The 72089-nt window shown below is 39.0% G+C and overlaps 2 protein-coding genes across 2 annotated transcripts; one reads left to right on the top strand and one right to left on the bottom strand.

The window, feature by feature from the left end:
• Positions 1–16663: 16663 nt before the first annotated feature.
• On the bottom strand, positions 16664–49113 carry eif3ba (eukaryotic translation initiation factor 3, subunit Ba). The gene is made up of 19 exons (XM_028791518.2): positions 48892–49113; positions 43849–44041; positions 42658–42777; positions 38124–38181; positions 37091–37219; positions 36780–36937; positions 36411–36542; positions 34478–34544; positions 34288–34334; positions 33898–34108; positions 32040–32112; positions 31227–31349; positions 30750–30828; positions 29696–29834; positions 26773–26898; positions 23744–23821; positions 18355–18463; positions 17985–18099; positions 16664–17121 (listed from the first exon to the last, which is right to left on the bottom strand). The coding sequence occupies exons 1-18, from the start codon at positions 48992–48994 to the stop codon at positions 18002–18004; spliced, it is 2043 nt and encodes a 680-aa protein (XP_028647351.1). The 5' UTR covers positions 48995–49113; the 3' UTR covers positions 16664–17121; positions 17985–18001.
• A 103-nt stretch (positions 49114–49216) lies between these two features.
• Positions 49217–69843, top strand: brat1 (BRCA1-associated ATM activator 1). Its single transcript, XM_051933785.1, is given in 14 exon segments — positions 49217–49802; positions 51118–51275; positions 56690–56844; positions 57159–57312; positions 57975–58398; positions 59724–59843; positions 59932–60023; positions 60293–60411; positions 61845–62040; positions 62833–62903; positions 64690–64774; positions 66411–66509; positions 67338–67516; positions 69100–69843. Coding segments are annotated over 13 exon segments (2544 nt in total). The 5' UTR covers positions 49217–49802; positions 51118–51148; the 3' UTR covers positions 69823–69843.
• The last annotated feature ends 2246 nt before the right edge of the window (positions 69844–72089 follow it).

The following is a 72089-nucleotide window of genomic DNA, read 5'->3' as shown; positions in this document are numbered from 1 at the left end:
GTTTATGGTTGAGGATTTAGAGACGGTAATTTTATATCCTAACCATAACCCTAGTGCTGTTCTTAACCCTAGCCCCAATCCTAACCTTAATTTTACCCCTAACCCGAATTTTTGGGGCTGGATCTAACCCTAACTCTGGCTCTAACCCTAGATTGAGGGTTACTTTGTTTGTATACCAATTAAACCGGAATTGGAAGGTTAAATTGGGATGATAAGGAAGAGAACGAGTCATGTGAGAATGTAGGGGAAAGATTATGAGCCATGTGAGAATGTGAGGGAGTGGTAATTGATGTTTAATTATGAGATATTGAGCAATAACTGGAAATAAAATAAAAACAAAGAATTTTGGCTTGAACTGGTGAACCAGTGCAGATCTGGACTGTTTTATAAGCCCAGATCCCCTACCCTAAACCTAACCCTAACCCTGAACTTAACGTTAGTGGGGGGGGGCCCTGAGGTTAATACTCCTTTGCGGGTAGTTAATCTTGGGGAAATAAATTATACGATCAACCCCCCGCCCAACCCTGTACTTAATATTAGTGGGGGGGGGCCCTGAGGTTAATACTCCCTGTTTGGCAGCTAATTTTGAGCAGAGAAAGGATAGTAGTAACCTCTTGCCTGACCCTAAGGAGGCGGATAGGGGACGAGAAAGGAATAAGATCATTTTACCTGTAATTTTTACCTTTTCAGGATGGGCCTGTAAAATTGTAGAAAGGATTCGATATAACTTTGTGGAATTTCAACGGCAGGATCAGGATCTGGGTGATTGGAGGATGGTGGCAGCCTTCCGTAGGAATAAGACCCTGAGGGACCTGATAGTGAGGGCCTCTTGTACAAAAAAGAAAAAAATTAATAAATGTGCATGGGTTATCCCTTTTAAACAGAAAAAAATGATCAGGAATCCACTCACTGGAAAGGAGCTACCAATCTTTCAGGAACTGCAGAAAACAGCGATTAACTGTATATATGGGATCCAATGTGAACAATGTAATATGATTTACATTGGAGAAACCAAAAATTCCATCCGAGCAAGATGTGTCCAACATTTAAGGTTAATTGAGAACCAAATGAAGGACACAGAACTTTATAAACACTTTAATCGCCCCACACATCATCCTGTGTTTTTTGGTTTAGAGCAACAATCCTACTGGACCAAAACACTCAGATTAAAAAAGGAGACAGAATGGATTAAGGCCTTAGGGACAGTATATCCTGAAGGCCTTAATGAAAAAGAATAATTGTTTAGTGTTGTGATATAATTTAAAAGGTGAGTTAATTATCTCACACAATTGAGGGAGGACAGAATAAAATATATTTATAAGTTTTGGATTAGTGTACCAGTGTACAGCTGTTATCCCCTACCCTAATCCTAACCCTAACCCTATATTAACCCTAATCCTAATTTCAACTCTGAGGAATTGGACCTCTATACTAACCCTAATCCTAATCTTAACCTGACGGAATTGGGTTCCTATAATAGTCATAATCTTAGTCTTAATCCTGAGAAATTAAACCTCCATACTCACCCATATTTTAATTGTAACTCGGAGGAATTGGACCCCTATACTAACTCTAATCCTGATCTTAACCCTGAGAAAGTAGGTCCCTATACCAACCCCAGTCCTAAGTGTTACTCTGGACGATGGGACCCCTATACCAACCCTAATCCTAATCTTAACCCTGAGGAATTGGATCTTTATACTTATTCCAATCCTAATCCTAACCCTGGGGAACTGGACCCCTATATTAACCCCAATCCTAATCTTAACCCTGAGAAATTAGGCCCCTATTCCTACCCTAATTCTAAATTTAACCCTGGGGAATTGCACCCCTATATTAGCCCTAATTTTAACCCTGAAGAATTGGACCCCTATACTAACCCTAATCCTAATCTTAACCCTGAGGAAGTTGATCTTTGGACTAACCCGATATATGGCCCGGTTTTGAACTCTAGATCTAAAACTAACCCTAATCAACAAATATATGGTATAAGGGTACAGAGACTTGGGTCCCCTCAATTCCCGTTATTGACTGTTTGGGATAACAGTGGAAATAAAACTGGAAGGGACTCTAATAGTCAAGTAAACAATGAGGGAGTGGTTGGACGAAACATCAGGAGTATCTGCAGCTCAGATCGGGAATTATATAAGATACAGATGGAGGGGAATAGGTTGGGATTGATGTTTAACGGAAGGGGAAAATGGATGGAGAGGCAGGGTTGTCCAGTTGAGATATGGCAGAGGAGGATGACAGTGATGACAGGGGGTGAGAGGTGCAATTGGGAAGAGGAGCTTCAATACTTACAGTTGAATTGGGAACAGGTGGTATCAGTGATTCTTGCTGATATTGAGTTTTGGTGGCAGCAAAGCAAATTGAGGCAAGAGGAGGGAGAATATGAGAGAGAAGAGGAGGTGGAAAAAGAACAGGAGAGTAGGCGACTGATTCCAGTAGTGATGACATTTTCAAGGAAGGCACAGCAGGTATTTAAAGTAGTGAGGAGTAATTTTGAGCAGGCACAACAAGATGACGATGACTTGAGGGGCTGCAAATTGGTGGCGGCTTTCTGGAAGAATGGGAATTTAAAACATCTGTTAGTGAGAGCATCGTGCACGGTTAAAAAAAGAAATAAATGTGCATGGCGGGTTCCATGGAAAATTAAAAAAATGGTTGGAAATCCGATCTCAGGGAAAGAGACCCATTTTTCAGGTATTGTCCCTTACCACCAAAAATTGTATATATGGAATTCAGTGTGGAAATTGTGGGTTATTGTATATAGGTGAAACAAAGAATACGGTTAGGGCCAGGTTTGTTCAACATCTTCGGTTCATAGAGAACCAACAGAAACCGACAGTCCTATATACACATTTTGCCCAACAAGGACATAGTCCGATCATGTTTCCAATAGCTCATGAAGTATATTGGAATAAGACTCGGAGATTAAAAATGGAGAAGGATTGGATTCATTTTTTACAAACAAGGGCACCTGAAGGGTTAAATGAAAAATAGAATAAATAATAAACAGTATTCATTAGGGATTAGGTTGAATTAAAATCTAATTCAATATACATAGGTTAGTGAACCAGTGCGTGCCAGCAAGGCTGGCAGTCCCCTACCCTAACGCCTAACCCTAACGTACGTATACACACACACACACACGTACGTACACACACACACGTACGTACACACACACGTACGTACACACACACACACGTACGTACACACACACGTACGTACGTACACACACACGTACGTACGTACACACACACACACACACACACACGTACGTACACACACACGTACGTACGCACACACGTACGTACGCACGCACACACGTACGTACGCACACACACACGTACGTACGTACGTACACACACACACGTACGTACACACACATATACACATGTACACACACACGTACGTACGTACGTACACACACACGTACGTACGTACGTACACACACACGTACGTACGTACACACACACGTACGTACACACACACGTACGTGCGTACGTACATGTGTGTGTACGTACGTACTCACACACGCACGTACACACGCACACGTACGTACGTACACAGACACACACGTACGTACACACGTACGTACATAAGTACACACACGTACGTACGTAAGTACACACACGTACGTACACACACACACGTACGTACACACACAAACACGTACGTAAGTACACACACACACGTAGGTACACACACACACACGTACGTACACACACACACACGTAAACACACGTACACACACACACGTACGTACGTACGTACACACACACACACGTACGTACGTACACACATACACGTACGTACGTACACACACACGTACGTACACACACGCACACGCAGACGTACGTACACACGCACACGTACGTACGTACACAGACACGTACGTACACACACACACGTGCGTACACACACACACACACGTGCGTACACACACACACACACACGTGCGTACACACACACACACGTACGTACACACACACACACATACGTACGTATGTACGTACACACACACACGTACGTACACACACACACACGTACGTACGTACACACACACACACACACGTACGTACACACACACATACACACGTAAACACACACGTTCGTACGTACGTAAACAACACACCTACGTACATACACACACGTATGTACGTACGTACACACACACACGTACGTACACACACACACGTACGTACACACACACACGTACGTACGTACACAGACACACACGTACGTACACACACACACATGCGTACACACACACGTACGTACGTACGTACACACACGTACGTACACACACACACGTATGTACGTAAGTACACACACACACATACGTACACACACACACACGTACGTACGTACGTACGTACACACACACGTACGTACGTACACACACGTACGTACGTACACACACACGTACGTACGTACACACACAAGTATGTACGTACGTACGTACACGTACGTACACAGACACGTACGTACACACACACACACGTACGTACGTACGTACACACACGTACGTACGTACACACACACGTACGTACGTACACATACGTACGTACGTACGTACACACACGTACGTACGTACGTACGTACATACACACACGTACGTACGTACACACACACACGTACGTACACACACACGTACGTACACACACACACGTACGTACGTACGTACGTACATACACACACGTACGTACACACACACGTACGTACGTACGCACACACGTACGTACGTACGCACACACACACGTACGTACGCACGCACACACGTACGTACGTACGCACGCACACACGTACGTACGCACACACACACGTACGTACACACACACACACGTACGTACACACACACGTACGTACGTACACACACACGTACGTACGTACGTACACACACACGTACGTACGTACGTACACACACACGTACGTACGTACGTACACACACACACACGTACGTACACACACACGTACGTACGTACGTACGTACACACACACACGTACGTACACACACACACACGTACGTACGTACGTACACACGAACGTACACACACGTACACACACACAAACACACGTACGTACGTACGTACACACACGTACGTACACACACACTCATACGTACACACACGTACGTACACACACACTCATACGTACACACACGTACGTACGTACGTACGTACATACACACACGTACGTACACACACACACGTACGTACGCACACACACGTACGTACGTACACACACACACACGTACGTACGTACACACACACGTACGTACGTACGTACACACACACGTACGTACGTACGTACGTACACGTACGTACACAGACACACACGTACGTACGTACACACACGTACGTACGTACGTACGTACATACACACACGTACGTACGTACACACACGTACGTACACACACGTACGTACGTACGTACATACACACACAAGTATGTACGTACGTACGTACACGTACGTACACAGACACGTACGTACACACACACACACGTACGTACGTACACACACGTACGTACGTACGTACGTACGTACGTACGTACACACACGTACGTACGTACGTACGTACATACACACACGTACGTACGTACACACACGTACGTACACACACGTACGTACGTACGTACGTACGTACATACACACACGTACGTACGTACACACACGTACGTACGTACGTACGTACACACACACACGTACGTACACACACACACACGTACGTACACACACACACGTACGTACGTACGTACATACACACACGTACGTACACACACACACGTACGTACACACACACGTACGTACGTACGCACACACGTACGTACACACACACACACGTACGTACGTACACACACACACACGTACGTACGTACGTACACACACACACACGTACGTACGTACACACACACGAACGTACACACACGTACACACACACACACGTACGTACGTACGTAAACACACGTACGTATACACACACACGTACGTACGTACGTACACACACACGTACGTACACACACACGTACGTACGTACACACACACGTACGTACACACACACGTACGTACACACACACACGTACGTACACACACACACACACGTACGTACGTACGTACACACGAACGTACACACACGTACACACACACACACACACGTACGTACGTACGTACACACACGTACGTACGTACGTACACACACGTACGTACACACACACTCGTACGTACACACACGTACGTACACACACACACATGTACGTACACACACACGTACGTACGTACGTACGTACATACACACACGTACGTACATACACACACGTACGTACACACGTACGTACGTACACACGTACGTACATACACACACGTACGTACACACGTACGTACATACACACACGTACGTACACACACACACGTACGTACACACACACGTACGTACGTACGCACACACACACGTACCTACACACACACACGCACGTACGTACGTACGTACACACACACGTACGTACGTACGTACGTACGTACACACACACGTACGTACGTACGTACGTACACACACACGTACGTACGTACGTACACACACACGTACCTACACACACACACGTACGTACGTACGTACGTACGTACACACACACGTACGTACGTACGTACACACACGTACGTATACACACACTCGTACGTACACACACGTACGTACATACACACGTACGTACACACACGTACGTACACACACACGTACGTACGTACACACACACACACGTACGTACGTACACACACGTACGTACACACACACACGTACGTACGTACGTACACACACACGTACGTACGTACGTACACACACACGTACGTACACACACATATACACATGTACACACACACGTACGTACGTACGTACACACACACGCACGTACACACACGTACACACACACACACACGTACGTACGTACGTACACACACGTACGTACGTACGTACACACACGTACGTACACACACACTCGTACGTACACACACGTACGTACGTACGTACACACACGTACGTACACACACACACGTACGTACGTAAACACACACACACGTACGTACACACACACACGTACGTACACACACACACATGTACGTACACACACACACGTACGTACGTACGTACACACACACACGTTCGTACACACACACGTTCGTACACACACACACGCGTACGTACACACGCACGTACGTACGTACGTACACACGCACGTACGTACGTACGTACACACGCACGTACGTACGTACGTACACACGCACGTACGTACGTACGTACACAAACACGCACGTACACACACGTACACACACACACACACACACGTACGTACGTACACACACGTACGTACACACACACACGTACGTACACACACGTACGTACACACACACTCGTACGTACACACACGTACGTACACACACACACATGTACGTACACACACACACGTACGTACGTACGTACACACACACACGTTCGTACACACACACGTACGTACGTACACACACACACGTACGTACACACACACACGTACACACACACGTACGTACGTATGTACGTACACACATACACGTATGTACACACACACGTACGTAAACACACACACACACGTACGTACACACACACGTACGTACGTACACACACACACACACGTACGTACGTACGTACGTACACACACACATACGTACACACACACATACGTACACACACACACATACGTACGTACGTACACACACACGTACGTACGTACGTACACACACACGTACGTACGTACGTACACAAACACGCACGTACACACACGTACACACACACACACACACACGTACGTACGTACACACACGTACGTACACACACACTCGTACGTACACACACGTACGTACACACACGTACGTACACACACACTCGTACGTACACACACGTACGTACACACACACACATGTACGTACACACACACACGTACGTACGTACGTACACACACACACGTACGTACACACACACGTACGTACGTACACACACACACGTACGTACACACACACACACACACACGTACGTACGTACACACACGTACGTACACACACACACGTACGTACACACACGTACGTACACACACGTACGTACACACACACACGTACGTACACACACGTACGTACACACACACACATGTACGTACACACACACACGTACGTACGTACGTACACACACACACGTACGTACACACACACGTACGTACGTACACACACACACGTACGTACACACACACACGTACACACACACGTACGTACGTATGTACGTACACACATACACGTATGTACACACACACGTACGTAAACACACACACACACGTACGTACACACACACGTACGTACGTACACACACACGTACGTACGTACACACACACACACACGTACGTACGTACGTACGTACACACACACATACGTACACACACACATACGTACACACACACACATACGTACGTACGTACACACACACGTACGTATGTACGTACACACACACGTACGTACGTACGTACACAAACACGCACGTACACACACGTACACACACACACACACACGTACGTACGTACACACACGTACGTACACACACACACGTACGTACACACACGTACGTACACACACGTACGTACACACACACACGTACGTACACACACGTACGTACACACACACACATGTACGTACACACACACACGTACGTACGTACGTACACACACACACGTACGTACACACACACGTACGTACGTACACACACACACGTACGTACACACACACACACACACACGTACGTACGTACACACACGTACGTACACACACACTCGTACGTACACACACGTACGTACACACACGTACGTACACACACACACGTACGTACACACACGTACGTACACACACACACATGTACGTACACACACACACGTACGTACGTACGTACACACACACACGTTCGTACACACACACGTACGTACGTACACACACACACGTACGTACACACACACACGTACACACACACGTACGTACGTATGTACGTACACACATACACGTACGTAAACACACACACGTACGTAAACACACACACACACGTACGTACACACACACGTACGTACGTACACACACACACACACGTACGTACGTATGTACGTACACACATACACGTATGTACACACACACACGTACGTACACACACACGTACGTACGTACACACACACACACGGACGTACGTACGTACGTACACACACACATACGTACACACACACATACGTACACACACACACATACGTACGTAAGTACACACACACGTACGTACGTACGTACACACACACGTACGTACGTACGTACACACACGTACGTACACACACACGTACGTACGTACGTACGTACAGACACACGTACGTACGTACGTACGTACAGACACACGTACGTACGTACGTACGTACACACACACGTACGTACGTACGTACGTACACACACACACGTACGTACACACACACACACGTACACATACACACACGTACGTACGTACGTACACACACACATACGTACGTATATACACACACACGTACGTACACACACATACACACACACACACGTACGTACGTACACACACACACACACGTACGTACGTACACACACACACACACATACGTACACACACGTACGTACACACACACACGTATGTACGTAAGTACACACACACACACGTACGTACACACACACACACGTACGTACACACACACGTACGTACACACACACACACGTACGTACGTAAGTACACACACACACGTACGTACGTAAGTACACACACACACGTACGTACACACACACACACGTACGTACACACACACGTACGTACACACACACGTACGTACACACATACACGTACGTACACACACACACACACGTACGTACACACATACACGTACGTACACACACACACACACACGTACGTACACACACACGTACATACACACACACGTACATACGTACGTACACACATACACGTACGTACACACACACACGTACGTACACACACACACACGTACGTAAGTACACACACACACGTACGTACACACACACACACATACGTACACACACACACGTACGTACACACACACGTACGTACGTACGCACACACACACGTACGTACACACACACACACGTACGTACGTACACACACACACACGTACGTACGTACGTACACACACACACACGTACGTACGTACACACACACGAACGTACACACACGTACACACACACACACGTACGTACGTACGTAAACACACGTACGTAATTACGTACGTACACACACACGTACGTACGTACGTACACACACACGTACGTACACACACACGTACGTACACACACACACGTACGTACACACACACACACACGTACGTACGTACGTACACACGAACGTACACACTCGTACACACACACACACACACGTACGTACGTACGTACACACACGTACGTACGTACGTACACACACGTACGTACACACACACTCGTACGTACACACACGTACGTACACACACACACATGTACGTACACACACACGTACGTACGTACGTACGTACATACACACACGTACGTACATACACACACGTACGTACACACGTACGTACGTACACACGTACGTACATACACACACGTACGTACACACGTACGTACATACACACACGTACGTACACACACACACGTACGTACACACACACGTACGTACGTACGCACACACACACGTACCTACACACACACACGTACGTACGTACGTACGTACACACACACGTACGTACGTACGTACGTACACACACACGTACGTACGTACGTACACACACACGTACGTACGTACGTACACACACACGTACCTACACACACACACGTACGTACGTACGTACGTACGTACACACACACGTACGTACGTACGTACACACACGTACGTATACACACACACGTACGTACACACACGTACGTACACACACACGTACGTACACACACGTACGTACACACACACGTACGTACGTACACACACACACACGTACGTACGTACACACACGTACGTACACACACACACGTACGTACGTACGTACACACACACGTACGTACGTACGTACACACACACGTACGTACACACACATATACACATGTACACACACACGTACGTACGTACGTACACACACACGCACGTACACACACGTACACACACACACACACGTACGTACGTACGTACACACACGTACGTACGTACGTACACACACGTACGTACACACACACTCGTACGTACACACACGTACGTACGTACGTACACACACGTACGTACACACACACTCGTACGTACACACACGTACGTACACACACACTCGTACGTACACACACGTACGTACACACACACACATGTACGTACACACACACACGTACGTACGTACGTACACACACACACGTTCGTACACACACACGTTCGTACACACACACACGCGTACGTACACACGCACGTACGTACGTACGTACACACGCACGTACGTACGTACACACGCACGTACGTACGTACGTACACAAACACGCACGTACACACACGTACACACACACACACACACACGTACGTACGTACACACACGTACGTACACACACACTCGTACGTACACACACGTACGTACACACACACTCGTACGTACACACACGTACGTACACACACACACATGTACGTACACACACACACGTACGTACGTACGTACACACACACACGTACGTACACACACACGTACGTACGTACACACACACACGTACGTACACACACACACGTACACACACACGTACGTACGTATGTACGTACACACATACACGTATGTACACACACACGTACGTAAACACACACACACACGTACGTACACACACACGTACGTACGTACACACACACACACACGTACGTACGTACGTACGTACACACACACATACGTACACACACACATACGTACACACACACACATACGTACGTACGTACACACACACGTACGTACGTACGTACACACACACGTACGTACGTACGTACACAAACACGCACGTACACACACGTACACACACACACACACACGTACGTACGTACACACACGTACGTACACACACACTCGTACGTACACACACGTACGTACACACACGTACGTACGTACGTACACACACGTACGTACACACACACACATGTACGTACACACACACACGTACGTACGTACGTACACACACACACGTACGTACACACACACGTACGTACGTACACACACACACGTACGTACACACACACACACACACACGTACGTACGTACACACACGTACGTACACACACACTCGTACGTACACACACGTACGTACACACACGTACGTACACACACACTCGTACGTACACACACGTACGTACACACACACACGTACGTACGTACGTACACACACACACGTTCGTACACACACACGTACGTACGTACACACACACACGTACGTACACACACACACGTACACACACACGTACGTACGTATGTACGTACACACATACACGTATGTACACACACACGTACGTAAACACACACACACACGTACGTACACACACACGTACGTACGTACACACACACACACACGTACGTACGTATGTACGTACACACATACACGTATGTACACACACACACATACGTACACACACACGTACGTACGTACACACACACACACGTACGTACGTACGTACGTACACACACACATACGTACACACACACATACGTACACACACACACATACGTACGTACGTACACACACACGTACGTACGTACGTACACACACACGTACGTACGTACGTACACACACGTACGTACACACACACGTACGTACGTACGTACGTACAGACACACGTACGTACGTACGTACGTACAGACACACGTACGTACGTACGTACGTACAGACACACGTACGTACGTACGTACATACAGACACACACGTACGTACACACACACACACGTACACATACACACACGTACGTACGTACGTAGAAACACACATACGTACGTATATACACACACACTTACGTACACACACATACACACACACACACGTACGTACGTACACACACACACACACGTACGTACGTACACACACACACACACATACGTACACACACGTACGTACACACACACACGTATGTACGTAAGTACACACACACACACGTACGTACACACACACACACGTACGTACACACACACACACGTACGTACACACACACGTACGTACACACACACACACGTACGTACGTAAGTACACACACACACGTACGTACGTAAGTACACACACACACGTACGTACACACACACACACGTACGTACACACACACGTACGTACACACACACGTACGTACACACATACACGTACGTACACACACACACACACGTACGTACACACATACACGTACGTACACACACACACACACACGTACGTACACACACACGTGCATACACACACACGTACATACGTACGTACACACATACACGTACGTACACACACACACGTACGTACACACACACACACATACGTAAGTACACACACACACGTACGTACACACACACACACGTACGTACACACACATACACGTAAACACACGTACACACACACATACGTACGTACGTATGCACACACGTACGTACGTACGTACACACACATGTACGTACGTGCACACACGTACGTACGTACACACACATGTACGTACGTGCACACACGTACGTACGTACACACACATGTACGTATGTACAAACACACGAACGTACGTACACACACACGTATGTACGTACGTACGTACACACACACGTACGTACACACACGTACGTACGTACACACACGTACGTACGTACACACACGTACGTACACACACACACGTACGTACACATACACAAACACGTACGTACACACACGTACGTACGTACACACACGTACGTACGTACACACACACACGTACTTACACACGTACGTACACATACACACGTACACAAACACGTACGTACACACACATATACACACGTACACACACACACGTACGTACACACATACACGTACGTACACACACACACGTAAGTACACACACACGTACGTACGTACGTACACACACACGTACGTACACACACACGTACGTACACACACACGTACGTACACACACACACGTGCGTACGCACGTACGTACACACACGTACGTACACACACACACGTACACACACACTTACGTACACATACACACGTACACATACACACGTACGTACACACACATATACACACGTACACACACACACGTACGTACACACACACACGTACACACACATGTACGTACACATACACACGTACGTACACACACATATACACACGTACACACACACGCACGTACGTACGTACGTACGTACGTACACACACACGCACGTACACACACACTCACGTACACACACACGTACATACGTACACACATACACACACACGTACGTACATACACACACACACACGTACGTACGTACGTGTACACACACACACACGTACGTACGTACGTACGTACACACACACACACGTACGTACGTACGTACGTACACACACACGTACGTACGTACACACACACACGTACGTACGTACGCACACACACACACACGTACGTACGTACAATGGGCTGGCACCCTGCCTGGGGTTTGTTTCCTGCCTTGCTCCCTGTGTTGGCTGGGATTGGCTCCAGAAGACCCCCGTGACCCTGTTGTTAGGATATAGCGGGTTGGATGAAAGATTAATGGCACCATGGTCCTCCAGGACTAGAGTTGGGGACCCCAGCCCTAGATGTTACTAATGCAGTTCAAATACTTTCAAATCCATTAAAGTTGCAAAATAATTAATATACTGTATTTTATTTACATTTGCTTGGGTACTTATTTTTCAAAAAGAAAAACTAGTTTCAATTAAAAACTTTTAATCTATAAGTTAGGCATAACTATTAAGTATTTTGCAGTTTTAGACTATTTAACATTCTTATTTATGGATATTAGTTATACTGTCCACTGCATTTTAATTAGAAAGAAAAGAAAAACAAAACAAACAAACAAACACTGACAGAGTGAAAGGGAGAGGGAAGGGTTAGGAGGACACGCTGCACTCCCCACATGACAAACCACCTCACGATCCCAGATTAGGACCCGAGTGCAGCCATGCAACGGGTGACACCTCAGCACCACACTAGTTCACGTGGAATGGAACCAATGTGAGGTTTTTTATGGTGGCTGGTGTGCCAATTCTGCCACCAACCCCCCAGGTTTTTCTCTTCAGGCTCGGGGGCCTACATGGAGGGATGGATGCTAATTAACGTCATACCCAGAACGGAGCAATTGCTCAAGAGTCGCTTTTGACGTTTATGGGATTCGAACCGGCAACCTTCCGATTGCCAGGTGCAAATCCCTAGCCTCAGAACCACCTCTCCGCCCCACTGACAAAAGGTTCTAACAGTGATTGGTGGATGCCTCCACTGTTATGCTAACTACAAGCTTTATGCTTCGTAAGTATTACTGTGTGGTAAATGGCAAAAAAAGTAAACTAATTTAAAAAGTCTTCAGTTAACCCCAATCTACATAATCCTGCTAGCAGCAGAGTTACCTGGATAGCGTCTCATGCCTCTTTGCAAACTTTTGTAAGTCCCTTATCTGGCACTGGTTGCAGGTAAATTGCCATGTTTCTGATGTGCATGTTTTTTCCACATCTTTGATTAGTCAGAATGCTTTTTAATGCAACTGTACTAGTAGCTCATTCTCACAGATATGGGGATTTTTTTTTTTTACCAACTGTCAAAAGAAGCACCACACAACGCCATGCTTTTGGTCAGCCATTGTCATACACATCCTATGATTGTGCAAGGAGTGTGGGTTTTACAGTACTCTTGTGTCAGAATAAGTCTGCACATTTCAGGATTTGTGAGAGGAAGGTGTACAGTACATTCTATGCCCTTTTAAGAGCCTTGCTACCATATGTTACAGAAAAAAATAGTAATTGATATTTTTTAATGATACTCAATACCAAATGAGTACTGGAGGGGTCCAGCTTTGGCTGTTGAGACAGTGAGCCACTGTGTTACTGTTCAGCCCGTATCCATTTACATCAGTTTGAAATGTCCCATTAATGTATATCACAAAATCTTTTAAAAAGTACATCATCATACACTGTAATTATGTTTTACATGACATGGCTGTTTAAAGAATTTGAGTGTGTTTGTTTCTGGCCATAAAATATTTATTTCCCAAGCATAACAATAGAAGTTTATATAATGAAAAGAGATCTGTTGGAGTAAATCCCACTAATTTCTATACTGATAAGGTGACATGAATGCACGCATGTATGCTTTATCCAAATGTCCATCAGTCTCTTAAATTTCTCAACACATCTATGACATGAATGCACGCATGTATGCGTTATCCAAATGTCCATCAGTCTCTTAAATTTCTCAACACATCTATCTGCCCAATGCACAATCTACTGAAAATATAGAACATTTCTAACAGATCTTATCTGGAGCCAAGAGCCCTTTCTTATGCAAACCCTTCTCTGACATCCATTTAAATTATAATGCATTATTTTAAGCATTTTTTTAACCAATAAGACAACAGTATTTCCAAGTATATTTTATTTTTCCTTTAAAGCACATTTAACAATATTGGATAATCTGAATGGAGGAGGATACAGCCCATTATAGTGCCGGTGCAGCACGATAAAATATTGAAAATGAAACCAACAATTGCTTCCAATGATCTTCTGTACAAAATAGTTCTTTATCCATTTGGCATGGATGCAAAAAGAGTCCATTTTAAACAGAAACATAGTGCCTTGTTTGTGATGCACACGTTAAACGTGATAGAAGTTTGTATATTCTGACAGGTGCGCTGAACAGCAAGAGGTTTAAGAAGAAGTGATGACTGCAACATGTAAATGCTCCCTCAGCAGATTAAAGGCACTATGAGGATCTCGGAAAAAGGATTAATGTTGGTACATTGAATTCCAAGTTGATAGTCCAAAAGCAGTTGTTTTATTCAAGTGTCACTGAACTCCTCAAAAGATGGAAACGTGGTGCTATAAAGAAGAGAACAAATATTACTGAACAAACACGTGCATTTTGCTAATTGTGACCATATACAGTGGAACCTCGGGTCACGAACGTCTCGGACCACGTACAAATCGGGTTACGACCAAAAAGTTCACCAAACATTCGCATCTGTTCACGACCACACACTCGGGTGACGAACAAGCCAATTTCCCCTCTGGTTCCTACGCGCGATGATTTCTGCACATGCTCAGTCTCTCCCTGTGCAGTGAGCGAGCGAGCGAGAGAGAGAGCCCAAGCAGAAGAAGTAAGTAAACATTTAGTTTACTATTACACTGTGCATTCTATGGTATAATTAACTATTTTTGTGCTTAAAAATCTTTAAAAAAATATATATTTACATACAGCTCGTACAGTCCGGAATGGATTAACTGTATTTACATACAATCCTATGGGGGAAATTACTTCGGGTCACGACCAAATCGGGTTGCGACCAGAGTTTTGGAAGGAATTACGGTCGTGCCCCAAGGTTCCACTGTAACTGGGTAACTTGACATAAGGATTAAGTGAGGTGAGTAACTCTTTACAGACATTTTTCTATTGTTGTTTTGTCATCCAGGATTGGTTACAATAGACTTATATCTGTTTTGCGAAAAAATGAGATTAAAATTTTTTCTCAGCCTTCACTACAAACCACATGGGGCAGCATATAAAAAAACATTTTTTAGGAGTATTCCTTTAATCTCTTCTTTAAGACAGAAATATTTTTAAATTCCTTTAAACCAATTGCCACAGTTTTTAATTACAATTATAAATACAAGAAATGCAATGTAAAGAAAGTAAACAGTACTATAAAAACTACTGGAGTTTTCTGTTTTCCTAGAAAGATCACCTTTTATGCAAAAAGAATTACTCTCCAAGGGGGATTATTTCTTCAGTTACAAAAAATTCAATAGTTTCCTCCTCCCAGTCATCAATATTGCTGTCAAGCTCATCTGTGTCCACCCCTGAAAGAGAAAATACAATTTTAACTGGCAAAAACCATTTATCTGGTAACAATATACAATGGATTTCATGTTTATATACTATTAGAATACATACATAAAAATTATTCTTTTCCCCCATCCATTCTTTTTTCAAATGTTTTAAGTGCTAAACAGATTCATAGTGTGCCAGAACCTATTCCGCCATTATCCAAACACTCTGGACTAATGCTAGACCACCGCAGTACTGTATTTCAAAGTCATAACAACGATTGTTACCTCCACGAAGCTCAAGACGAAGTGGCTTCTGCTCCTGATATATTCTTTGGGACTCCTCACGGTATTTGTGGTAGTCTTCCAACATAGAACGTCTCTTATCAACCAGTTCCTTTATTAATACAAAATGATGTTTTTACTTTATTTGCAAGAAAGGTAAAACAAACAGCCATAAAGAATACATGTTTCTTACATATACTGTGACACAGTTCCTCAAAACACTAAATAAAAAAATAATTTTAAGAGTATACTGCAAACAATAAGGTGAAATGATTAGCGCTGCTGACGCACAGATCCATCATCCTGGGTTCAAATCTTGCACTTGGTCTTTGTCCATTTGAGGTTTGCATGTTCTCCTTGTGTTAGAATGGAAGTGGCCTTCAACGTCCCAAAACACTTGCCTGTTAGGTTCATTTGTAATTCTAAATCTGCCTGACGCAAGTCTACACAAGCACAAAGATAACACACAAATTCCACACAGACGCTGACTAACTTGGAATTAGAATCCTAACTTGAGAAGTGGCGACTTCCTCATGTATCCCAAAAACGTACATGTTAGATAAAATAGTGACTCCATATTGTCAGTATATTCAGAGTGTGTGTGTGTGTGTGTGTGTGTGTGTCCCATTGTGGACTGCTGCCTGGATAGGGTCCAGCATTTCACAATCCCAAACTGGATTATATTTATATCGTAACTAAAATTAATCATTCCTCAAGCAGAAAAAGCAGTTGGAAAAGTATAAACGTTTCTTATGAATTTCCTGAAAACCCAGCTTTCTACATAAAAACAGAGAAATCGGAACAAGATCAAAGGAGGAAAAACACAAGCAGTGACTACAAATGTGGGTTATGCAACTCATTTAGTCAAATTCAGAAGCTTGAAGACAACTTAAGTGAAACAGCATAAGGAAGTTGGTGCTTGAAAAGCAAACATTCACGCAGATGCTGAAGGTCAATTCTCTGCTAGTAAAGTTTGGAATGTGTTCTGCAATTAAATCTTTCTTTACTATGTAATGTACAAGGTTAAATGTGAAATTTGGAATAATTTGTAAATGCATAAAATCATAAAAAGGAGGAAAGAAGCAAGTTCTATTCACTCTACACAACAGTCAAAAGAACCCAAAATATAGAAAACAAAACCAAAACAACTATAAAACTTAATAAAAATGCTTGTCTTAAACTCTGATTTGTAATTTATGTTAATAAAAATGGATGAGGTAAGCAGCTGATTCCTGTACACTGCTGTTCCTTTTACTGCAACAACATGATGTCAGACTCTGGAGGGTCGTCGCGATCACTCTTCTCAACAAGGAAACTGTTTAAGGGTCTTCAAACTACTTCCTGAAGGACAATATTTTCTGCAGGTTTTGTTCCAACCAAACTTTTTAATTAGAAGCCAGTCCTTGTCAATAACTGACAATAATTTTATGTTTTTTTTATTATTATTTGTATTCTTCCATGTCAGGGGATTCTAATAGTGTAGATTTTTCCTTTCTACGGATATCATCCTAATGATCTTGAGCTTGAAGTGGATGAGTAATTCTCAGTAAATCATCTCTCTCTCTCTCTCTCTCTAGTGTTCTTCCACAATTTTGTATTAAACCAGATACACAGAGGTGTAATTGTAAACCAGGTAGATGGTGAACTACTGGTTCCTTGGTCATTTACTTCATCTTGAGCATTGTGTTTACTCCCACAAAACCGAGCCAAATGAATTGTTTCCAACAACAAAACATGTTGTGTAATAAAAACACGTACATACGAAAGTGTCAACATAATCACCACAGGAAAGGTACATTTAATGTCCACTGCTGCTTTTACAATACAATTTCAAAAACTGTAATGTACAGTAATATACTGTACAGTCCCCTGCTAATGCAGATTTAGCACACAAACTTTATGTGAAACATTTTGAAACAGTCACCAACACACATCGACACTGTCAACCTGATGTTCAAACACTTTTTTGTAATATTTGTTTCTTGCTTCTGCACGAGAAGGTTGAACGCTGGCACTAACTTGCACGACTGACATCACCTATTGTACTATGGTAGCCTACCACAGTGCAAGGCATAGTGACATGCACATTTTCTCCGACAAAAACAGTAACAGTTTTTGCACTTATGAGATAGATGTCTTTCTTGCGCTCCTCTTGATGGAAATAAATTCATCTTTTTGCTACACACCTCCTGCGCCGTGCTACTACTTGGAGTCACCAGGCATATCACAATGGTTCACTCATGCAGTGCAGTATGCATCAGTTTTTCTTTGAAGTAAAATCTCAAGCAGTTTAGGTAACATATAAAAACTGTCCATCGTTATATACAGTGGTGTGAAAAACTATTTGCCCCCTTCCTGATTTCTTATTCTTTTGCATGTTTGTCACACAAAATGTTTCTGATCATCAAACACATTTAACCATTAGTCAAATATAACACAAGTAAACACAAAATGCAGTTTGTAAATGGTGGTTTTTATTAGTTAGGGAGAAAAAAAAATCCAAACCTACATGGCCCTGTGTGAAAAAGTAATTGCCCCCTGAACCTAATAACTGGTTGGGCCACCCTTAGCAGCAATAACTGCAATCAAGCGTTTGCGATAACTTGCAATGAGTCTTTTACAGCGCTCTGGAGGAATTTTGGCCCACTCATCTTTGCAAAATTGTTGTAATTCAGCTTTATTTGAGGGTTTTCTAGCATGAACCGCCTTTTTAAGGTCATGCCATAGCATCTCAATTGGATTCAGGTCAGGACTTTGACTAGGCCACTCCAAAGTCTTCATTTTGTTTTTCTTCAGCCATTCAGAGGTGGATTTGCTGGTGTGTTTTGGGTCATTGTCCTGTTGCAGCACCCAAGATCGCTTCAGCTTGAGTTGACGAACAGATGGCCGGACATTCTCCTTCAGGATTTTTTAGTAGACAGTAGAATTCATGGTTCCATCTATCACAGCAAGCCTTCCAGGTCCTGAAGCAGCAAAACAACCCCAGACCATCACACTACCACCACCATATTTTACTGTTGGTATGATGTTCTTTTTCTGAAATGCTGTGTTCCTTTTACGCCAGATGTAACGGGACATTTGCCTTCCAAAAAGTTCAACTTTTGACTCATCAGTCCACAAGGTATTTTCCCAAAAGTCTTGGCAATCATTGAGATGTTTCTTAGCAAAATTGAGACCATCCCTAATGTTCTTTTTGCTTAACAGTGGTTTGCGTCTTGGAAATCTGCCATGCAGGCCGTTTTTGCCCAGTCTCTTTCTTATGATGGAGTCGTGAACACTGACCTTAATTGAGGCAAGTGAGGCCTGCAGTTCTTTAGATGTTGTCCTGGGGTCTTTTGTGACCTCTCGGATGAGTCGTCTCTGCGCTCTTGGGGTAATTTTGGTCGGCCGGCCACTCCTGGGAAGGTTCACCACTGTTCCATGTTTTTGCCATTTGTGGATAATGGCTCTCACTGTGGTTCGCTGGAGTCCCAAAGCTTTAGAAATGGCTTTATAACCTTTACCAGACTGATAGATCTCAATTACTTCTGTTCTCATTTGTTCCTGAATTTCTTTGGATCTTGGCATGATGTCTAGCTTTTGAGGTGCTTTTGGTCTACTTCTCTGTGTCAGGCAGCTCCTATTTAAGTGATTTCTTGATTGAAACAGGTGTGGCAGTAATCAGGCCTGGGGGTGGCTACGGAAATTGAGCTCAGGTGTGATACACCACAGTTAGGTTATTTTTTAACAAGGGGGCAATTACTTTTTCACACCGGGCCATGTAGGTTTGGATTTTTTTTCTCCCTAAATAATAAACACCATCATTTAAAAACTGCATTTTGTGTTTACTTGTGTTATATTTGACTAATGGTTAAATGTGTTTGATGATCAGAAACATTTTGTGTGACAAACATGCAAAAGAATAAGAAATCAGGAAGGGGGCAAATAGTTTTTCACACCACTGTAGTAGCATCGGTCAAGCAAAGGGTCAACCAGTGACAGCACAGATGATGTAGAGACACCATATTTACGGTACTTGCCATCCGACTTGGACCATCTACCAGTAATGAGTTCCAGATGTACTCAGTACTTGCTTCATACAGTATGTAGAATCAGATACTGAATCATGCCCATCTGGACCACCTTATACCTATATCCATGAGAGCCTTCCCCTGTAACTTGTGAGACTTTTGTTAATACTTATGTCATGATCAGGAACATGCATGTTTTTAATGATCACTTAATATAAATCCTACAGTTTGTACAGTTTCGGTGGTGGGTAATTGGGTTCATCACATTCACTGTTATTAATTAAATATAGGCATTTAAGAATGAGTAAAAATAAATAAATAAATAAAATGGCACTGGTTGGTGGACCAGTACCATCTCTGGACTGGTTTACCCACTATATCCTGCAGTATCAGGAGACAGAGAAATGTCATAGGTTGTCTGCAGCGACAAGCTGCCAGAAACTGCAACATTCAAATGGTTTACTGTGACTTTTCCAACAACTATTTTCTCCACCAGGCTATCATTGGTAAAACTGCAAATAGTCAAGATAATCATAATCAACAGACATGTTTAAACAAGGATACCCGTAAATGGGCAAACAAGGTGGTGCAGGATTGTCAGCAGTAGTATGAAACAAACACCAAACACAAACATAACTGAAACCAGACAGATTGGAATATACCGAAAAGGTGTCAGTTTCCCTTTCCATATCAACATCTGATGTTCAATTCATATCATCATCAATATCGCCTTGATTCAAGCAATGATGATGTTTCAGCTTATTGTAAAATTGGCTTTACAGCTTTTTATTTGTCATTGTGTTTTTTGGTTTAAGGCTCTGCCTCACTTATGAATACGGATGATTTAACAGAGTAACCATAAAGTAGAAGAAAGCATTGAAATATTCATGGTTTTTCGCAGCATTTTGATAATTTATCAAGTACTTGGCAGCAGAATACTGTCCCAATAGTTATTAGGGACTAAAATTGTAAAGATACAAGTCTGACTCGGGGTTAAACACCAAAGAGGTTAACAGTACATAATCATTTCAGAAAATGCAGGGGTAACAGCAAGTGTAAAATTGTTATCCATCTATATACCATTTTTCTGGAGTTTTTTTTTTCATTTTGTTTTTTTCTGTTCTCCCTGGCCATTGGACCTTACTTTTACTCTATGTTAATTAGTGTTCCCTAATTTTTTATTTATTTTGTCTTTTTTCTCTTTCTTCATTATGTAAAGCACTTTGAGTTACATTATTTATATGAAAATGTGCTATATAAATAAATATTATTGTTGTTGTTCAAAATTTGGCACATGATCAGCATTTCCATTTAAACGAAGCCTACTAATCAAGCACAAAACAGGACACACATTATTATTATTATTATTATTTTTTTTTTACCTTGGAAGCCTTAGATTGACTCAGACGATCTTTCTGCTCAAAGATTTTGGAATACTTCTTCAGATCCTTCTTGATCATCTATAAAGAGAAAGCAAACATTTTCATGTCTCAGTAATGTTCTAATTTTTATACGCCATGTTTTATCCATTTTTAAAGGATTCTGATGTACTGGATGCCTTCAAGCATTAAATACAAAAAATTAAGGCACTGTTTTATTTGAATGTTACTGCCAATAAATTATTCCAGAAAGAAACATTCCAGATTCCCCACAGGGCATAAAGCTTATTGGTTATCTGGTCAGCCCAGCTGCAGTACTGTTGATACTCATAGTTTGCTTTTTTAGCAGGATAGCAACTGTTCCAAGACTCTTATCAGAAGGAATTCATTTTTAAGCTTACACAACAGTGACAGTTTGTCTCCACATGCATTTATCTTAGCAATTATTAAAGAGGTGCAGAATCAGTAATCACAAAATTAAAAACTCTCTTCAATACTTAAACAGAAAGGACGGTGACATTAAGGTGCAAGTTTAAGGTTAACTTTGGAATGATTCATACAGTACTTCCATGTAAATTTCACTTTACTGACACTGGAGGAAATCATTCTATAGAAGATTGGCAATACAATTCAACCAACTATAATGCACAATAATATACTGTACAGTCAAGTACATTGTTTTTTTTTTTTTTTAAACACAAATGAACTACACTAAATGAACTTATTCAGTAATATTTAATAACTAAACAAATTGAGTCAAACAAGCAGCATAGATTGACAGACTGGTATGTGGCTAGCTTAATGCCACTGTGTATGTTGAAATTTGCAGATCTAGGTGAGTGTGTATATGTGTGTGTTCATTTCTTTCTCTTCATTAATTAGCATGTGCTCTGGAAAGGCAAACAAGCTATCGGCTATCTTCACCTATTAATTTCTTTAGTGTATGTGTGCATATATGTTAATGTAAATAAATCATATAGCTCAAAAACTACATGTACAAACGTTCTGGAAATCAATCGCACTGGTTCTTTGACTACACACAGTAGACTTCCAAAAATCACAGGTTCATTAAACAACTTCTACAGCAGTTTTTGTTAGACATAGGTTAAATGGTCTTTATATTTAAGTATATGGAGATAACTGGAACAAACTGGACCAAAATCCACAGGTCTGGAGCCTGTAACAAGCCAAACATGATACAACTTGTCTGAAAAAAATAGGTCAGTGTTTTGGGAAGTTCTCGTTGTACATGGGTTTCCAAAGATAAACTTACACACGTTCTATAAAGTTTTGAACATCATAGAACCAGAACCTGAACTTTATTTGAAGTGAATTCTTGACCCCATCACTAAAACTTCCATTAACATGGAAGTAAAATTTATTTAAAATTTGCTTTTAATAACTCACCTAAAGTTAATAGCAAACAGTGAAATACGGAAGAAAAAAAAAAGTGCTCTTTTCATTATTACCGAAGTAAAAAAAAAAAATCAGCTAACTAATGTCAGTAAGAACAAAAAAAAAAAAAAAAAACACAGCTGTGTGTGCCTGATAAGCATAATAAGTGAAGCTCCCTCTGTGCATGTCATCTTAAAAACAGGCGTGCAATCCAATACTTTGACCATGTATATTACAGCAGACTGTCATTTTAGAAATACACTTCACCATCTACTCCTAGGGTGCCTTCAGTGCTACGCAGAGAAGAAACATAGCCTGCTTGTGTCTTACTCATTAGTCTGTAGGCCAGTTAGTTGTCTTGAGAGAAGCACAGCCATTTAGAGAGAGTTGTTTTGCCCTTTTTTCAGTAAATTACAATGGATTCACTCCTTAAAAACTGAATATACAGTATATATATGCACACACACACACAAACACACACACACACACACACACCTGGTGCTGTGAGGCGCCTATCATGTAAGCTGGTGGCCCTCAGAATCTTGTCTACTGATTGGGTTGTGACTTTGGATCTGCCAGTTTCCAGTTGCCTTTGGGTTGTGTAAGACACTATACTCACTGACAATTCGATTCTTTTTGCTGCTTCTCTAAATGAAAGGCCTACACTTCTAAGGGTAATAACGCTCTGTTTCATTTCATTTGTTAATTACACTTTCTTGCCATTATCACTGGAATATTGTCCAAGTGGTACTTCAGAAGGTGTTGTAACACAGTCTGTTGCAAATCTGCTTTAAGACAGAAGGTTTTTAAGTAATCAACAGAATTTGGGATACCTGTGCAAACTGTTCACCTTAAGATGCAAAGCTTAATTTACTTTAATTGCTGCAGAACATACTGTATATACTGTAGGTTTACCTTATTAGTTGTTCCCCGAAGAAGGCCCATTTGTAATATTCAGATATTTCCTTTTTTCTCCAGTTTTTGCTAACCTAAACCTTAAATTTAAACCTCTGACAGTTTACTGCTTACCTTTTAACCATTTTAGGTCATTCACTGCATTTCAACTGATTAAATTTGAAGAAAACAATGGAAAAAATGAAGTGGTGTAAAACTTGTGATTGGTAGCATATATACACACACACATTTTTTGGTGGAGTTTACATGCTCGTATGTATTTTCTTCTTGAACTCTAGTTTTTAGCCTCTCTGGTTAATTAATAGCATTACATTTTCCCAGTATAAATGTGCAGGTATTTTAGCTTCCACGCAATAATTTTGTATTTCTATGCAATTCCATCTGTTTACTTATGCTGTACTCTGTATTAGATAAACCTTGCAACTTTTGTGTCTTTATACTTAACACTATTAGAATTTGTTTAGCAATCTATACATAGTCCTAGAAAAATTGTGTGGAAATTTGTCTCAGATGTCCAAGGCTTAACTGTACAAGGAAAAGAATATAGTGGTTTCTGTATTACAGCAAATTACCTATGAATATGCTGCCAATTCCATAACAAATTCTACTGTATTTGCAGAAAATAAAATTTGAACTTATACTCAATACTCTGTTTAGATGTAAACCTGTCAAAATTTTTAACATATCTGCATCTGACTGTGCACAGAACAAAACTGGCTTACCTTTATTTGCTCTGTAGTGAGTAGTGTGGGTGGACGAGGTCTCCACAAAAGTTGACAGAAATGATCCTTGTTGTTTTTTTGAAGAAGACGACCCTGGAAAGTCCACAGCCAGAATGCATTGTCCACCTGAGATTATGGAGAGAAAAAAAAAAAATAACATAAAATACATAAATACATACATACACCTAGCCTGCAAGTCCCTATTGCACTCAGAAAGGAGAAAAGATAGACCAATTGAGTGGTCTTACACAAAGGCTGCAATATTGAACTTAATGTAATATGTAGTTAACTCAGCTTTAAAAATGGCTCCAGGTTGGCATAAACAACATGCATTTACAGTTAAGTCCGTAAGTATTTGGATGGTGATAATGTTATTGTTACTTTAGATTTTTACCCAAAAATACTGACTGTCAGCTTTAACTTCAGGGAATTTACATCTAAATTGGGTTAATAGCTTAGGAATTACAACCCTTTTTATATGTTGTCCCTTCCTTATCACATGACTTAAAATAATTGGACAATTGACTGACAAGCTGTTCCATGGCCAGGTTTGGGCAGTCCTCTCATTATTCCATTAATAAAATAAGCAGGTAAAAGGTCTGAGGTTGATTCCAAACGTGAAATTTGCATTTGGAAGCTGCTGCTGTAAACTCTCAATATGAGGACCAAAGTGTTGTTAATGCAAGTAAAGTAGGCCCGCATTAGATTGAGAAAAATGAACCAAACTCATCACAGAGATAGCAGAAACATCAGGAGTCTCCAAATTAAAAAAAAACAATTCTTTCCATAGTGAAAAGATGAAGAAAAACACCCTTTACAAAATCTTGCCAAGTTAAGGATATTCCCGAGGAGGTAGACGTATCATTATAAAAGTCTACAATCATGACTGACTTCATGAAAGTAAATGCATATATTTTACCACAAGGTGCAAACCACTGGTAAACCTCAAAAATAGGAATGCCAAATTAGACTGTACCAGAAAACTTCTAAAAACGTCCGCTCAGTTCTGAAGTAATATTCTTTGGATAGATGAAACTAGGATCAACATGTACCAGAATGATGGGAAATGTATGGTGGATGGAAAGAACAGCTTGTGATCTGAAACATACCACATCATCTGTGAAACATGATGGAGGCAGTGTTATGGCTTGCAGGGATGCTCCAATCAATTGACTTCCAATCCAAATAAGCCAATTTTCACTAAAAAACACTTGATCGTTGATTGGTAAATTGGCCAATGACAAAAAAAAAAAAAAAAAAAACATTTTTTTCAGCCCCTGCTTTTCTAAGCTTTATGGTAATTTAGTTGTAGTGCTCCTTTACATAAAGTATTATGGAAGTTGATCCAGCCCTCGTCTCTATTTTTTTTATTTTTTTTTTACAGGAAACTTCCTGCAGAAAAAAGAGCAGCGAGTACAGGCCTGTTTATGGCGATTGGACTATTAGTCTTTACATTAAAGAAAGTTGAGTAATGGGACCAGAGCCCATGCAAAAGGCTTAACAGTATGGCAAGTTCAGCTGCAATCTCTGAACTTTATTTTATTTTTCCATTACAATGTGGTGCATAAAACATGAAAAATCAGACAGACAAGCTTCTCTCCTGTTTTTAAGGTCCAAAATATCCAGGATCCTTATTCCTTCATTAAATGCATTGTACTTTCGGAAGAGCATTCATTGGTTATCAGTTATCATGCCCATAGAGCCTTCCCCTATAACTTAAGACAATATTAAACCTGTTTACTTTTGTAGGGATGAGTCATGAACTAGTTGGTCTGAATTGTTGTGTGTGTGTCTCACTATGCAACTGGAGTTCCCAGGACCTCTGACTCACTAAGATCATATAAAAGAAGTGTTAGGCTGGGGCTGGAAAAAATAAAATCACTGGAAAAAGAGTCTAATGTGACAAGGACTTTAGAAAACAATCAGCAGCAAAAATAGAGTAAAGTAACTCTAAGATCAAAACTAATATTATACAGCCTCTTTAGCCAAAGATGGCATGAACCATTAAATCGTCAGGTAAGAATGTGGAAGCAAAGCATCAGCTTTCACTCCAGTAAAATTCTTATACTCGTGCCCTCTCTCTCTCTCCCAATGCCATTTTAAAGACCATTTTCTGTGTTCACCAAGGTTGGCCAGTTTCCACTGCGCAACTTTTAATGTGCAAGGTTTGCACAGATTAAAAAGAACATTGAATACAAACAAAGTAGTGCCAGAGAAACCAATGGAATTTAAACAACACACACCACATATGGACACTGGCACTGATGCGGACATACACACAAATAATAGCATTAAACACAAAAGACTTCGAAATAATAAGAGAAAAATAATATTTGCTTCTAAACGATAGTGAAACATTTAATGCAGCTATAGATGGGTAACATTTTTCTCCAATATGTTAGAATCAATAAAATTAGCCTGCAAGAACATACTCAGAAATTTGCACTTTTTTGTCAATTGAGTTTTCCTCTAATTTCAATCCAACTCTAAATTAGGACACAGCTTTTTATCTTTGCAGATTTTGTTTACTTTCTGAGCCTTTAAAAGGTAATTTTCTGTAATTATCACAAATAAGTTCTACAGAGATCACCTAAAAGTTTTCATATAAGGACTTTAAACTGTTTCAGTTAAAAATCAGAAACAAAATATCAGATCTAAAATTAACAAAGCAGTTTATGAGAGGAACAATTAATAGGAAACTACACTTACATTTTTTATCCCTCCCCTTATTTTACTTCCCGAGTATGATGGGCTACACATAATGTGAATGTTCACATAAATGTCAATACATAAAGTGCAATTTCATGATTAAGAAATTGAACATCAAAATCATATATAAAAAAAAGTTAAAGGATATAACATTACATAAGATTAATACTTAGCACAATGCATAATGTATATGTCAAAAGTCTTGGAACAATACCTTATGACTCCACCAAGACACTGATGTGACCACATATCGTCCTGTGGGATCCCATTCCACATCTGAAGCCATGTAATGCTCTGCAATATTCATCATTGTGCAATCAGAGGTGTCAACAAATGCTAAGGCACCATTCATGCTAAAAGAGAAAAAAAGAATTAGAAGTTGCTTATCTTTCCTTTGAAAGTGTAAAAGTTATATGAAAAAATGCTTCATAAATTATAAAATAAAGAACAAGAGAAGACATTTAATTTGTACAAGTTAACACCTGCTTGGTGCATCATAAGACTTCCATTTTCATGACAATGCCTAGAAAAGCACTCATGTATAAAAAGTAAAAGCTGCTAAAATTACTGAACTTATAAATACTTATATGTATGTTTATATATTATAATATTGTAAGCCTGCATAAAAAGTTCATGCTCAATTAGGTGTTTTATAATACTAAAACCAGCTCAACTACACTGTTTATCTCCATATAATAATTAAAAATTGTGCCAGTAAGTTTCAGCTTAACTTGGAAATTTTTGTCTACCTACTAAGAATTTGGTGGCCATAAACACACAAAAACAAAAGAAAAACAAGCTGACATGCACTATATTAGTAGGTCAGGTTAAGAAAATACCACACAAACACACACACCCAACATAGCATGCCTAAGTAAGGTAATTTACCTGAAAGTATGTCATGAATATTCTTAAGCCAGTGAACTATGCCAGCCACTATGTTTAAGTTTCTTTAAATATTTAAATAGATATCAGTGCCCAGGGGAGAAAAGCAAGACATTGACCTGCGTGCATGACAGAAAAGCATGTGCTGTGCTCCAACACTTCACTATAATTTTGTTCAGCCTGATTGATCAAAGTGGGCTACCCTGGCATTAGATGTAACTGTGATATATTATATTTGAGCCTTTATTAAAATTAGCTTTGGATCATTCTTTATTTGGCTTTTATGCTTATATAAAATTTACAAAGGGTATCCACACCAGGAACACAAAACGTCATGCAACCTAGTTAATGATGTCTGCAGCATAAAAAGGCAACTTGCTTACCTTCGAAGACCAGCTAACACCAAAAACTGTCCCTGTGGACTCCAGAAAATGCTGTTTGCTTGCTGTTTATCAAACATTTCTTTAAAAAAAAAGAAAGAAAATAACTTGCTAGAAGGTGCACATAATCCAAGCAGAATGATATCAATGAGTTAAAAAGTATAGTAAATAAATAAAAAGGAAAACTTTTTTAGACGATTCTGTCAAACTGAAGCAATACATTTTAAACCACATTTCAAAGCAAACATTTTACTAAAAATCTAAAGAAGTTTAATGCTTAATACCTGTGATAAAACTACTAACATTAAAACTATTACTAATACTACTACTACAATAAAACCCATTATTAAAACTATACTATATTACTGCTGATGTGTTCATTAAACGTACAAACAATCATTCATGACATCTTTTGAATTAAATTCAAGAAATTAAAACATCTGAACATTTTTATTTATTTAGAAATCCTAATTCACTTACTTATGAGTTCAATTTTTCCATTATTCTTAACATGGTAAAATGATACATTTATTCTTGGAGATTCACCATGCAGCACAGCAAACTTACTGCCATTGGGCTCCCAAGCAAAAGCTATGATACCCTCTGTAAGATAAATCAAAAAATGAAAAAGCTAGTAAAAGAATTCAACAATATAACAAAGGATAAACTAAATATGGTGTTCATTTTACGCCATACTCATTTTTGACTTTGAACCACTAGGGCTAACATAACCATGCCATGTATCAGACATCATATTATCTTTCAAAGCCCACAGTTTGGTTTAAGAGTAAATTATCTCTCCTCAACATATTTTAGAATAAAGTTATTACCAGAATCACTAATTTTCTTTTTTTTTTTTTTATCATGGATAGTGATTCGTGAAGCATTTTAATGATACTGCTTTTTATTTGGAACCCTTCTTTCTTAAACTTCAACAGAAACCCTACAGAAACAACATTAAAAACTAAAAATACACAATATATACTGTATTATAAAATCTAAAAATTAAAATCAAAGAAATCTTGCTGTGCTGCTTCACTCACATCGCAGTCATCATGCATCTAGATGACGAGGATCAGAACAAATCTAATGGTTTATCCAAATCACAAGCAATATGACTGCTTTCTAAAGTAATGTTTGTGCACATGAAACACTGGACATGGATTAGCAATTGAGTGGTACGTAAAAAGGAAACAAATGTCAGTGTTTTTCTATAAATGTATATGCATGCATCAATGCAATCAATGCATCTAAAAGATAAGGCCAGGAATATTTAAAAAAGAATAAATTTACCTTTCATTTCAACCACATCTACAGGAACTTGTTTTTCTCGCATTCTGAATATTTCAAAATTGGTCACAACACCCTAAAAATATAAGACATTTCACTGAGAAAAATGTTTTCCTTAAGATTTCTTTTTTGTTAACAATATATTCCCACATATTCTAGTTATTAACCATTTCAATAGTTTACAATGTACAATGCAAAATTGCATTAATCCAAAAATGTGCAAGTGTAGTTGCGGAGATATTTTGCATACAGTAGCATGCACGTTTGGGCACCCTTGCTTAAAATGTTTGTTACTGTGAATAATTAAGTGAGCAGAAGATGAACTGATCACCAAAAGGCATTATAAGCAAGATTAGTGTACTGCTTTTTTACCATTGTACAGTGAAAAAAGGAAAGGATCACCATGCTATAGTTTGGGCATCCTTAGATATCTGAGGTCTCAGAAAACTTTTACCAAGTTCTCAGGCCTTATTTAGCTGGTTAGGGCTACAGCTTGTTCATAATCATCGTGAAGAAACCCCAGGTGATGCAAATTGCAAAGCTGTATGAATTCTCAGACTCCTGAAACCTTGTCCCAGCAATCAGCAGCCATGGACTCCTCTAAGCAGCTGCCTAGCACTCTGAAAAATAAAATAACTGATGCTTACCAAGCAGGAGAATGCTACAAGAAGATAGCAAAGCCTTTTCAGGTAGCTGTTTCCTCAGTTCCTAATGTTCTTAAGAAATGGTAGTTAACAGAATGATGGAGGTCAAGTTGAGGTCTGGAAGACCTAGAAAACAGTCTGAAAGAACTGCTTGTTGGATTGTTAGAAAGGCAAATAAAAACCCTGTTTGACTGCAAAAGCCCTTCAGGAAGATTTACCAGACTTTGGAATGGTAGTGCACTCTTCTACAGTACTATGTAGCAACACCTGAACAAACATGAACTTCATGGTAGAGTCAGCAGAAGAAAACCTTTTCCTGCATACTAGCCACAAACGTTAGTGCCTAAAGTTTGCAAATGAACATTTAAACACGCCTGATGCATTTTTGGAAAAAAACCCTGTGGACCAATGAAGTCAAATTAGAACTTTTTGGCCACAATAAGCAAAGGTATGTTTGGAGAAAAAAGGGGTCCGAATTCCAGGAGAAGAACACCTCACCAACTATAAAGCATGGGGGTTGATTGATCATGCTTAAGACTTGTGTTGCAGTTTGTGGTTAAGGGAACATGTCACTAGAGAGAAGAATAGATTAAACTAAATGCCACTAAATTCTGGAAGCAAACATCACACCATCTGTAAAAAAGTATGAAGCTGAAGAGGATGGATCCTACAACAAGATAATTATCTGAAACACACCTCCAAGTCTACAAGGAAATACCTCAAGAAGTGCAAGCCGACAGTTTTGCATTGGCCATCAACGTCCCCCGACCTAAACATCATTGAAAATCCGTGAATAGATCTCAAGAGAGCAGTGCAAACAAGATTACCCAAGAATCTTGCAGAATTAAAGCCTTTTGCAAGGATGAATGGGCGAAAATACCCCCAGATAAGAACTGAAAGACTCTTAGCTGGCTACAAAAAGCGTTTATAAGCTGTGATACTTGTCTAAGGGGGTGTTACTAATTACTGACCATGTCAGGTGCCCAAACCTTTGTTTCAAACCCTTTTAATTTTTTTGGTGTTTTGTACCTGTGAATGATGGAAATTAAAATGTATTCTTGCTTAAAATATTAAAGAAACGTGTCACCTTTAACTTTATGCCTTTTGGTGATCAGTTCATCTTCTCCTCACTTAACTATTTACAGTAACAAAATGTTTTAAGCAAGGTTGCCCAAACTTTTGTATGCCATTGTAAGTAATAAGTTATATATGCTTACCTGGGTTCCCTTAGGGGTCCTGTCTACTTTAACACATAGATAGTCCCCATTCTTTTGCCAATGTAGTTTGCAGTCAATTACATTAAACAGGTTTCTGACTCTGATCTCTTGTCTTGACGGCAGCTGCATTAAAGTTACTCTTGCTGGAATATCCTTGTCTTCAGGCACCCAGAAAGCAATTATGTTATCACCAGGAGACCAAGAAAAATCCCTTGAAATAAAATTATTATTATTACAGCATGGCATGACTGGATATACTTGTATGAAATACTACTGACATTTTTTATAGAAATTTACAAAGCATTCTCAAGCCCAGAAGTTTCATTCAGGGCCAAGGGAGGTCAGAGCCCAAGCTTGCTGAAAATAAATAAGATCAACATTTTCACTTACTTTATCCCTGTGATTTTTAAACTTTTCTTGTCCAACAGTCCCATTGACTGAAAGAAAGAAAAAAAACTGATTTGTAATTATTAACAAGCACCAATAACTCACCAGGCAAAAGTCCATAAAACAATTTCTGTATCAGGCTCACATGCCACAAGAGTTAATTACACAATTCACTAACACACATTTTTCTTACCGGTGTCTCATAAATACTGAGCGTGTCTTGTGTCATTCTTGCAAAGAATTTTCCATCTTGACTCCACCTAAAATGAAAATGGTTGTGTTAATGATGGTCAGATATAAGTGGTTTCAATCTGTCAAGACTGAATAAGAAGCATACCCTCACACACTAATCAATCAAAAAAACACGCCTAAAAAACTAATTTCTCATTCTGCTAACAACAATTACACCTTATAATTGGACAATTTAACTGTGCAAAGACAGCTTGCATCAGTTGAATTGTATAACTTCCTTATTCTGATATGGCAAGTGGAGAGCCACACAACTTAGAATGTCATTTTCTAATTGACAAGTAAATATTGTTCAGCTTACAGTATGATTTAATGTGCAGCTGGTTTGCTAGCTTTATTAAAAATCTGACAGTCCACCATGTAATAAAAAAAAAAAACAAAACAGCATTAAATTGAATAACACTTCTAACTTATACAGTGTACTTTTGCTGTAAAGGAAGAATGTCCAACGAACCGTTTCTTGACATATTAGGGAAAGATTAGGTTGGAGAATTGCACCTTCTGCTGGAACACCCAATGTGGTACAGCTTTATATATTGTGCAAGCAAACTGAAGGTTGGGGGCAGAGAATAAGCTTTTAGCTACAAGAAACATTACTATGACACTGCCACTGCTTTGAAAATAAGCAAATAAAATCCTTTTCAGATTTTATTAAATTATAGTATATACTTTTATAGGCTGATTATGATAGTGCTACCACTTCAAGAATTATGATGTTGCTTATGTGGTCTTTGCATAGGTGTTCTTCCAGGTCCTCCAATTTTCAATTCATATGCCAAGACAAGCAAGTACGAAGAGCTGTGGATTCCAAATTGCCAGGCATCACCTTGAGCCAGAATTGGATTAAACAATTTTTAGAATTTGACATATTTCTTGAATTTACTGACATATAAAGCACTGAAAAACAGTCATCTTTATGATATGCCCAGTAGTTTTAGACTTTTACTGTATTAATGTAGTCTAATATGTCCTATTAGCATTATTATAATATGTTTCAAGAAGAAAGATATTGAAAAGATTATTGTAAGGAAATAGTGTAATAGAACATATGCCCACCTCAAGAAAACATTTCATCAAGCTTGGTAATATTCTTTTTACTGGCATAAAATGTTATATGATGTTGTTAATTAATGCTCAAAGTAAAATATAGACAGGCTTGACTATGTGGTAAAAAGTACCCAAAAACTACTTCAAATAAAACTTATACACTGTGCATCAGTGTCAAATTACAGCTTTTTAGTATCTTACAACCAAGAGTGATGTGGCACTCACTGATCCCTACGGATGACTCTTTATTTAGCTTACTTACGGTTCACTTAAATCATTTGTATTTCAGCATCTAACATTCAGTCAATGATTTCTGTATTACACCTTTGTCAAAAAATGCACTCTTAATAACTACATTTCTTGTAATTAATACGGTTATGACCAATTTTTAAAGAAAAAGCAAACTATAGTTTAAAGAAAAACATCCTCACCTAGTGCTTAAAGTGCCAGCCTCTTATTAGCATTAAATACCATTTACTGACGCTGTATTATTCTAATACAACTTTTTCTGAAGTTTCATTGATGAAGAACCAATCACTATTTTAATTAATTTATTCTCTTTTCATTCATTAGACTTGCTTCTTCCTTAACAAAAGGAATTCTTATATCTGAGTGAGGACTAACAAAAACGTCTTTTACTTGAGTCTTCAGACTTCTTTACAATTTTTTTTTTTTTTTTTGTTTACATACAGAATGACGGAATTTCGAGGCAAAGTAAACATAATAGCTATTAAAAAAATTAAACATACTTTGATAAAAATCAAAGATGACTTTTCAGTGACATACAGCACGTTTTCAGCCTGCTGAATTTGATCATTTATTACACTCACTTGAAGATTGGCCAATGTGCAGAACTTTCACAATGGAAACCTCTTTTCTTTTGTCCAGTCAAAACATCCCAGATAATGATAGCCTGAGGATCATCCTTTGTGTCCATCAGTGGACTAAAGGTGACCAGGTACCTAGGATTTGAAATAGGCAAAACAGGAATAAGATTATGTTTAAAAATCAAGATAAAATATCTGCACATTTGAATTAAGTTTAAAGGTAAACAAAACAAATGTTTGTTATTCATAATTCAATTACTCAGATTTAAATAGTTAACACAATATCTAAATTTTTAACAGCGTGGAGGTACATGCATGTGTTACACTTTCTTCAATGGCCATACTACACTACAATAAGATCAAACACTGTACCTTTCACATGGTGAGAAATCAATCAACTGTACTCCTTGATGACTGAATCTTTGGATTTGTTTGAATTTTTCTCCTCCCCACAGCGCAATACCCCTCTGATGGAATGTGGCAAGATATGTACCTTTAGGAGACCACCGTACATATGTCTCTGTCCACCGCTATATAAAAGAAAAAGAATGTGACTGAAAGACTGCCAGTAGATTATCCAATAGCATTACATATTGGTATTGTAAATGAAAAATGCAAAACCATAAAAAAAAGTATGAAAATTTTATGTAAAATGACAAAATAGCATTTTATAAACTACTTACTGCTCGCTCCTCAACTGTAATTGGCTCTTTAACATCATTGGCATAAATGCCTGTACGTTCTCCAGATTCAAAGATCACACTGTACTGATCTCTGCAGTCTGAGTCTTCCAACCAATGACGAACATTACCCTTTAAAATGAAAAGAAACAAAAAGCTGTAAAGACTGATCACCCTGCCACAAATTTTAGGGAGTATACTGCATGATTATTATTTTTTTAAATTTAATCAACACGTCTGACTATCTGTGCGACCCCCCCTGAGCATATCACTTTCCTTTCCCATGCTTCTGACTGTTTAAAAAATGTAAACCATTTTAATACAACAATGTTAAGTTTGTTACGATTGATATTTGGAATAAATACATTCCATGTGTGTTCTGTGTCTACAGTACAACAATTTGGGTAAATGTAGGATGACTGGAAATGAGAGGCAAGAAACGTTGAACACATAACTAGAACAGAATTTTACAGCAATAATGACAAAATGCTGATGTGAATTGTATAATGTGTGAAGACTTAAGTCCAAATATCAAATAAACACTTTCACAAAATGTGTAACAAAATAAATGTGCTTTTATTCAAGAATATAACCAAAGAAAAAGAAAAAATTCAATTCGCAATGGTGCTGTCAATGAGTAAAAACCCAAGTCCAAATATCAATTTACACCAAACTGACATGTCTGCTCTGCTGGTGTAGAGGTAAGAACTGCCGACTTCTAATCAAAAGGTTGCGGGTTCGAGCCCGGATTCTCCCAATTTTGAGTAATGAACTGCTATTATTACTATTTTCTAGTGTTAAGGATTGTGACAGGAGGTTCTCCTGCAACAGTTCAACACTCCATCCTAAAGCACATGCTTTCAAGTCATACTAACTTCTGAAAATAAGACCAAAATTTACCAATGAACAGTGGAAAACTGCAATAAAAAACTGATTACCACCTATTAGAGAATAAAATGTTTCACTTCATACCTCAAAAGTATACAGATAAAAAGATATTATAAAGAAAATGAGTAGAGAGAATTTCTGTACTTACAAAATCTTTAAATGGTTGTTTTTCTGGAGTTTCCCATTCATCACTTATGGTGATGTATCTAAAAAAAAAAAAAAGTCCAAATTCTCAGGGTTTATTTTTCCCTCATTCACACATGTTCACAGACAGTTAAAAGAAAAATGTAAATATACATATCCATCTATTTTCTAAATAAGCTTTATTCATTACGGCATCACAATGAGTCAGAGACAACACTGATGGTATCAAGCACAAATGATGCACCAATCAGGAAACTAACACATTTATTCATAACAGAGAATTTTGAGTAGCCAGTTAGCCAAATAAATACTGTAGGCATTTTGGAATAAACCTGATTTAATATAAAGACAAACAGGCAGAGAAGGAATATGAAACCTTCACACAGACAACAACCAAGCAAGGAACTTCATTCAGGTCCAAGGGGTTGTGAGGCAGGAGTTCTAACACTATGCCACAATGCCAAACATTACATATTATACAGTATATGCTTTGAAAGTTGGCCTCACCTAAATATATTTTAGACAAAACTTCCAGATGTATTATGGTTCATTTAAAGTGCATGCTTATGTAATGTCAAATTGTTTCATATTTATTATTTTGTGTTTTTAATTTTGTACAAGTGTGCTGAGCCTTGTTTTGGAGAACATTTCCATTTAAGAATAAACTGAACAGAAATTGAATCCAAGAGTATATTATAGTTACAAACGAATGAAATAAGTTGTTGTAAATAATTAAAAATGCTACGGACAATAATTGTTCTTGAACTATTGCAAAAACAAAACTGAATACTGATGGATATTAATCAATCTTTTTAAGATCAATATTATAACTTTAAATAATAGGAACGGAATTACTGAATATTCAACTGTTCATTTACTATTACTATTTTCGCCAAGAAAGAAGTCAGTGGGTGTGCTGCACATGAAAGCTGCAGTCATTTAAGATATTGATCTCTAAGAACATAGCTGTGTGTATCAGACATGGCATTATCTTAAAAGTCTGGGTAGCCAAAAAAAAAAAATACAGCCATATGAAAAAGTTTGGGAACCCCTCTCAGCCTGCATAATAATTGACTCTACTTTCAACAAAAAAGATAACAGTGGTATGTCTTTCATTTCCTAGGAACACCTGAGTACTGGGGTGTTTTCCAAACAAATATTTTTTAGTGAAGCAGTATTTAGTTGTATGAAATTAAATCAAATGTGAAAAACTGGCTGTGCAAAAATTTGGGATCGCCTTGTAATTTGGCTGATTTGAATGCATGTCACTGCTCAATCCTGATTACACCAAATTGGTTGGATTAGCTTGTTAAGCCTTGAACTTCATAGACAGGTGTGTCCAATCATGAGAAAAGGTATTTAAGGTGGTCAATTGCAAGTTGTGCTTCCCTTTGACTCTCCTCTGAAGAGTGACAGCATGGGATCCTCAAAGCAACTCTCAAAAGATCTGAAAACAAAGATTGTTCAGTCTCATTGTTTAGGTGAAGGCTACAAAAAGCTATCTCAGAGGTCTAAACCGTCAGTTTCAACTGTAAGGAATGTAATCAGGAAATGGAAGGCCACAGGCACAGTTGCTGTTAAACCCAGGTCTGGCATGCCAAGAAAAATACAGGAGCGGCATATGGGCAGGATTGTGAGAATGGTTACAGACAACCCACAGATCACCTCCAAAGACCTGCAAGAACATTTTGCTGCAGATGGTGTATCTGTACATTGTTCTACAATTCAGCACAATTTTCACAAAGAACATCTGTATGGCAAGGTGATGAGAAAGAAGCCCTTTCTGCACTCACGCCACAAAACAGAGGTGCTTGTTGTATGCAAATGCTCATTTAGACAAGCCAGATTCATTTTGGAACAAAGTGCTTTGGACTGATGAGACAAAAATTGAGTTATTTGGTCAGAACAAAAAGCGCTTTGTATGGCGGAAGAACACCGCATTCCAAGAAAAACACCTGCTACAGTCACAGAGTTGAAGTTAAGCAGGGGTTGGATATTCCCACAAGACAATGACCCAAAACACAGTTCAAAATCTACAAAGGTATTCATGCAGAGGAGAAATACAGTACAATGTTCTGGAATGGCCGTCACAGTCCCCCGACTTGAAAATCATTGAAAATCTATGGGATGATTTGAAGCAGGCTGTCCATGCTCAGCAGCCATCAAATTTAACTGAACTGGAGAGATTTTGTATGAAAGAATGGTCAAAAATACCTCCATCCAGAATCCAGACACTCATCAAAGGCTATAGGAGGCATCTAGAGGCTGTTATATTTGCAAAAGGAGGCTCAACTAAGTATTGATGTCATATCTCTGTTGGGATGCCCAAATTTATGCACCTGTCTAATTTTGTTATGATGCATATTGCATATTTTCTGTTAATCCAATAAACTTAATGTCACTGCTGAAATGCTACTGTTTCCATAAAGCATATCATATATTAAAAGGAAGTTGCTACTTTGAAAGCTCAGCCAATGATAAACAAAAATCCAAAGAATTAAGAGGGTTCCCAAACTTTTTCATATGACTGTGTGTGTATATATATATATATATATGTTCATAACTGCATTTTACATATGCTGAAAGATTGCAAGGATACAATGACTTCATTGCCAATGCAAATCCCACATTTCCATACAAGCAAACTCCACCAAAAGTCCTTAAAGGCCTAGGAATATTACATCCCATTGCACATGTTGCACAGGTGGAGCTTGCACTGAGCATAACAGTAAGAAAGCACCTGACCCCACATTTAACAAGAGTGTGATTTACGGTTTATGAAATACACTAAGACACAGGTAACAAGTACTTTTTATACAACAGCAAACTCAATTTCTTTCCACATTTTTTTTTCAAATTTTGTATACCTTCTGGCTAACATTTATTAAGTAGTCAAGTCTATGAAAAGTTTTTAGTAACAACCAATTTAAAAGTAATCTGTGCTAAATTTGTTTTAGTAGGACATGCTGAAGATAATTCTGAATAATGAACTGAACTACAGTATTTGAATCTTTCTAGAAAACAGAGGGTATAGTGGACCAGCTCTATACCCTTAGCAGGGTCCTGGAGGGTGCATGGGAGTTTGCCCAACCAGTCTACATGTGTTTTGTGGACTTGGAAAAGGCATTCGACCGTGTCCCTCGGGGAATCCTGTGGGGGGTACTCCGAGAGTATGGGGTACCGGCCCCCCTGATAAGGGCTGTTCGGTCCCTGTACGATCGGTGCCAGAGCTTGGTCCGCATTGACGGCAGTAAGTCGAACCCTTTTCCAGTGAGAGTTGGACTCCGCCAGGGCTGCCCTTTGTCACCGATTCTGTTCATAACTTTTATGGACAGAATTTCTAGGCGCAGCCAGGGCGGTGAGGGGGTCCGGTTTGGTGGGCTCAGGTTTGGGTCACTGCTTTTTGCAGATGATGTTGTCCTGTTTGCTTCATCAGGCCGTGATCTTCTGCTCTCTCTGGATCGGTTCGCAGCCGAGTGTGAAGCGGCTGGGATGAGAATCAGCACCTCCAAATTCGAGACCATGGTCCTCAGCCGGAAAAGGGTGGAGTGCCCTCTCAGGGTTGGTAGCGAGATCCTGCCCCAAGTGGAGGAGTTCAAGTATCTCGGCGTCTTGTTCACAAGTGAGGGAAGAATGGAGCGTGAGATCGACAGGCGGATCGGTGCGGCATCCGCAGTAATGCGGGCGCTGCATCGGTCTGTCGTGGTGAAAAAGGAGCTGAGCCGCAAGGCAAAGCTCTCAATTTACCAGTCGATCTATGTTCCTACCCTCACCTATGGTCATGAGCTATGGGTAGTGACCGAAAGAACGAGATCGCGAATACAAGCGGCTGAAATGAGTTTCCTCTGCAGGGTGTCTGGGCTTTCCCTTAAAGATAGGGTGAGAAGCTCAGTCATCCGGGAGGGGCTCAGAGTAGAGCCGCTGCTCCTCCGCATCGAGAGGAGTCAGATGAGGTGGCTCGGGCATCTGATCAGGATGCCTCCTGGACGCCTCCCTGGTGAGGTGTTCCGGGCACGTCTAACCGGGAGGAGGCCCCGGGGAAGACCCAGGACACACTGGAGGGACTATGTCTCTTGACTGGCCTGGGAACGCCTTGGGATTCTCCCGGAAGAGCTAGAAGAAGTGGCCAGGGAGAGGGAAGTCTGGGCATCTCTGCTCAAGCTGCTGCCCCCGCGACCCGACTTCGGATAAGCGGGAGACAATGGATGGATGGATAGAAAACAGAGCGAAAGATTGCAGCTTACCCAATTTTAAATATTTTTCACGGATTGGAGTTTGGTTTAAACACAGTTACAGTGAATTCAGTACAGCAAAAAGTTCAAAGAAGACCACCATAATATATTTGCTTTGAAATTATATTAATTTCCTATGTACCTTAATAATTTACTTGACAATTTATTTTTGCTTGTTTTTAAACTTAAATTGAATTAACTACATTTTTTATTTGAAGCTCAATGTGGCCCGCAAAAGAATGACAAAAGTAGAAAAGTGTATATACATTTAAATCATTAGTAAATAAACTGTTCATTGGAACTTACTTGTCAAAATCGGTGAAGACATTGACCCTGAAAGTATGTTGTTTGTCTAGCTTGTACCCATCTGCATTTTTCACAGCTTCAAGAGCATTTGCAGGAGATGCATACTCCAGAAAAATATACCTACACATCGGATAGATAACATCAAACCAACAAGTACATTACTATAAAATATACTGATAATTTCTGTAAAAATATTACTTTTTTGGTATAACAAAAAATGAACCTGACCAAAGATCCCCTTTTGTAAAACACAGAGTTGCTGGATTCAAAACTGTCCAATAAGAAGAATAAATCTGAGCACTGTCACCTTTTAACATACGTCAATACATAAAAAACATTTTGTTTGTGAAAAGTAAAATCATTTCAAAAAAATAAGTCAGTTATATTTAGGAGCAATGACCCACACTTCTCAGAATATATGAACCATTTCTCAAAAAATACCTTAATATGGTGCAAGTATGTAGTACTTTGTAAGATAAGTATCTTGTAAAGATACAGTTACTACATATACTGTACACTACTGTTATGCACAGACAATGGCAATTTTGAAACACTTCTACAATCTAGCCTATTCTGTGGATCAATCCATAATGGTACACAATGGTGGTGGAACAGTATAGGGAATGTTTTCTTCGAGCACATTAGGCTTCTTAATATCAACTGGGTGTCATCTGAATGCCATAGAGAACCTAAACATTGCTCCTGACAATGACCTTCCTATTATAGCTACACTCTACCTTTTTTTAAATGGATTTTTCCAGCAGAATCATGTACTATGTCACAAAGCATTGATCATCCCAAGGTAGTTACATGCATGTGACAGTATCTTTAGAGCCTAACTGCCTGCACACAGTGTCCAGATCGAAAATTGAAAAGTGCATCTTTGGGATGAGATAAAATGGGAAGCAGGCAACAGGATTGTGTGGCCAAAAAAAAAAAAAAAAAAGCCCAAAAATGCTTCTGCCACTTCAATGCCTCCATGTTTTAAAGTAGTCAGATTGTTCTGGAGACAAATGGGGGTTCCACCAAGTACTACATTAGTGCAACTTTAGTATGGCAAGTTTTGATTCTAGTCAGTTCTGAATACACAACTATTTTATTCCACTTCTTCAGCAACTTGGCCACAATCATATACCTGAGACAAAAATATTTTGATAAAAGATTGTCAAAATTTTCATGAGATATACTAACCCCTTAGTTTTCCCATCAAACTCCGGGTAATAATCATTGGTGATTTTCCCAAATTTTGAGAAAATTTTATGTATGACATTTTTCAACTTCTCTAATCGTTCTGGTCCAACTTGAGGGACATTGTCGACTACAATCACCGAGTCTATTCCATCAGCCTCCTGGGGTCTTTCTCTTAAAATATCCTCCAACAGTTCTAAATTATCCAAAAAATAATAATAAAGAAAAAAAAAATTAGGACTCACAAGGAAATGTGTCTAAGCAGTGTACAATTCTTAACACAATAGTATCAAGGCTTCTTAAACTATTATGCTAGCTAGCGCATGCATAGATAGATAGATAGATAGATAGATAGATAGATAGATAGATAGATAGATAGATAGATAGATAGATAGATAGATAGATAGATAGATACTTTATTAATCCCAATGGGAAATTCACAAGCGACATATCAGTAGGATTTCAGTAAAATAAACAGTTTTAGTGAAAGTTTTTTCTTGTTTTACTTCTCACATCTTTTTTTTTTTTTTTGATAATTAGCATCAAGCTCAGAGATGTTTGCTAATTACTTTGCCTTGAACGTGACCTTTATTTAAAGTAAACCTACTTTAAGAGGTTATTCCACATTATTATGTAAGTAATAGTCCTCATGCAACATGGGAACGTAGAAAGATCCTTCTTAAGTGTGAAATAGTCCAGTGACTTGCAAAAGGCATTAAAACAACAGACATTTCACAAAAACTGAAGAGAGACCATTGAACTGTGAAAAGTTCTGCGAGTGATTCAGTTCACAGACGAATTTGATCAGAAAAAGGCTGCCTTTTGGGTGCCTAAGGGTGAAAATGACCACCACAAAATATATGGAGCCCCTAACTGATCATTTCTTGCCATAGTATAAAAAGAAGAACTGTGCCTTCCAGAATTTTTTTTTTTTTTAATTTCACCTTATACAATTTCCTGTATTAGAAATTTGTTAGTTTTCGCATATCCCATGGGGTTAGAGCACAGGGTCAGCCATTATACAGCGCTCCTGGAAAACATGCAGATAAGGGGCTCTGCTCAAGAGCCCCGCAGAGTTGGATCTCTTTTGTTAGTTACAAGGCCCAGCAACCTTCTGGATACCAGCGCAGATCCGTAGCCTCAGAGCCACCACTCCATGTAGGACAACGCACCATCCCGTGTTGCACATAGCACCATTGACTACTTGGCTGCTATGGACATAAATGGAGGTTAGGACACATATGGCCACCATCATCTACTGACCTCAACCCTAATCCTTAAAAGAAAGCAGCTCTAGGAGGCACAACTGGCATCCTCAAATTAAATACTGGCACAAACTATACACAGACTTATAAGCTCAACAAATGAGAGTTGGCAAAAATCATATTAAAGAACTGTATGTGTGTGTGTATATATATATATATATATATATATATATATACAGTGATCCCTCGCTATATCGCGCTTCGCCTTTCGCGGCTTCACTCTATCGCGGATTTTATATGTAAGCATATTTAAATATATATCGCGGATTTTTTGCTGGTTCGCGGATTTCTGAGGACAATGGGTCTTTTAATTTCTGGTACATGCTTCCTCAGTTGGTTTGCCCAGTTGATTTCATACAAGGCACGCTATTGGCAGATGGCTGAGAAGCTACCCAGCTTACTTTTGTTTCTCTCTCTCTCTCTTGCGCTGACTCTCTCTGATCCTGACGTAGGGGGATTGAGCAGGGGGGCTGTTCGCACACCTAGACGATACGGACGCTCGTCTAAAAATGCTGAAAGAGTTGCTACCTTCTGTGTGCAGCTGCTTCGTGAAGCGACATGCATACTTAAAAGCTCGAAGGGCACGTATTGATTTTTCAGTTTGTTTTCCTCTGTCTCTCCCTGCTCCTGACGGAGGGGGTGTGAGCTGCCGCCTTCAACAGCTTTGTACCGGCGGTGCTTCGCATACTTAAAAGGCAAACAGCCCTATTGATTTGTTTGGTTTTCTCTCACTTTCTGACATTCAGTGCTCCTGACACGCACTCCTTTGAAAAGGAAGATATGTTTGCATTCTTTTAATTGTGAGACAGAACTGTCATCTCTGTCTTGTCATGGAGCACAGTTTAAACTTTTGAAAAAGAGACAAATGTTTGTTTGCAGTGTTTGAATAACGTTCCTGTCTCTCTACAACCTCCTGTGTTTCTGCGTAAATTCTGAGACCCCAGCATGACAATATAAAAATAACCATATAAACATATGGTTTCTACTTCGCGGATTTTCTTATTTCGCGGGTGGCTCTGGAACGCAACCCCCGCGATGGAGGAGGGATTACTGTATATGTATATATATATATATATATATATATATATATATATATATATATATATATATATATAGTGGGTTGAAAAAGTATTCGACCCCCTAGACAAAGCTTAAATATCCTGTAATATTTTTCTTTGAAAATGCATCTTTCGTTTCGTACTGTTACAATACATTTTCACTAAAAAATCCTGAATATCAAAATTATGCTGCAACAACAAAGAACATATCAGTGAAATCTGCCATTGAATAAGTATTCAACCCCTAATAGCTTGGAGACTGTATGATTGTTAACAATGCAATAAGGGTAATGAAAACAGATGTAAACAATCAATTAATCCTCTAGCTTGTTGACTGATCTAGAAGTGATTATTTAGGCAAGTCCTTAGGAACATACAACTAAGAAATCAGCACAAGTGGCTAATTTGGTGAAACCTCAAAAACTGACAAAAATGAAGACAAGGGAACTTTCTAATGACTTGAGAACCACTGTGATTAAGAAGTTTAAAGATGGCAATGGTGCCAAGAACATTGCCAAGCTCCTTAGCCTCAGTGTGTCCACTGTGAAGGCCATCATAGTGAAGTGGAAGACAAATGGAAGCATAGTGAACTGGCCTAGGTCAGGCCGCCCAGTTAAAATAAAGAAAATGTCAAGAAAACTAGTCAGAGAAGTAAGAGCAAATCCTAAGGTGACTCTCAGTGACCTGCAAAGCTCAGTATCTGCAGCTGGAGTGGATGTGCACAAGACTGCAATATCGAAGGTTTTGCACAGAGAGGGGCTGTATGACAGTTGCCTTAAGAAAAGCCACTACTAAAAAAAATGTCATCTGAAAGCTCGATTAGAATTCGCTAAGACATCTATATTGACAAGAGTCCTGCATTCCGGAGTTATGTACTTCGGTCTGATTAGACCAAAATTGAACTTTTTGGCCTCAGCACAAAGGCATTTGTCTGGTGGATGGAAGGGACTGCCAGTGATCTGGCAAACGCCATACCTACCATCAAACATGGTGGGGGGAGCATCATGATTTGGGACTGCTTCTCTAGGACAGACGCTGGGTCCCTTGTCCGTATTGAAGGAAGAATGGATAGTAAGAGGTATATCCAGATATTGGATGAAAACCGTCAAATGTCAGCCATGATGCCACCACTTTCAGCAGGACAATGACTTGAAACACTGTGCAGAAGTAACCAAAGCAGGTTTTGCAGTGGCCTAACCAGAGTCCGGATCTGAATGGGATTGAAAATTTGTGGCGTGATCTCAAAATTGCAGTTCACAAACGAAAGCTTTCAAACTTTGCCCAGTTGGAATAGTTCTGCAAGGAAGAATGGGAAAAATTGCCTCCATCCAGATGTGCTAAGCTTGTAGATAGCTATCCAAAGTGACTGCAAGCAGTTATTGCCACAAAGGGTGGTGCTACCAAGTATTGACTGTGTGTCATGTGGAGAGGTCAATTACTTTTTCAACAGCATTTTTCACAACACGACTGTCAATTTGCATCTGTTTAGTTAACCAAGCTCTAAATGTTTCAAAATATGTACACAGAGAAATAAAAGTTCACTGTGATACTCTGCATTTGTGATTTTTGTAGGTTGTAATAATGTAAGATGGAAATACGGTGGCTTTCCAGAAGGGGTCGAATACTTTTTCAACCCACTGTGTGTGTGTGTGTACACATATATACACACACACATATTTTATATATATATATATATATATATATATATATATATATACACACACACACACACACATATTAATATGTAACTTGATCTGAAAATGTTTTGAATTGCATTTTATTTTTGAAAACATTATCTCTTCATGCAGCAAATACAACAGATGTTGGTTTCAAGTTCATTCTGATCTACTGAATGTTTCCAAATTGTATTTTACATAGTAATATGGAACAATGTATTTGGTGTTCTGTTAAAATACTACAAACAGCTGTTCTCATTATCAGTAGTTTTGATAGTAATAACATCCACTTACTATTTAGGAAAAACAAAAATAGCATGTGCATAATCATTTGGAACATAGTGTAGATTAATTCATAAGAATGGTCCAAAGTTCATTTTGCATTAAAAGAAGCTTTTAAACGCAAGATGGGATGCAGGGTTTTTTTTTCCAGAACGCGGCCAATCCTCGTTTACCCAAAGCACTCTTACTTACCGTACAAACGTAAAATGAAAACATCTGCTGGCATTTCAAGCCAACTGACAAACACCCATGGCTTGTCAGCACCCTGCATTGGAGTAAGTTGGTTAAAGAATATACAGACGGGTGGATGGATGTTTCCAAACACAATGATGGTTTCTAAAAGTAATCGTGATTACAAGAGGTTGATGAACTGAAGCAATCTCTATCTGGACATGATACAGAAATAACAGTACGGTCTGGCAATTAAGCTATTCAGTAACATTATGCAACTGTGGCCCTCCTTTCTTTTCATAGTTGAGATTCATTAATAACACCGGACAATGATCATTTTACTGATGGGATGCACACAGGAGCATAGTATTACCTCTCCAAACTCAAGCGCCCCCTGTAAAACCAAGCAAGCACGGCCTAAATTATTATGCCGTCAAACTTGAGCCCCCAAGTGACAAGGCGATGTGCTCTCTAAATTTTTCACATGTAACATTTGTCCTAATATATCATACGTTCTCACATATTAGTTATAATACACTTCTTGTCGCAGCCTTGCATCCTTTCACGTTTACCAGGCCGCAGCGCTTTTCATACCTTGGTCACTTATGTCATCTACAAAATCTTCGGGGTCGCTGAAAGAAGGCTCATCACCTTCCTCAAAATCGGCTTCGGCCGCCATATTCTCTGTATGGATCATCTACTTCGCAATTCGCCTCACCGTTGCTTCAGATAAAGAATCGCGAAGAAATAAAACAGTAAATTCGTTAGCAGGCCATGTGCGCGACACCCGGCGCCCAGCTAGACTAAGCTGGGAAAAGGACTGGACCTCTTCGACAGGGCGGGAGGTAGAGCTAGGTAGTAAAGAGTTGTACAGTTTTAAATGTATAATTTCCAAGTTCATATCTACATAAGAAAATGGCTTAAAACGGAATAATATTTTGGCATCGATCCATTCCTGCAGATTAAATCAAAATGAAAGTTGGCTAACAACGACTTTTAAAACTCAAATTTCCCCTTCGTCATATTGGATTGTTCCAAAGATGGACGCGCCCTGTACGTTCAGAAGAAGTAAAACGAATGTGTTAAAGAAGAGAAGGAGGGCCTATCTGTACTCGTTGAACTGGAGGAGTTCCATTATCTGTCAAGTTCAGCGTCTGTGTGCATCTTATTGTAGCTAAGGAATATCAGGATACTTGGCAATGCACAGACGATATGCTTCGCTCCCTGAATGGTCTATGTACGTCTAAAGGATCGTTTCTCATAACCATGAATTGCAATGACCTATACAGAGAGGTGGAGCTCTCCCTCACTCATTCATTCCCCAGACCAGCTTAGTTCTAGTCAGTGTCCCGAGTTACCTGCTACTGAGGAGAAAGGACCCTGGCACTGTCAGGAGCTGTGCCAAAAACCAACACTGGTGTGGATGCCAGTACATCGCAGGGCACTTCACGGATAACCTGCCAGGTTAGAGCTGTCAATAAGTCTAACAAGGACCACGTTACAAGGTAAGGGAATATTAAAAGGTCAGAAGAGAAGAGGAGGGAGCAGAAAAAGAAAGAAAATAATAATAAAAAGTAACAATACACAACAAGAATATACGAACGTCGCACAGACAGCATCCCTAGTTTGAACCTAGTTGTGAATGGCGGGTTTACTTGTATCTTTGATAGTATGCGTTTTCTCGTTTATGTTTGCCTTTTAACAAAAACACACGATATAGATAATTGACTGTCTGTATTGTAATGAATTAATTTGATTTTAACTAGAAACCAATTAGAAAGTGTACACATGATGTAACGTTCAGATGCATTCGAGGAGAAAGCTAACGGATATGAAAGTTGTAGAATTTATCATTTTTTAGTTAATTCGTTCAGTTATCACAATTGTGTTTATTAAAAATTGGAATTAGCATCCGGACTCAACGTCTCGGAAAGAGCACGGTCTTTAAAACACACTGACATTTTGTACTGTTGTTTAATTTTTAATAATTAATGTTTTCCATCCATCCATCCTTTAATGATTAAATAACCCAATCTATCAGAGCCTATCCTGACAGAATCAGGGGCAAGGCAGATGTCAAACACAGACACAAAAAACTCTTAAAAAGACAAAAATAACATAAATTGGAAAAAAACAAAATCAAAGTGTTGCAACAACATTATAGCCACTACAGGTCACAAAATGTTTAGGTTTACTGTAAAATGGAGTCAGAGGAGCTGGACTTGTTTTTAGATACAGAGTTGATGTCCAAATCATAATCCAGTGACCCCCAGTTCTCTTTTTTAACACACTTTGAACACCAGTATTCGTGTTTGCAGAAAGCTGCATTTCTTGCTAAGATGTATTCAAGCCAGATACACTTTGCATCCCAAACAAAAACACTGAGTTTTCAGACAATTCTAATTGTTACAGATTTTGTTGTGATGGTTGACCAAATTCATCCTAAACAGCAGTCTCTGGAGCGCCTGGTTTCAACTCACATCGGATAACAATCATTTTTCTTCAAATATGGTTTATTTGTTGAAATATTTTGTCATTGCGCTTTGTTTTGTCATGTTTCATAAACCAAAGTTATTTAAAAGGAAACCGCCACAGCAAATAACGGTCATAGTGGATGGGCATAAGACAAGCTAACTGGGTCTCTATTTAAAGTAAATGTTTGTAAGATTAATTTATCTGCTGGTGACATGGTGGGTGGTGCAGTGGTGCTGCCTCACAACCACAAGGAGACTGATGTTCCTGTTGGAGTAATTTACACCAACTGGTGCAGGCTCTCCATAGCAAGTCCATGTTTATGTTTGAAATGGATTTGTTTTTCAGTGTTTCCATAAATCGTCTAGGGTCATCTGCAATGGAGACGGAATGCATCATGCTGTTACCCTCAGTCTGTGCAGTATTAGCCAACCCAGAGCTGCCAATTCCTGATGACACATGTCTAGAAAAGCTTCTGGACTGGTTCAAAGTGATGACTTGTAAAGGTACGTATACCGTTTCAGTGATGTTTTACTTGAACTGCATGGTCAGTGCTAAAATGCTACATTATTTCACTAGAAAATCAAACCTACCTCTGGAGAGTATCTCCCCTTGTCATTCATAAAAGACGAATGAAGTCATTATTTAAATTGAGGCAAACAGTCCTTCAAAATATGAAACTTACATGTTCAAAAGAATTGTATCAGGTTAATGTCAACTGAGTGAACAAAGTCTGATGTACACAATGAAAGTAGAGTACTAGTCAATGAGTAGTTTTTTAAAATGGTGACGCTACCTTACCGCTCCAGGAGACGGGGTACAAATCCCAGACTTGGTCACTGCCTGTGTGGAGTTTGCAAATTCTCCCCATGCTCCCATATATTTTCTTCTGGGTTTGCTGACGGACACAAAGATTAACTGGTAACTAATTTGCTGCCACGTGAGAAAGTGTGGATTTGTTTGTGAGTTCACCCAACATTCTTTCCACAGTTGCTCTCCATGTAGTTGGTTGTGGGTGACAGCGCCTGTCCCCTGAGCTGGATAAGTGGACACAGTAGATGGGTAGAACTTTGTTTTTACTTTTCATATAAATTTTCTTTATGCATTTAACTCTATGTTTACCTTTTGTATTTAATTTTTAATAATGATCATAAAACTTATTTTTTATGTACTGTATATCTAATATATTTATCTTAATTTTGTAGTTCTCTTTGTTTCTCTGAATTTTCTGTGTTCATCTTTTTGACACACTTTTACCTGTTGATGTTCAATTTTTTTGTAAAATAAAATGTCTGATCATGATCTGACCAGGGGCCTCATGTATAACGGCGTACGTAGAACTCACACTATAACATGTCGTAAGCACAAAAGCAGGAATTTGAGTATGCACAGAAAAATCCAGATGCATAAATCTGTGCGTTCGCCAACTTCCACGTTCTTCCGCTACATATACCCGATCAGCGTGAAAAGTAATGCACGTGCACGTGCCTGCTGCCCCACTCCAGCTCCTCCCAGAATTACGCCTCTTTGAATATGCAAATCAATATAAATAGCCCTTAAGCTCAGCATTCTGTGAAAAGACAATGGGAAAAGCATGGGGGGAAAAATAGAAGAATTTCAGCGAATACCAAGTGGAGGCAAGGAAAAACTTACTATTCGTTGGTTTAAACAGTGATATAATCAACAAAAGGAAGTTGATAGAGTGACATATAGTGTCGGAGAAACTCGAAAGCTCAAGTTCACAAAGTCGCACAGTGCCCAAAATAAAAAAGAAGTTGTCACATATCAAAGTCGCCATGAAAAGGCGAGTAGTAGCCCACCGTCAGAGTGTCACATGAAAGCTTATTAGGGTACAGAGAAAAAAAATAGGCACACAGTGGGGGGGGTGTGGGGGGGGGGGGGGCTCGAAATGTCAACTTTAATCTCGAAATTTACACCTTAATCATGTAGTTTGTTTTGTCATTAAAGTAGAACATCATATACTTCATCTTAAAATTGTTTAATTTAGTAGTTTCTCAAATCCCATCGTAACTAAAGTAGCACGTTAAATGCTTTGTTTTGTATCTGATCTTCTATGTGCTCTATGTGTGTGAATCACTACGTGCTTCTGGGCTTTCTCTTCCTCCGACAGGACACAGAATCCATTACATTTGTAATATTACAGCTCTCTGAATAATTAAAATACTGAGATGTATACATGATATCTTTTTCATGATGATAGGAATGAAAGCATGTTATTAAAATGGGAACACTGTGGCGCAGTGATTGTTCATGTCTCACGCAAGATGCTTGCTGCGCCATGTGTGACCTTCAATGAAGTAATTTATTGCAGCAGTACTGTCTCTTTCAAACGTACTAACCTCCAATTCTTGTCCTCACTTTTCTTTCTCCAAATACCCAATTGCCATACAATCAGCTCTGTAATAGAGGTTAAGCCATCTGTAAGCTTAGAACAATGATTCTTCAAAACGTTTAGGGAACATTGAAATATCTTCATAGTACGTGTTTAATTATTCTATCCATACTGAGAAAAGCGCTATATAAATGTAATGAATTATTATTGTTTTCTATCCTTTCAGTGTTGCGCGAGGCAGGAACAATCCGTGAACTAGCTAGCGCTGCGGCACCGTGTCCTCACATGTTTTATTATTAACAATATAGATTATTTAAATGAAGTTAAAGTTTTATCTGTATAATATAATCAGCATATTTTGCTGCATTTCATCTTAAAAATGATATCGTCATCATATGTAAATACGTGCTTTATAAAGTGGCTCAGGTTGTGTAATATAACTGTAGTGCAAGTTTACAGTGAGGTGATTGTACTTATAAGTACTAACAGTTCTACAAGGAGCACATGATGGACTGATTGAGTACATTTAAAGTTCTTGGAATGAAACTGTTTCGGTACCAAGAGGTTCATATAGGAAAGGCTCTGAAGAGTTTTGCTGTGGCTGAGGCAGCGTGTGCTTGATGCTGTATACCGATAATTCTCTTTCCGATCAGCTGCTGCTGTGATTCCAAACTCAGATACAGTGATATAAATACTCCGAGTGGTGCAGTGAGAGTAATATGGAAAAAGATGATCCGCTGTGGCAACCCCTAACGGGAGCAGCTGAAAGAAGAAAAAGAAGGTGCAGTCAGAGTAACAACACTAAAGCAGTTATGGTATTTGGAATACTATGGCTATTCCCTGGACCATTATATTGTTACAGGTTAATTACAATCGGATGCATTACACTAATAAACAATATGCAGTTAATTTCAGTGTATTTATTAAGCCGTGTCAGGAATGTGGATCTAAGAATGAAAGGGTAACCACACAGGAACAGTAGCACTGCTTTGACGCTGGGTGCCGCCAGTCTGCAAAACCGAGCAGAGAACTTGCATACACCAGGGTATGAGGAACCGTGGAAATGTGCGTGGCTTTACGCCAAGTTTAGGTTTTATACATCGCGATTTCAGCGTGGAAACGTTCGTACACAACATTTCTGTGCTTACGCACCGTTTATACATGAGCCCCCAGATGAACATGATTGTTTATGCTCTTTTTTCTTGTTTTTAAATGTGTTCAAATACAGTGCATCCGGAAAGTATTCACAGCGCATCACTTTTTCCACATTTTGTTATGTTACAGCCTTATTCCAAAATGGATTAAATTAATTTTTTTCCTCAGAGTTCTACACACAACACCCCATAATGACAACGTGAAAAAGTTTACTTGAGGTTTTTGCAAATTTATTAAAAATAAAAAAAAACCTGACAAATCACATGTACATAAGTATTCACAGCCTTTGCTCAATACTTTGTCGATGCACCTTTGGCAGCAATTACAGCTTCAAGTCTTTTTGAATATGATGCCACAAGCTTGGCACACCTATCCTTGGCCAGTTTCGTCCATTCCTCTTTGCAGCACCTCTCAAGCTCCATCAGGTTGGATGGGAAGCGTCGGTGCACGGCCATTTTAAGATCTCTCCAGAGATGTTCAATCAGATTCAAGTCTGGGCTCTGGCTGGGCCACTCAAGGACATTCACAGAGTTGTCCTGAAGCCACTCCTTTGATATCTTGGCTGTGTGCTTAGGGTCGTTGTCCTGCTGAAAGATGAACCATTACCCCAGTCTGAGGTCAAGAGCGCCCTGGAGCAGATTTTCATCCAGGATGTCTCTGTACATTGCTGCAGTCATCTTTCCCTTTATCCTGACTAGTCTCCCAGTTCCTGCCACTGAAAAACATCCCCACAGCATGATGCTGCCACCACCATGCTTCACTGTAGGGATTGTGCCAGGTTTCTTCCAAACGTGACGCCTGGTATTCACACCAAAGAGTTCAATCTTTGTCTCATCAGACCAGAGAATTTTGTTTCTCATGGTCTGAGAGTCCTTCAGGTGCCTTTTGGCAAACTCCAGGTGGGCTGCCATGTGCTTTTTACTAAGGAGTGGCTTCCGTCTGGACACTCTACCATACAGGCCTGATTGGTGGATTGCTGCAGAGATGGTTGTCCTTCTGGAAGGTTCTCCTCTCTCCACAGAGGACCTCTGGAGCTCTGACAGAGTGACCATCGGGTTCTTGGTCTCCTCCCTGACTAAGGCCCTTCTCCCCCGATCGCTCAGTTTAGATGGCTGGCCAGCTCTAGGAAGAGTCCTGGTGGTTTTGAACTTCTTCCACTAATGGATGATGGAGACCACTGTGCTCATCGGGACCTTCAAAGCAGCAGAAATTTTTCTGTAACCTTCCCCAGATTTGTGCCTCGAGACAGTCCTGTCTCTGAGGTCTACAGACAATTCCTTTGACTTTATGCTTGGTTTGTGCTCTGACATGAACTGTCAGCTGTGGGACCTTATATAGACAGGTGTGTGCCTTTCCAAATCATGTCCAATCAACTGAATTTACCACAGGTGGACTCCAATTAAGCTGCAGAAACATCTCAAGGATGATCAGGGGAAACAGGATGCACCTGAGCTCAGTTTTGAGCTTCATGGCAAAGGCTGTGAATACTTATGTACATGTGCTTTCTCAATTTTTTAAATTTTTAATAAATTTGCAAAAATCTCAAGTAAACTTTTTTCATGTTGTCATTATGGGGTGTTGTGTGTAAAATTCTGAGGAAAAAAATGAATCTAATCCATTTTGGAATAAGGCTGAAACATAACAAAATGTGGAAAAAGTGATGCGCTGTGAATACTTTCTGGATGCACTGTAATAAAATCAACTTGCAAGAATTCAGTAAAGAAATAAACTTGTTTTTTAATCAAGAGGAGTTACACATAAAAAAAAATTACAAAATGTTTAGATGTGTGCATGCTGTCTTTTTTATCAGCAATGCAATTGTGGACACCATGGAGAACCCTAACTGGTCAATTTAGAAATTGCAATTCATTCTGCTATAACATGATTTGTAATATTATAATGTTTTCTTATACCAGGGCAGTACAGTGCCATTATTTGTAGCACTGCTGCCTCATGGATTCACCGTTCTGAGTTTGAGTTGCATACTGTGATGTTGTCTGTGTGTTATTCCTGTGGGCACTCCAGGTTTTCTTCCACAGACCAAGGAGGTTAAAAAGAGAGATCTTGTGAGAGTATAGAGAAGTTTTGGGTGTGTGAATGAGTGGGCCCTGCTGTAGAGTCACAGGACTGTTTCCTGCCTTGCCCCCAATGCTGCTGGTATAGGCTATGGCCCCATGACCTTGAAACTGGATTGGAGCATTTATATTAATGATCCCGAAATTGACTCTCATTCATTTATTCAGTCTAAACAACCAGAGGTATGCAGGAGAATTTCACCATGGACAAAAAAATCTGTTTTATTAATTTTAACAAATAGTTTACTTTTACTGATGTTGTTATCCAGAACAATTTGAAAAAGTAAATAACTATGTCACAGTATTTTGCTCATTGTCAGTATTTTTTTTGTTGTAGCGCCAGTAGAGTCTCTGATGCAGCAGAATACTTGTTTGACCGAATTAATTGCTACAGTAATCAAACAAAAGGATCCAGAGCCCTGTATGCTCTCCTTCATCTTCAGATTAACTGGACTGCTTGCAGCATCAGTTGACGGATTCAGCTTTTTAGAGGTAGAGGAAATGTATTCTATAATCCTTATAAAACAGCCACTGCAAATGAGAATGAATTATGGCTTTGAAATACACTCACATGCAATAGAGAACTTGTATCCCTTTCTCTTTTCTTCCATAGCCCCTAGTTTATTTCTATTACTACGAAGAATCAAAATGTGTTTATCCATTCAATTGCTCCAAGATGCAGCATGTGGACTTGACTTTCTGTAAACAAAATGTGTAAATGTGATCAAATGGAATTACATACTTTTTTATTAATTTGGTATAGACTAATCAGTCTGCATTTTTGTTTCTTGTACATCCTCTACTAGCATTTAAGACTTCTGGGTGAAGTCTTTGGGAACAGGGAACTGATGCAGAAGAGGACTTGGGAAGATGCCACTGTGAGGTGTGGGTGGATCCATGGACTCCTGAATGCTGTGCAGAATTTGAAAGCCTTCCAGTTTATTTTGAAAAATGGCAAGTGTCTGATGTTTGGGTCTGACTTTAAATTTTAAGTAGAAACCAGCATTTTATTAATCAACACTATTTAAAACGTGGTGAACTTTTCAAAGGATTATACATAAATGTCTTTAGAACTTGTAAGATATACTGTAGTTGCACTATTAGTGAAATAATTTAATAGCAATAAAACATGTACAGTAATGTGCATGATTCGAATAAGATTATTTATCCACAGATAGTTTTGTTAGTACTGTCTGGGGTGAACTACATGCTTTAGAATAGCATTGTAATTATTTAAATAGCAGGTACTCAGTGGTGGATTTTGTAAAGCAATCAGAGGCAGTATGCCCTTAATGTTGTCGTAAGATTTACCTTGTGAATGTTCATATCTCTGGGTTTAAACCTGACATGGGGTTTGTAAAACAAACAGTGTTTGTAGAAAAAAACATAAATTGCAAATATTCTACTGTATGCCTTTCTCATTCATAATTTAACATTTGAATTAAAAAAAAAATAACTGCAAAAATAGAATCAACAACAGACCCTGCATATGTTCTGTCAGAAGCACGTAATTATGAATTCACCTTAGATTTGTAATTCTTCATTGAATCACTTGTCTCTTATTACTTAGTGAAATTTATGTTGCTTAGGTTTTTTTTTTTTTTTATATATATTTTTTTTAGAGCTTATTGAAGTCATCCTGCCACTTCAACAAGACTGCAGTCTTTTTGTCAGCTCTGCAGCGAGCCAGTTGTTAATACAACTGCTTACTCTTCCAGCACAGCAGTCTATGAATGCCCCTGTACTCCGTGGTGACGGTCATAGTTCTGATATGAAGGATCTGTTACAGAGCACCTCTAATGAGAATCATGAATGGACAGATGTGGTAAAACATATTGGTATGCATGTAGAAGAGACTCTTCTCTCGGGTGAACCTTTCCATATTGAACAGTCTTTGAAGCTGATGACTTTGGCTTGTAAGAGATGTGAGCCCTGGATTTTGCAGATATTGTGGGAGAAGGTAGTAGGACACATTGAGAGCTTGCTTGAAACACATCCGACTACTCTGACCCAGCCTTTAGTGGAGCTTTTACTTTCGGTGTCAAGGTAAAACACTTTCTCATGACTGTGAATACTAACCACTGTACAATCAAGACAACTGCACTGTTATTTCTTGTACCCTTACAATGGCAGTCTAAATGAGGGAATTCAGTAATCGTGGAGGTATTATCTGGGAATTTCTAAGATTACATCTTGCCTGAAGAAGGGGCCTGAGTTGCCTCGAAAGCTTGCATATTGTAATCTTTTTAGTTAGCCAATAAAAGGTGTCATTTTGCTTGATTTTCACTAAGATTATACAAAAAGTAAAGAGAGAGTTCACCATCCTGTAAGAAATACTACATGTTATTTTTGTTTTAAAATAAACTACCACTGCCTCGCAGTAAGGAGATCTAGGTTCGCTTCCCAGGTCCTCCCTGAGTGGAGTTTTCATGTTCTCCCTGTGCCTGCGTGGGTTTTCTCCGGGTGCTCCGGTTTCCTCCCACAGTCCAAAGACATGCAGGTTAGGTGCATTGGTGATCCTAAACTGTCCCTAGTGTGTGCTTGGTGTGTGTGTGTGTCTCCTGTGGTGGGCTGGCGCCCTGCCCGGGGGTTTGTTTCCTGCCTTGCGCCCTGTGTTGGCTGGGATTGGCTCCAGCAGACCCCCGTGACCCTGTAGTTAGGATATAGTGGGTTGGGTAATGGATGGATGGATAAACTACCACAGCACATGGGCAAAGGCTTGAAGATATATCAAAACCATGAAACAGTCAAATACTTGCAGAACGATTTAGCAAATCATTTTGCCAAAAAGACGGTCTGTCTGTTCAAAAAAAGATGAAAAGAGTGGATGTGCTTCTAGATAGATAGATACTTTATTAATCCCAGGGGGAAATTCACAATTCTAGGTCTTCTATAAGAAAGAAAATGGTTGTTGTGCCATCATATGACCTCCCCTCACGGAAGACATGCTAACACAGCCATCTTTGGTCCCTGGACCATTGGAAAAATACCATCCAAACAATGCAAAAAAGAAAAAAATATGAATGAAAAGTATAAAAACATGTCAAAATACATTAAACCTGCTGTAAAACCTGGCACTGGGACAGGCTAATGTTCCTGTAGACCTGAAATTGCAGTAAGCGGGTTAACTTCAGTTAATGGATGGATTAATTTTTAAAAAACTGGTTTTTTTTTAAATTATGTTTTCATTTGACCAAATTTTGAACGTTCCATTAATCTACAAACAATGATTTTTTTAATGTTTAGAAGCACTAATAAATATGTTTGATTCATTATGGTATGTGTTACAGATATACTTATCGTGAGACACACTTATCATGATTCCAGGATTCATTTGGTTTTCATTATGAATCTGCAATTGACTTTTCTAGGACCCCTATATACCAAGAAGCTGACTCCACGATTTCTACCTTACTAATGCACTTTCTCCGGACTATTAGTCCAGCACAAGCTGGGTCTTTGGCATCAGGAATTTTGAATCTGAAGAACTGGTAAGTTAAAGGGAAAATCTGTTTGATAATTAACTGTTGTCTTAGTTTAAGCTGTTAACAATGTCTTCTCAATTTTTGTAATCTACAGCCCGCAAAGCCTAGGTATGTCAGCTATCAGTGTGATCCTTCATCCTTTGGAGTTTATACTTTATTCAGCTAGTCAGCAGCCACAGGATCCAGGTACATTTTCATACAATGCAGATATTGATTTCACCAAAGCCTTATTGGGTATTGGCTCTGACAATTCTTGCAAATTTCAAATAAGATGAAAACTCTTGAATGCCTATGTAATGACTGTAGTAGGAGGATGAAAATAAGTTTTGAGGAAATAGACAGCACTTACTTAATTATAAACAGATAAATAATAACAATAACTCATATCAAGTGTTTGAGATACAAAAGTTTAAAATGAAACCAATAATGAATGAATAACAATATTTAACTTATAGGCCTACTTGAAACACGTTTTTATGAAGACATGACTATTGAAGAGCAGCTATGCAGAAAAACATCCTGTATTGCACTCTTGGGCAACTCACTTTCTCATATTCATGAACTTTTAGAAATTGTAAGTAAAATTGATTGAAATATATGTTTACTTTAAATGATCACAGGCATAGTACATATTTTTTTCTGTTTTGTCATTTAATTCCATTTAAGGCAAAAATAGTAATAACTGTATGCTATCCATTCCTTATTTTTAATACTGAAGCACAAATATAAACTCAGCATTTCTCGAAAGAGTAAATCCCGTGGACATTTTTTAATGGTGCTGCAGGCATTGATTGAAATACTGATTGTTTCAGTAATAATTATTATACAAGGCACTTACTCAATAATGAAGTTAAGTTCTGCCACATTATGATTAGGCTATGCTGCTTTCTTTTCCAACAGGCGCAAATTAATCTTTTTTGATAGCCCAACAGGTAGAGATGAGTTCAAAAACACTTTATGGTTAGTCCACGGAGAATACAATTTGTATATGAAAGGTGGGTTGCCCCCTGTCAAAATCTTACAATAAAAAGGGACATGAGGTTGGTTAGCAAATAATCAGCACCTTTGAAAATAACCTGCTGGGCTGTCAGTAAGTGCACAGGGGATGTGTTTCCAAAGATGCTACTATAGGTGGATTTTGGATTTGTCATTGACTGAAAGAGTCCTCTGTTCACAGACCATGATTCTCAAATAACCGCACAGACTACGTGTTGTGAATTCCTTACAATGAGATATTAGGATAATTATTAAAACTATGCTCAAGCTTTTATTTTGCTGAGATAACATAAACATAATTGAATGCAATGCATTATTTGTAGAAATTGGATTAAATAAGTATCTATTCATTTTTAACAGACCTAGCATTGGGAACATTGCAGGGAACAAGCCAGGTTAGGAAGCCAGTTGAAATAACATCCATTTCATAAAAAATCCATCCATTATCCAACCCGCTCTATCCTAACTTCAGGGTCACGGGGGTCTGCTGGAGCCAATCCCAGCCAACACAGGGCACAAGGCAGTAGACAAACCCCGGACAGGGCGCTAGCCCACCGCAGTTCATAAAAAATCATTGGTTTTAATTTTAAGCATAACTTATCAATTCTTTGTTTAACATTTGTAATTCCTTAAAAAAACTATTGGGGGCACACAAAACAAAAACCTATTTTGCTTCCAGACTCATGCATTTGCTGAAACACACCCTACAAGCAAGCATATGTTGTGTCTTCATAAATACAGTGGAGTTTGCAAATCATGAAATGAAAGGGTACTGTTCAATAATATAAATAACATGAACATAAATAGAAAAGAGATGTATTTTAAATGTAACTCTTTCTGATGACTTTGGCGGTGAATTCACATATCAACAATACCTTGTTCATTTAATAGATCAAGTTCATTATCCTTTGTTCATAGTCCAATGAATTTCTTACTTAATTTTTCCGCAGAGTAGGGGCAGTAATACAGTAGCAATAAAAGATTCTAAAAACGCTCTGTTGCCTTTAACAGATTACCCAGCCGTATTATGCCACCCATTTTCGACCTGAAGCGATCCTCAGTTCTGTCCTGTTGGTGCTACAAATGTGCATTGGCGCTGCTATTCCCACCACCCCAGCTGGATCTCAGATTTGTAGACACTTGATTGGGAGTGTGAAAGTTCAAAAATTTGCCGTGGATGCACTTGGAAGCATTTTACATTTGAAAGGTACTGTGTTCATATCTTAAAGATCATTTATTTAAGACCTCTTCATTTTGTAGACATTGTGAAGGGATTTAATATAAAACACTTTGTTTTTATTATGATCAGGTTATCAAAAGAAATGGAAAACTGAATGATGGGCAGATTTCTTAAAAAATAAATTAAAAAGAACTTCAACAATATAGTTTTTCCATAAAAGAATAGAATAATTTCAAACAATTATTGACCAGTGGTGAGTGCGGCAACACACTGTAATCGGCACACCCTCCCAACCTATGGACCAGTGATACCAGTTGAAGCCCTATGTGTTTTGAACAGTGTACGCTCTACATAAAATTAAAGATGAACGCTGACATTTTTTTTCCAAGTCGTATCTGGGGCAGAGGTGGTTATGACGGTGGTGAATGTGTCTTGTAGAGGGTTCATTTCACATGATGAAACCCACTGGTGGTGTATCTGGGCTTCTGGGATATTTCCACTACCTTGCATGCCAATGATGGACATTGTGTTAGTTTGCTGGGTGATGAATGCGCATACTGTATGTGCAAGTTACTGTATGTCTGTTAAGGTGCAGAAAGAGAGATGATTCTTTTCCTACATTTCCATGAAAGGATTGTAATTTTAGTTTTTGCCAAGCTGGAATGTTTTGAAATGTTCAGTCATATCCAGACTCCTTTTTAGTTAACTGAGTATACCAATTTGCAATAGCTCATACTTAAATTAATAAATGATATGGCACATTAGAAATACAGTACCGGACTTGGTCTTTCTTAAATGTGTTTTTTTTTTCTTTTGAAGGAATTGTTGTTTCAGATTCTGTCCATCATTTACTGCTAGAATACCTCAGGAATCCTGATACAGATTCACTTGTAAGCATTTTTATTTGTTTTCCACACAACAGTATGTCTAGTTCCATAAATTTTTTTATCGACAGTTTATTTATCTGAGCAGTAAACATCACCATGTTTTAAATGTTGGAAGTTTGTCATATTTTGGAATGAAAATGTTACTTATATGGCTAGAGATAGTGGTACCAACGCAGACAAAAAATACACACACACCCAGTATACATTCTGGAACATGCATTTGTCACTGTTGAGTAATCTTACAACCTTTTTATACAAACTGCCCGTGAATACTAGTTATGAGTGCCAGTGGTACTGTACTGTGTGTACGGAGGGGGTTGCTGTTGGGGGAATGAAAAAAGTGACTACAGGATGTCTTTGGTCTTCACAAATGGGAAGGGGAGGGTTAGTTATACATAAGTAAGTTGGTATGCTCTGAGTGCAAATAGTTCTGACATTACACTTTATAGCAATTTGAATATCACAGTAAATATAGGAGTCTGTATTCTGTCAGTATACCTCTGTAAAATGAAATATTTAAAGTTAAGGTTGTCATCTCCAAAAATGCTGTCAGTTCTTTGAGACATATTTTAAGCCCTTTAAGGCTTATTCATACGCCCCACTAATGCATGTTACTAAACACAACTTTATTAACAAGTCAGCTGTCTTGGCCAGTATGTCATTATTGTTGACAAAATAACCTTAACCTTAAAAATATCAAACTTGTGGTCTCATGTATATCTCCTGTACCCTGCCATCCTCTTTTTCCCTCTTATAAGTTTTAATCTTCTTCTTCCTTTTTAGTCATTCCGGTATGTGTTTAGACCATAGTATGTGCGTACATACTGTATATTTATCTATGTGATGGTATCTATGTATTTAAAGAATTCTGTAAAAAGCCAAATGTCTTTCTAATGCTATCTATCTAGTTCTTCTCTCAGTAAGTCCATTTCAGTTCTGTACTATGGCCTGGGATCACATCCAACCCTTACCTCTATACAGGGAAAACACCTTCAAAAGTATTAGAAGTTCCTTCAAAAATTCTGCTTATCCATTTACTGAATTTAAATATGTGTATATGCTTTATCTCACCCCTTGCAAACTACATGTAATATGTTCCCTGATCTGATGTATTCTCTCATCCTCCTTTCCCTGTGGTGTACCATACACATTTATTCACATACATTCATTTTGTCCTCATGTTCTTCTTTTCTGGTCTTTCTCAGTTTGTTTAATTCATTCAATTCCCTGTTTACCTTAATTTCGTATCCTGCTCGACCTATCCAGGCTCACTCTTCCTGTGCACCAAGTTATGCTGCTCTGCTTGGGTGCAGTAGCTACTAAATAGCTCCACGCTTTTGATGGAAGACCCCTGAATTAATCACTTTGAGGATCTCCTTCCCTAATTTGATTCTCCTGGTGGTTGCATTAGTATTGTAGATTAACAAAGCACTCCATTTAAAACTGGGATTATTTACAGAAATTCAAAGTACATTGACATCGTGATTTGGGAGTGATGATGCTGTTCACTTCCCTTGCCATTTTTCCTGATGGTATGGTACAGGACTTGACAGAAGAGGGATTAGGCTGGGAGACAGACACGTATTGGGTTGGGTATTTCTTATGTCGATATATCATTACTATTCAGTCATATATGTATATATAATATTGAACTGCATCCTGACATGTTTATCAACAGTACTGATTTAAGATTCAAAATGGTTGAGTGTTGTACCAGAAGGTCCGTCAGTAATGGATCTGAAGATAAGTATAGATGATAGCTAAGGTTTTAACAATATTGTGTTTACAGGTTTTGAAGAAAGTCATGCAAGCTACCTTAAAATATGTTTTGTGCTTCTCTGACCTAACAGCGATGTGGCCAATCTTTGACAAAGGTAAAATGCTTAGGAACTGAATTTTTCCCCTTGGCATGTATGACTCAGATATATGATAGTCCATTACATCCCTGTTTTATTAAAGCAGCCATCACTCTCTTGTGGTCTTTCTCCAGCATTCACTGATCCCTTTGTCCTCTTCCTAAAATTCTGTATACTATTGCCCTGTTCACATTGGGTGAACTCGTATATTTTCCATTACTACCCGTCACACTCAGTTGTAGCCATTTTTAGTGTTAGTGTGTCCAATCTATTTTGTGCTGTTTCATTTACACTTTATTTTTAAAGTCCTTTTTGATCTTAATGATGAATTATTGCATGTATACTTTTTTATGTAATGTTTATTCTGTTGGAAATAACATTATAACATTGAATATTTAAAATAAGGTGTGTTACTAAAATTGAGCATACCATACCAATCTTGAACTCTCCATATATCCTGGCAACATCAAGTGCTGCTCCATTTGAGTGGGGCCTGTGATAAACTTGTAGCCCACCTCAAGATGGTTCCAGGCTTGCACTAATACTACCCAGATAAAGTTGAATTAGCAAGTTTATGAAAGTTGTTACTTATGTTGAATTACATTACATTACATTATTATTATTTTGACTAAGGACAGCTAAATATGAAGAAAATAATTCATCAGATTAAAATTGCATCATAGGAGATAGTTACCATATGGTTTATATGGCTTCACATTTCAAAGCCAATGAGACTTGTTTTGTTCATTTTACTATTTTATTGAAAGATGGTCATGTCACATTGGCTGATTACAATATTGCTAAGCTACAGCAAATTCAAAATATTCACCTTAACTTTTAATTTACTGCAAACCTGTTTTAGAAATCTACAATGCGATTATTAATAACCAAAACACATCACTGCTAGGTTCAGACCCTATAGCTATAGCAATAAAAAGGTCTTCACTAATGTTCAGTTTAAAGTGTAAAACAGTTCAAAGTAATGTTGTACAGTTGTGGCCAAAAGTTTTGAGAATGACACAAATATTGGTTTTCACAAAGTTTGTAAAATAAAGAATGGCACCAAAACATCCTCCAAGAGCAACTTCTTCCAACCATCCAAGAACAGTTTGGTGACCAGCAATGCATTTTCCAGCATGATGGAGCCCCATGCCGCCATAAGGCAAAAGTAATAACTAAGTGGCTCAGGGAACAACACGTCGAAATTTTGAGTCCATGGCCAGGAAACTTCCCAGACCTTAATCCCATTGAGAACTTGTGGTCAGTCCTCAAGAGGCGGGTGGAGAAACAAAAACCCACCAATTCTGACAAACTCCAAGCACTGATTATGGAAGAATGGGCTACCATCAGTCAGGATTTGGCCCAGAAGTTGATTGACAGCATGCCAGGGTGAACTGAAAAAGGGCCAACACTGCAAATATTGACTCTTTGCATGAACTTAATGTAAGTAATAAAAGCCTTTGAAACATATGAAATGCTTGTAATTCTACTTTAGTATACCATAGAAACATCTGAGAAAAAGATCTAAAAACACTGAAGCAGCAAACTTTGCGAAAACCAATACTTGTGTCATTCTCATAACTTTTGGTCACGACTGTACTTGGTGACTTTTATGCTTTTAATAATTTGTGATTAAGTTTATCTCTCTGTTCAGATCTATTTCCTGTCTTGAAGAAACGCCTCTGTGACATCCGGTGGGAAGTCAGGGATTCTACTTTAGAGCTTCTTACACACCTCACTTTACATCTCCAAGGTAGGTGTACCCTTTGTATTCCTGCTGATTGGTTCCTGGACTAAAGCAGCTACCTTCTAATAAAAAAACTGACGGGTTTATTAAATGCAATTGGTATTACAGGACTTTTACAATCCATTAAGTCATCCAGAATTTCAGTGCAACTGTATGCCTATGCAAAGAATCTTCTATATACAGGCAAAATTAGCAGGCTGTTAGTGCCAAGGGTTACTCAATTGTATCAGAAGTACTATATAAGTTACTGAGCACTTTTCTGTAATGTTAATTTGACAGGGCCTTTAGAAACTGAGTAAAACTGTGTTTCCGTATAAAAGGTTGTGAATTGAAGTCCACAAAAAGTAATGAGATTGTTTATACACAGTAGTTTAGTTTAAAATTATTCTGTTCAAATTTGTTGCACCAGGTAATGGTCAGTGCTTATTTTATCAGATTATTTATAAGCTTTCTGTTTTCTTCCTTATATTTTACATGCCATAGAAGTGTTGCATGGTTGTTGATGAAGGTTGTGGTCACCTGCTTGGCTCAAATTTCTGAAAGAAAGCTATCATGCAGTGACCCAAACAAGATGGATAACTGAATCCTTTTTTTAACTGGCTGTCGTCTAACTGAAAGGCACCTGCAAGGAATAAAATACACAACTTGAAAAGCTACAAATGGTCCTTGTGTGGAGATCTAAGATACTGCATTGAATTTGGATAGTTTGGACACATTTACTACAAAGACTATTTAGTTTTGTTCTGTAAATAGACATAACATTTGAAAAATCTGAACATCTCTTTGGGTGTACTGGTATAACAATAATGAACTTTACTTTATCCCTTCATTTAGACAATGAAGAATTTCCACCTCTTCTTCTAAATTCTGGAATTCTTCAAATTGCAATGAGTTTGCTGAAAGATCATGAAGGATATGTTCGTGCAAGTACTGTTTCTTTTTTGGGACAAGCCATCTATATAATGAATAACAAAGATGATAAGTTAAATTCTAACACCATCCAATTTACACAGGTAATGCACTTTATTAAAAATATAAATGCATTTAATACAGAAACAGATATGTAAACACTCATAGTAAACCAAGTTGGGTCAAATATATTTAAAATGTTTCACTAAGTTCAGATTTTTTAAACCAGGTTGTTTGTTAATGATCATGGTATGTCTTCATTTGCCACATGAAACTGTTCTAAAGGGAAGCATTTTTAAAAATTAAAAAAAGCTAGCCTGTTCTTGCCCTTTATATGGAAAATGTAAAATAAAAAGCGTTAAAACTCACCAAATATATCAATTTTTAAGTCCGTATCTGTGTGTTGGAATTGCACACATATTGCAGTGTTTCATTTTATTTTAAGAAGGAAACAAGCAAAACATAGTGAGATTCAGCCATTTTAAAAGGAGACCAGATACGAGCTTCACTTTACAGATCGCCTACCTCTGTAGTAACCTTTCAACACCAGGGTTGTGGTTTCATTTGGAAACGTCCTCTCCACACACTGTTATTGACATTCCTGAAAGTCAATGCCCAGATGTGAATTGCTGTTACTGATCTGTAGACAACTAGACATTGATCACCATATCCTCAGCATAACTGGTTTGTGGCTCTTCAGTCTGTTTCATTGTGATCCAACTGTATAGCATAATCTGCGTTTTTTCATTTTTTCAGTATTTTTTAATGGCACACACCACACCACAGGAAGCGCATAATGCCGAGTGTTTATTGACCCTGTGAACATACCAATGTGCTCATGTCCTTGTGTCTTGCAAAAAACCTAACCTTTTATTTTAAAAAAATGCAATGCAGTGTAATCAGATTTATTGTTATGCGTATAAAGTACAAAGAAACTGGTGTGTGCTCGCTTCACCATCACAGTTTAGAAAAAAAAAACGCACAATTTAAGTGTGTATCTGTCTTTGAGATTCAGGATGTGTGCCAGCATTGCCTAAAAAAGAAAAAAAAAAAGATATGTACACGTGGCAGGGCACAGGAACAGGTCTGCCAATACTGTATATCAAACACTCGGCGCACTTTGGTGAAGATCATCATTTGTTACAAGCCATGGCAGAACATAACCATTGGAAAAACAGAACTGCAGAGACAAAAGTAGGATATAATACAAAAAAATGGCAAATTGGGGATACAACTCGGGTAAATAGTAAACCCCACCCATGGTGGCTGCTATGAACAGAGAAGTGAAACATTTTATTTTTTTTTTCTTCAAAAAAATAGTAGTAAGAATATGTGATAAAACGTTACTTCCAGTTTACTTCTGTTGTCACACCATGCCTCAGAAATGCAGGAGGCACAGTTTTTTCAAAGTGGATGTATTCAGTATGTTAAAGCTTTGTTTTCACATTTAGACCCCAACCCCATCACCTCTGTTTTAAAACCCAAGAAGATGCTGGATATTTTTTTTTATTTATAAAAAAAAATGCTTTGATTTAGAGCAGAATTTTATGTGTCAAATTAATATATACTATGCCGTGATTGTGAAGAAATACCAAACATCATCACAATATAATTAAAAATGTTGCTTTGGCTACTAAGATCTGTGTGAAATGCAAATTAAATGACATAACTGAATTCTTCTGTCTAGGAAGGAATTGTGTCCCAGCTAGTTGACATTTTATCCCAGGATTCAGAGAGCTTTCCAAGACGAGCCGCACTCAGGGTGTTTACAGGCTGGCTGCAGCAGTGTTCCCGACTGCCAATAGAAAATTTTGAAGAATCCCTGTCGGTGGTTTTTAAAGTGGGTTGCAGTGATTTTGATTGGGAAGTCAGAGTTCACAGTTTAGAGCTTGCAGAAGTGTGGATCGATCAGACTCTTGCTAACACACTCGTCCCTTCCTGTCCCTATGCTGTTACACCATCAACAGATTTGAAGAGAAAATCTCTAAGTGAATTGATGCTGAAATTAAAAACATTACAGATATTTGACATTCTGTTTGTGGGACTGCATGACTGTGATCGACCAGTTGCTCAAAAGGCCTGTGCAGTTTTAATGTCCTTGCAAAAAATAATATTTGAAAAAGGGGACTTTCCAACTAATGAGGTTAGTACTAATGGACATGAAAAAGCAGGCAGTATACTGAAAGATTGCTTTTTAACACAGAACAGTGCTGCACAGACTGGGCTTATAAATCTAACTGGCAAAACAGTAGACAACATTGCTGAAATATTGGCTGCGCTGGATTTGAAAACAATACAGAACAATTTAGGACACAGCAGCGACTACATACAAAATAGTCCTCGCTCTCTTCTTCAGGATATTCTGGCTGTAGCTGAAACCACAGTTGACAATGTTATTGACTGCTATTAAATGTCTGGAATTTTAAGGTCACATATTCTTTTGTCTCATTGAATAATCAGACTTTATAGGTTCTATACAATGTGCAGCACTTGAGTAAAAGTGATTTGTCATTTTTAATACTTTTTTTTTGAGGATTAACTCGCAGAGATTACAAATGTATGAAGCTAAAGATAAAAATTAAAAATGAAGTAATTTGCAACTAAAACTTATTTTAGAAAGACTGATTCAGACATATTTATTATTTTTACCTTTTGCATGCTGTGGGTTTATTAGCTATAAATTACTTTCTTTTGACATAGATGAACCCTTCTTCACTTTGCAGTTACTGACTGTCAGAAAGCTGACAGGAAATTTAAAAAACAAGTATGTGGCTCTAGACATTTGTCTTTTTCTTCCTGCTTCTGTTGTCCAATCTGTTTACCACCATAGTGTACAAGCGTCCCATGTTCTGCCATCTTGTTCCGGACAATCCATGTAAATTGAGTTAGAAGATTGGATCTGTGATTCATGGTTTGTCTGTGCTAGAAGAAGAAACTGCGACTGAGCCACCACATTCTTATTTCTTTGATTGTATGCATGAGTGTTGCCAGAAACATTTGCAAAACATGTTTTAGAAATGTTTAAACACAGTCACAGAATAACTACATGTATTTACTCCTTAATTGTTTTTGTACATAATCTTCCTTTTAAAAGTTTCAACAGCCGTGAGAAAACCAGCATGGATCCCCTTCTTGTACCAGTCTGAATCCAGAACATGCAGCCACTCATCTTCACTCCCAAACATTTTACCACAGATGCCATCTTGAGAACTCCAAAAACATTTAAAAACATTTTTGAAAAGTCTGTAACTGTTCACCACAATTCCTCATCCACCGAAAACATCATTAACTGTTCTTTGATTTAAGATGCATGTCACAACACAGCATAATTGCATGGACCAAAGGCACTGCAGTAGCAAACTGGACATTTCACATTAACCACAAACTAAGGCAAAAGTGTTTTCAGATAATTTAAGAAAGTGTTGCAAATGTTTTTGGCCAATCCTGATATGCTAAACATTCACTTTTCAAGTTTTATTTATTAAATATAACAAGAAACTAAGAGTGTCTGCAACAATGGTGAGTGTCTTCCCTCCTGGTACTTCATTCCCTCCTCGAATCCTAAAGTATGGCTATCCCCTGTAATGGACTTGTATCTTGTCCAGGGTAGGTACCTGCCTTGCACCCAATGCTGCAGGGATAGACTTGTGTCCCCCAAGATCCAACTACTGGATTAAAGTGGTTAGACAAGGTTGAGGCAGCAGAAAGCAAGCAGCAGGCATTTATCCACTAGCTTTTTCCAACTGCATTAGTTTTTGAGATTTCATTGGCATTTGCTTGCCAGTTCTTAATGATTCAAAAAATGTAGGTCTTTGTACAATCCCTTGTCTTGGTAGTCTCCTGCGGTGTTTATGTTAATGACTGAATTCCTCCATGTAGCACAGTCACTGATCTCAGTACTTTGACAGTGGTATAAACTATATGTGCAATTGCTAACAGCTTTAAAAGCTGGCAGGCCTCAAGCGCACAGTGCTAAAAAAAGAATGCCTCACTGTGTGGGCTGCAGTATAAACGAGATGGTCACACTTGCTTCAAGACCCTGACAGAGTTTTTCTTGTCACCTATTGGCTATGCACTGTGGGCGTTTTCTTTTTTTAAAAAGCTGAATTAAGCTTCCAATCTTTACTGCCACATGTTTACTAACTGAATACTGTTAAAACAAGTTTAAAAGACTTGAGCATAATAAGCCATATTGTCAGAAAATGTTAGCTGTTTTTACCTTGCTTGAATATCATGCTTGTTATTATTATTTTCCATTATTAATATCACTTGTGTGTGGGTTTGTCCTGTAATGAACTGATGTCCCATACAGTGCTCACTGTTTCTGAAATGGGCTTCAATTGCGAATATGTTATGGAGTAAATAGATTCATTAAATGATACAAAAGATGCAAAAAAAAAAAAAAATCACTTTGGAAGAGGTAAGATCAAAAAATGACATATGCAAAATAACTGATGGTGCTTATAATATATATATATATATATAATAAATAAAAGATTCCTGACAACATACTCAATTCAATTTTATAACAATACAGTGGTCTAGAATTTGTCACACCATTAGGTTTATTTGTTTGCCTTTATGAGCTGATTTGACATTTTATCATTCAGTTATCTTGCATTAAAGTTAAGGTCCTACGTTGTTCTGCTCAAATGTAGTTTGCTTTTCTTAGGTGTC

Source organism: Erpetoichthys calabaricus, chromosome 11 (assembly GCF_900747795.2).
Source record: "Erpetoichthys calabaricus chromosome 11, fErpCal1.3, whole genome shotgun sequence".
NCBI lineage: Eukaryota > Metazoa > Chordata > Cladistia > Polypteriformes > Polypteridae > Erpetoichthys > Erpetoichthys calabaricus.
This window is presented reverse-complemented; position numbering and strand designations above follow the sequence as displayed.

Bases quoted from the DNA above. Each gene is read 5' to 3' on its own strand.
- eif3ba (XM_028791518.2), bottom strand. From the start codon at position 48,994: ATGATCCATACAGAGAATATGGCGGCCGAAGCCGATTTTGAGGAAGGT. The intron at 30,829-31,226 runs GTAAGTGAATTA...TTTTTTTTAAAG, and splicing joins TGGAAAAATTGAACTCATAA to AAATGTTTGATAAACAGCAA. The intron at 18,464-23,743 runs GTAAAAAAAAAA...GTATTAATAAAG, and splicing joins GTCAATCTAAGGCTTCCAAG to GAACTGGTTGATAAGAGACG.